The sequence below is a fragment of the Xenopus laevis genome, chromosome 6S, assembly GCF_017654675.1.
Source record: "Xenopus laevis strain J_2021 chromosome 6S, Xenopus_laevis_v10.1, whole genome shotgun sequence".
Taxonomy (NCBI): domain Eukaryota; kingdom Metazoa; phylum Chordata; class Amphibia; order Anura; family Pipidae; genus Xenopus; species Xenopus laevis.
Window position 1 is genome coordinate 101,924,092 of NC_054382.1, and position 72,089 is coordinate 101,996,180.

At 38.9% G+C, this 72,089-nt stretch overlaps 2 protein-coding genes across 2 annotated transcripts; one reads left to right on the forward strand and one right to left on the reverse strand.

Annotated features, from left to right (window-relative positions):
* Nucleotides 1–6,459: 6,459 nt before the first annotated feature.
* Nucleotides 6,460–10,988, reverse strand: cyp7a1.S (cytochrome P450 family 7 subfamily A member 1 S homeolog). Its single transcript, XM_018223742.2, has 6 exons — nucleotides 10,306–10,988; nucleotides 9,752–9,992; nucleotides 9,031–9,641; nucleotides 8,754–8,884; nucleotides 8,034–8,212; nucleotides 6,460–7,448 (listed from the first exon to the last, which is right to left on the reverse strand). Exons 1-6 carry the CDS (start codon nucleotides 10,539–10,541, stop codon nucleotides 7,149–7,151), a joined length of 1,698 nt encoding a protein of 565 aa, XP_018079231.1. The 5' UTR covers nucleotides 10,542–10,988; the 3' UTR covers nucleotides 6,460–7,148.
* An 11,177-nt stretch (nucleotides 10,989–22,165) lies between these two features.
* On the forward strand, nucleotides 22,166–44,928 carry sdcbp.S (syndecan binding protein S homeolog). Its single transcript, NM_001086943.1, is given in 9 exon segments — nucleotides 22,166–22,261; nucleotides 33,554–33,614; nucleotides 36,219–36,297; nucleotides 37,494–37,594; nucleotides 38,610–38,771; nucleotides 41,299–41,474; nucleotides 42,147–42,318; nucleotides 43,630–43,721; nucleotides 43,885–44,928. Coding segments are annotated over 8 exon segments (888 nt in total). The 5' UTR covers nucleotides 22,166–22,261; nucleotides 33,554–33,563; the 3' UTR covers nucleotides 43,940–44,928.
* The last annotated feature ends 27,161 nt before the right edge of the window (nucleotides 44,929–72,089 follow it).

Below are 72,089 nucleotides of genomic sequence, written 5' to 3' on the forward strand. Positions count from 1 at the left end.
GGAAACATTTCTAGATACCTTCCTGCTCAGTCGTATCACTCCTGTCACAATGAGCTGTGGAAAAGCAGTTTCATAGTGTAAAATGTGAAATCTACAAAAAAAACACAAAATTTTATACTGAGTCAAGGTGTATATCCAGTATAAGTAACTGAACTGTATTTGATGAACACTATGTATCTCATTCTACATGTATCCAAAATAACATTTGAAGTAAAGTAGGTTGATACCAATTACACCATTACCTGCCTGTGCCACTGCTTCTGTCCCGATTAGAAGCCAAATATCTGTAGTTTCCGTGAGAGTTGTGGACAAATCAGGCTCAAAACCGCAGGTACTTTGCTGCAAGGTTTATTAAACACAACATGTTTCGAGCATTGTGGCTCTTTGTCAAGTGTTCACAGGTGCACATCGTACAAAAACTTTAAATACATTAGACTCCTCCCCTCCACCATCATTGGTAGACAGATTAACTTCACCCAATGGTTAAAAAGTGGTTAAAAGTAATTAAAAGACAAGGTCATCAGAGGTTACTGCTTCGGGGGTTTATTCGCCTAACCTCCATCAGTCCAATCCTTTTTGTGTCAAATTGGTGTCCCCTCTTTATTGTAGGCTTCATTGCAGTACAAAGGGGTAAAGTGTAATAACCTGGATTTTAACTTGGACACTTTAATATGGACTGGGTTTTAAGTTATTCAAAACTGACCTAATACCCCTATTACTACCATATTTTAATAATATATCTGACGAGAAGGGGTTTCACACTCAGGCCCAGGAAGCACATATTACGATCATCCCAAAACAAGATAAGGATCCTCAATTATGTTCAAGTTACAGACCCATATCTTTAATAAATAACGACATGAAAATATATGCCTATATATTAGGAAATAGACTGAAACAATACTTACCTTCAATTATTCATCAGGATCAAGCAGGGTTTGTACCTAAAAGAGAAGTAAAGGATAATTTAGCAAAAACAATATCTATAATACAGTACACAAAAAAATTTAACATCCCAACTCTTCTGCTCACGACAGACGCTGAAAAAGCATTTGATAGAATATCTTGGACATTCTTGGAGAAAACAATGATTAATCTTGGAATTGGGGAGCAAATGAGACAGAGAATACTGGCCTTATACGATAGACCGACTGCTAAAATAAAAATAAACGGCACCCTTTCAGAGTCATTCCAGAACAAGACAGGGATGTCCTCTATCACCTACTTTGTTTCTAATGGTAATGTAGGTTTTGCTTTCACATATAAGAAACAATCAGGATATTATGGGAGTGAATATAAAGGGCAAAGAATATAAAACTGCAGCGTTTGCTGATGACTTATTGATTTATATAATGAACCCTTTAATCACTCTACCTAATCTGATAAGATTATTGAAGATATTTGGTGAATTTTCAAATTTTAAAATTAACTATTCTAAATCTGAGATTGTAAACATAAATGTGAAAGAGGACACCGCACTGCAGATTAAACAAAACTTCGCATTTAAGTGGTCACTATCTACCATTAAATACTTAGGGGTAAATATATGTGGAGACATGGAGAAGGCCTATCAAGATAATTACATTCCTTTGTTAATATCCTTACAAAAATCAATAGATAAATGGGGAAAAATTAAAATGTCGTGGACAGGAAGATTACAAGCTATAAAGATGGTCATAATACCAAAAGTATTATATTTATTCCAAGTTTTACCAATAGACCCACCGCAAACATTTTTCAAAAAACTAAAATCGTTGATTACAAGGTTCATATGGAATGGGAAAAAAAGCAAGAATTAGCTATAAAACTTTAACGGAACCCAAAGAGAAGGGAGGGATGGCGGCCCCAGACCCATATTTATATTATATTGCTGTACATCTGGTTAGAATATTAAATTGGACGACGAAAAAAGGGAAAAAAGATTGGAGTAACATTGAACAAGAATGGGGAGATTATCCAACCGAAAATGCGCTTTGGGATGATAAGTGGGGAAAGACCAAAACGATAACACAACACCCTTTAATAAAAACTACCCTTAAAGTATGGCATAAGATCAAAATAGATATGCATCTGACCCGGGCTCCATATGTATTACAACCATTGATGCTTAACCCAAACTACCCCCCAAGCTTGGAAAGAGGAATATATCAAAGGTGGGAGAAATGGGAGGAAAAACCCACAAAAATTCGAGATCTGATCAGAGGAGATAAGATTATACCTCTACAGGAAATACAAGAAAGGTGGGGGAAACACCCTAGGGATATATGGGGATATAACCAATTATATTACTTCATCAGCATGAAAAGAGAGAGAAACTGGGACAGACCGCTAACGCAATGGGAAGAGATAATAGAAACTGACCCAGACCTGATGAAACCTCTCTCAAAGGTATACGATATCCTTCTCAATTCAGGTGAATATAAATTACCATCGTTCTGTCGCTCCTGGGAGAAAGAACTGGGAGTCAATATACCAGAACAAATGTGGGTGAATATTTTTAAGAAAGGTAACAAAAAAGCCAGGGCGTCAAAAATGAAAGAAGCAATCTATAAAATAATCACAAGGTGGCATCTAACCCCAGCAAGGCTAAATAAAATATACCCACAAAAGCATCACGGGTGCTGCAGATGCAACGATAAAGTTGGAAATCATTTACATATGTGGTTAACCTGCCCTAAATTGAAGGATTACTGGGAACAAATATTAGAAAGCGTAAAAATAATCACATCAGTCAAGGTACAGATAGAAGACCAAGTAACAATGTTACTAAATGTAAATTTGGAGAACCACAAGATACTAGATGATACACTTACTTTTTATCTTATTCAAGTAGCCAAATCCCTAATCCCAAAACATTGGAAATCCAAGGAACCGCCCTCATTTAACGAATGGATGAGATCAGTAGAAGAAATAAGACAGCTAGAGGAGTTAACGTATTTATATCATAGTAACAGTGTAACTTATTGGAAGATTTGGACCCCATGGTACAGATTTAGGGAATCATTAGATCAAAATTGAAAAATAAGAGGAGAATAAAGTAGCAGTTAGCAAAAGAAAATATGTATGGAGAACATATACGGAACAAATGTCGAAGTGGTTATGAACAGTGGGATATATGACTAACACACCACCTTCCCAACGCCCCCTTGTATTTATTTTCTGTACCCCTTCCCCCCCTTATTTTGTGTATTGTTTAATTTGTTCTTCTTTTCTTTTTGTATGAGAAAAAAAATAAAGAAAGAAATTTTAAAAAAATGTTACCTTTGTACAGCATTTGTCAAGCTGAAATATAAAGAATGGGGTGTGTAATAATAATCATGCTGGAGGACTTTCCCTTACCACTTTTTGTACTTCATTACACTTATGTTATTTGGAATTAAAGGGATACTGTCATGGAACATTTTTTTTCTTATCAAAATGAATCAGTTAAAATTGCTGCTCCAGCAGAATTCTCCACTGAAATCCATTTCTCAAAAGAGCAAACAGATTTTTTGATATTCAATTTTGAAATCTGACATGGGGCTAGACATATTGTCAATTTCCCAGCTGCCCCAAGTCATGTGACTTGTGCTCTGATAAACTTAAATCACTCTTTACTGTTGTACTGCAAGTTGGAGTGATATCACCCCTCCCTTTCCCCCCCCCCACCAGCCAAACAAAAGAACAATGGGAAGGTAACCAGATAACAGCTCCCTAACACAAGATAACAGCTGCCTGGTAGATCTAAGAACAACACTCAAAAGTAAAAACCCATGTCTCACTGAGACACATTCAGTTACATTGAGAAGGAAAAACAGCAGCGTGCCAGAAAGCATTTCTCTCCTAAAGTGCAGGCACAAGTCACATGACCAGGGGCAGCTGGAAAATCGACAAAATGTCTAGCCCCATGTCAGATTTCAAAATTGAATATAAAAAAATCTGTTTGCTCTTTTGAGAAATGGATTTCAGTGCAGAATTCTGCTGGAGTAGTACTATTAACTGATGCGTTTTGAAAAAAAACATGTTTTCCGATGACAGGATCCCTTTAAGATATAGGGAGATCAGGCTGGGCCACTCCTGGACACAGAACTGAGAAATTAGAAATGATTGCAGCTAGTTAACTAACAAATTAAATTACTTAGCAAAGTCACAGGACCAGAGTAGTGCATTAATGAAGATGATCCCAAAGATATCATCACAGAACTACAAAGTTTGTTTACAGACGTTTACGAGGGGGTTCATAACATCATCTAATTGGGTGATTAAGGGAACATAGACATGAGACATTGGTACAAGGAATAAATAGTGCAACAATTACCTAGAATAAAGGCAATAATGCAGTATTCAGGGCTACAGTACAGATGGATTTGGAATAAATAGACTAGTGCAACAATTACCAGTAGAATAAACAGCAGTGACAAGGTGTCAATTCATAACTCCTTTTCAGATCACCTGTGAATGATTCACTCCTGTGCTGATTTCTTTGCTCTGCTTTCCCAAATGATCTCTTAAGATATAGGGGCAAACATATTGTCAATTTCCCAGCTGCCCCAAGTCATGTGACTTGTGCTCTGATAAACTTAAATCACTCTTTACTGTTGTACTGCAAGTTGGAGTGATATCACCCCTCCCTTTCCACCCCCCACCAGCCAAACAAAAGAACAATGGGAAGGTAACCAGATAACAGCTCCCTAACACAAGATAACAGCTGCCTGGTAGATCAAAGAACAGCACTCAATAGTAAAACCCATGTCCCACTGAGACACATTCAGTTACATTGAGAAGGAAAAACAGCAGCGTGCCAGAAAGCATTTCTCTCCTAAAGTGCAGGCATAAGTCACATAACCTGGGGCAGCTGGGAAACTAGATAACAGCTGCCTGGTAGATCTAAGAACAACACTCAACACCAAGAAAAAACCAAGTCCCACTGAGACTGATTCAGTTACATTAAGTAGGAGAAATAACAGAAATTGACAAAATGTCTAGCCCCATGTCAGATTTCAAAATTGAATATAAAAAAATCTGTTTGCTCTTTTGAGAAATGGATTTCAGTGCAGAATTCAGCTGGAGTAGCACTATTAACTGATGCATTTTGAAAAAAAACATGTTTTCCGATGACGGATCCCTTTAAAGACAGAAACTGGTTGGTAGGATCCCACTGATTCTAGCAACCCGGTTGTGATTTGTTAGATGAACAGCACAGGTTCTTAAATGTAATTTTATTTATTATTATTATGATCATTATTATTATGTTTAGTAACGTTTTTTAATTCAGTGTATCAGGTTTATTATCTTGCAGCATCCCCCGTCTTCCATTGGGGTAATGTAGTAAGAGGTGCAAAGTTTGTCATCTATAGCAACTAAGCAGTTAGCATTTACCTGATTATCTATTTAAAAGCAAATAACTGATTGGTTGCTGAGAGTTACTACCTTGGCAAACTGTGTACTTTTTATAACACCCCCCATATATATATATCATAGCAAGCTCTCTGGGCACTGTGGTACCAAAGCAGCCTCAAATAATGATGTTTGCTCCACAGTTGGGATGAGGTTTTGCTGCTGGTGGGCAGAGATTTTTCTTCTCTCTAATAACATTGCAAAAGAGTTAAACTATTTTCTCATCTGTCTACAGTATATTGTCTCAGAGATGTTGTGCTAAATCCAGTTTTTAGTGTGGATTGATAAACTCCCAGGCCAGATTTATGGGTCTATGAAACTATGCCTCAGATAATGTCCTTTGATTATATTGGTTCATTTTAATAAAGACCATTACGACCAAAAACACAAAAAATAGACAACACCACTTTCACTACATTTAATGAAGTATTTTGGTTCCCCAGTGCTTTTGCTGTCCATTACCTCCCACTCCTAAGGTGGCAATTTTACAATGCCCATAAATGTTTAAAGGTAATCACATGTTAATTTGCAGTTGGCATTTGGATTTAAGCCTTTGTCCTTTACAGTAAGCCATAAACATCAGGGTTTAGGGATAACTAAATAAGCAGGCACCTGAGTACATACTTTGTAGGTGGGGTTAGTTATATCAATGACCCCCTTCTTTGTACTCACTTTTGTTGGGCCACAAATCCAGAAATCCCCTTACAGATCCCTGCATAAGAGACCTCTCAGTCCCACAATTACAACCATCCTGTTTTTTTCACTACCATGTAAAGAAGAACAATTAACTAGGGGTCTTCATTGACTACCAACCCAATAACCCTTTGGTTTTCATGTGGCACATGGTCATTATGTTGGGTTAGCACAGAAAAAAACCCCAGTGTACTCAGTTTATTGAATGTTTATGACTTTGGGGGATGATATGGTGTGGTTATAAAGGGGGGTACAATGTAGCACAGAAATGCCAGTAGTAAAATTTCCAGTTTTATGTAGTCGCAGTGCAAGCAGTGATCCCTGTGGAAGGCAGATGGCATTGGCTTAATAGGAGCTATCTGAAAAATAGTCACTTTTTCTTAACAGTAATCAATATATTCAGCAATGATAAAAAATTTTTTTATTATTCATTAAAAAAGTACACATACTATACACCAATTAACACATTATTTACATTAATAGGTTACCTAAACATATGTATGGGTTTATGGGCATTATGCTGAAAGTCTGAGCTGTACACAGGTTTAGAAGTCATCATATACATTTTATTTACAATTTATTGCACGCTATACATGTAATTACATTATAATTATAGCCATGTTAAACCCCTAGCTTTCTAGATGTGACTGGGCCTGTAGCTTTCAATGGGATTCTGAAAGTTTTTGTCCAGCAACATCTAGTGGTGCTCAGGTTTCCCCATGTCAGGCCGATAAGATACACCTATAACTATTAGCAATAATAATATAGTTTTGTAAGAAAGAAATAGAAGTATTTACAGAGGGATAATAGTTTAAACACTATAATACAAATGAGAATGTAGAACTGGCACATGATTTGGGCAATATCTGAATGTTAAATAAAGTCTGTAAATTGCAGAATAAGTACTAGGGTTAAGAAGAGAACCAACTTTTAAATTAGGGGTGTCCAGTTTATGGCCTCTTAGTTGTTTTATATCAACTCCCAGCGCTCCCCTTGGACTGAGGTATGCTGGTAAATAAAATAAATTAGAAAACAGATGCTGGGGCTGTCACTTGGCATTGTATTTGGAACTTTGCTGCTTAATGAGCTTTTAACGTGTATCTGAAATCAACATCATGCGTTGGCTGTAAGACTCCTAACCCTGCGCGGGACTGGTCTAATGGTGGAGATCTAACATTTTTGTCAACAAGTTCCATGTCAAAGTAGCATATGATCAAAGTCAGCATCTGTTTAATCTCATGGACAGCAAATTGTCTGCCAGGACACTTGGTTTTTCCAGATCCAAATGGCATGTAGTAATATTTCAGCTTGCGGCCGTTAAGGAAAAAATTGGTCTTTTCTTTTCCATCTTCTCCCAGATAGCGGTCATACTTAAAAGTCTGAAATATAAAATGATGAGATGAGCATAAGGACTAGAAATGCTAAAATATGCTTGCCTTATGTATTGTAACGTGTGTGCACAACCACTACTTGAAAAAAGGCACTGAAATATGTGTGCATTAAAAGGTCATACACATATTGGATGCAACCAAATAATCCTATGCTTAATGTCCTAATGCACTAGTTGAGCTTATTAATGCAACTGAGGCTCTACATGTATAGTACATAGGATGCTGGGAGATGGAGCATGCAGAGGCTCAAGGGAAGGTGGAATTTCACCTTTCATTTACTAAGACTCCATACACACACTACATTTTGCCACCAAGAAATCTCATGAAATTAAGGGGCATCACTATACAGGCCAATGTTCTGCTTGCAAAATGCTTAGTCTAACAAAGCAGCAATGACACACTATATTCATCATACTGCAGATGGTTGCTTCGAAATTCCCCAGTGTTGAATATTGTACTGCTTTTTAGTGGGCAAATTAACTCTACAATTCTGGGTTTTACTCTCTACACTTTAGAAGAAACATTCTGATTTGCACCTATTTTTGGCTCCTTTATAAGTAACATATTACTTACATTAGGGTTCTCATAGATGTCAGGATTTAAATGAACCACCTGTGGGTAAAGTGCCACAATATCATCTTTTCGGATGTAGTATGCCTGGTTGTCATCCATATGTAACACGAAATTCTCTTTGGCGACTCTGATGTTTAGTGACGCACTGGATAGCCTCATTGCTTCTTTAATTATGCTGTCTGTATTAATCAAAAGAAGACAACTAGTTTTTATTTGTTGTCAAAAATACTTATCCTATATAAAATAATAACAGGTGCAATGTTTCCTCTAGTCAGAGTAACCCAAAATCAGAAGCAGGTAGCATTTATTAGGCTGCTGCATGAAAGCAAATACCTGATTGGTTGCTATGGGTTACTAGGCAAACAGCCTTTATCTCTGTTAAATCTGCTTTTTACTGGTGTAGGACCATTAAGCCAAAAGCAAAGATATGCAACTCTTATAGCCACATGGCTGAGAGCACACAGATAAGTTCTTGCTTAATATAGGTTTGTTTTCAGGGCAAGGATACAAATACTACTGTGTGAATGTATTGACTTTTAACTCTTGATTTTTTCAGTACAAACAAAAGGGAAGCAGAACAAGGCATTAAAATTTGTATCTGTACTGAAGAAAGAAATTTCTAAAAAAATACACTCTTCTAGGCTGTAAACATCAAGGAAAACTAGCAAACCCAACATTATTTTACTGTTAGATTAAACAGAGTAATAAAAAAAATCTTACCTAGGACTGGCATATCATCTAGTTCATGACGGTTGAGAAATATATATTTGCCATCATTGTTGACTTTCTGGGAAGCCTTTTCTAAAACCCTATGGACCTCTTCTTTGGATGCTTTCATTGCATGTGGGCACCTAATCAAAAGAAGAAAAATTCATGCATACAGATTTGGAGAAGTTGTTTCTACAGTTTGTCTACTGTATTTCTCTCCTTTCTATCTTGGTTTTTAACACCAGTAGAACTTCTACATAAGAAGAAAGATTGGTGGATGCCAACTTACTTGAGAAGATAGAAAACACTCCAGAATGTTGCAGGTAATGTGTTTGCTTGTGAAGCCCACAGGAGAGCCAGATGAGTCTTTGCTTTTTCCGTGTCATTTAAGCTAGTCATAGTGTCATTCATTAACATGCGCAGGCTGACAAGTTCAGAGATGTTGTATCGCTTTCTCAGGTTCTCATGCAGAAGGTCCTTGGCAAGGTTTTCTCGGGCACTGTAGGCTGATTTGAATACATGGATTGGTAATCCCGCTACAAGAGCAGGAAAAATCTTGTCAAACTCCTTGAAATTCTCAATAGCGTTGAGGATGAGAGCTCTCTGTGCTTCTTGTCTGGCAAGATTCTTGTCTTCTAGTGAGTTAAACTCTTTGCCAAAAAGTGTTAGGTACCCAGCCTCAAACATCACACGGTAACAGAAGGCATAGAGACCCTCAGTCACCCAGGCTTTACTGTTTACTTCGTAAGAACTGTTTTGCAACATGGTATGTTGAAGATTTTCCATCATGCTTGAAATGAGAGGGTCCAGGGCTTCACCCTGCAGGGTTTTCAGAAACGAGTCATGCACAATTTGGGTTAATTCGCTGTCAGACGAGTCCAACATGCTATGCCCAAATGCCTGAGACACAAAAGAAAAAACAATTATTTATGTAACATGGTAAATATATACTGTATGTGAGATATGATTATATTTTATATATTATTTAGCAAAAATAAAAAAGTCTTTACCTTGGCAGAGGTTGCAAAGTGGAACTTTTGCCAATCAAAGTGCCGGCCATGCCTCATTACTGAACTGAATGAAAATGGATCAGTCACAAAGTGAACAAATTGGCCAGCTATTTTGCAGGTGAAGATATTTCCAAACTTATTTTGCCTCACTCGGAGAAACTCAAGGGGATTGGCACCGAACTGCAGGGCACATCCAAGGTAAGGAATGAGTCCATTCTCTAGAGGAGGTTCCCCAGGTTTCCTAAAATAACAGTTAACTAATTAGTCTGAAATAGTTACATAAATATTCATCACACCTGTGCATTTAGTCAGTTGTAGTATCAGTAACTGCAGAGACATTTTTATTTCTGTTGAGATTTGCTTTTTACTTAGGGTTTGTAAACTCAATAATACAGATTAATTACATAAGATCCAAAAGGGAAACACTAGTACTGGTGTTCTAGTTTATTTGCCAAAATGTAAGGTCTTAACAATTTAAAATTAAATAAAATAAGATCAGTGATGAAGATATAGATGGATAGATAGGTGTAAATGATGGAGATGCTCTTTCTTACCTTCTTCGGATTCCAACAATAAGCCAGAAAAAGCAGCACAATGCTACGACTAACCCCCATATAAATGATACTGTCAGCATCTTGACTGGTCTAATGGTATGATCAGAGAGTTGGAACAGAGCACTCCTTAAGCTTAATGCCAAGAGTAATGCTAGAGGGTGGAAAAAAGAGCCATACTTATATACCCACAAAGGGAAAAGGGGGCTGTATAACAACTGAACTCCAGTAACCATCATAAGCTATTCATTAACCTGTCAAACCAATGGAAGTCTTTGTGGGCCTCAAGCCTTACAGCTGACTGTAAAAAAAAAAACCCAGAAGATCTTTAAAACAAATGTTACCTAGACCATTGCAGCAATGGCCTTGATCAGAGTTCACAGTTATGCAGTGACATTCCAATGTAAGCAAAAGGTTGTAATAGTTGATAATGTGAAGGTCTCTTAGGTGTGTTCAGCCCTCCGCATGCAGTTTCACTAGCTGATGATTAGAGATGAAAGTCAGGGTTACTAGAGAGCAAATTCCTCTTCTGAAGACCGTCTGCCATCATACAGACAGTATACTCTTACCCATAATATATTCACAGCAAAATGTTAATGTGTGTGTCTTCATGTCAAATGCAAATAATGATGTTTTTAAATGTTTATAAATGAGGGACACACACTGAATAATTTAACCTAAGACATGAAGGTGTAATATCCAGACATTAGGCCACAAATAATGTCATTCTGCATCTAAAAACCACATTTGTAAGTTGGTAACTATGTACACAGAATAATCTTTATTTGATCTGTGAGTGTCATTGCTGGACATGGTGCACATTTGAGCTCATTGACCAGATCAACATAAATAAAGAACCGCCCACATGTGATAATTAAGAATAATAACACTCTCAGAATGTGATTGAGGGGGGTGTAAACCTTCCATAACAGAGTTGTTCAACCATGGATTACTGGATACAACTATACAAAGTGCTAACACCTTAAGTGATGCCATACTTCTTTAGTTTACTGGTCAGTACGTCTATTGACACCTTCAGCCCTAAAGAAATATGCGAAAACAGTGCGTCTCTACGTGCCAGTAAGTGGAAGATCATTTCACTAATGTGCCTTTATATTACTGCTATGGGATTCCTGATCGCACTGTGCTGTGGAGCCTCATTATTATTAATTTCATGATGTAGGCTGAGGGCCAGTGTAAATTTGAAAACGGGCCACAATTGGCCCCTGAGCCGCACTTTGGACATACCTGGTTTAAAGGAACAGTAGTAACAAAAAAGTAAAGTGTCCTAAAGTAATGAAAATATAATGTACTGTTGTGTAGCACTGGTAAAACTGGTGTGTTTGCTTCAAAAAAACAGCTATAGTTTAGATAAACAAGCTGCTGTGTATGGGATAGCCATTCAAAACCGAAAAGTTTTGCCAGTGCAGGGCACCAGTACATTATATTGTCTTTCCTTTTTCCAGAGATTTTGCAAGATCAATGAAAGAGAATGCCACCATGGATATGTAAAATTGAAGGTTGCATGTTTCTGTATAGCTATGCCGTTTGTATTCAGTTAGCATGTTGGCAACTCATCCGTTTATGTTTATGAAATATACCAAAGGGCTGAAAACCTCAGAAATTACTGTAAATGGCTGAATTGGAAACTCTCCTTGCATAGATTTCAGCATAGCATGCATAAAGACACGTGCCAGCTGTAGCAAATACATAACATAAATATGATGTATGTTGTTTTTATATTTATTTGGTTTTCTGGTATGGTTATCTTACATTCTGATCCATTAATGAAGGGCACTAATACATTCCCCACCTCTTATTTTGTCCGCCAATTCACTTCCAATAATTTGCACATAAGTGCTATTGATACACGGAAACCCTGGACTTTTTTGCCACCCTGACGGTAATTCCAAGGTCTTCACAGTGGGCTGCTTCAATAGGTGCAGCAGTTTAGCGCCTAAAGAATCGCATGTAGACATTTTTGTGCAGTGCTCAAGAAATTATGCAATCTTGACTCCAAAAATGCAGTGTGTGCGAATCATCTAAAGATGTACAAGCTATTTCTGAGCTTTTGGTGAATTGGCAGAACGGTGGCAGACACAACTCCCCCTCACACCTGCAAGTCCTTACTAACACCCATAAGGTATTGTGTGACCCTGAAAATTTCTAAGACTGCACCCTGCAACTAAGCTCTGCCCTGCATTGTGCTACTCTTCATTGCAGATCTTTTGAAGCCACTCTGTTCTTTTGGATAAAATAACCAAGAGTTTTCCAGTGCATCTTCTTTTTATTGTTTTATGTTATTATAATGAAACACAAGAGGCAATACTGTATTATAAGTAGAAAATGTGGCACAGCTGCTAGATAAGCGGAGAGTTCTACATGTAAGAGCTGTATTGCTGCTGGCCTAAGATACTGCAATAATTGTGTAAACTACAAGTTAGATAAAGAAGATAATACACCCAGTTTTATCGTTTTACAATCCAACGCTAAAACTTGAGTACATGCTGCTGGTAATTGCTTTTTCTTGTAATATATTCTTCTTTTTGTACTTGTTTAATATATGCATTTGGTGCAGGTGCTGGTACTTCCCAATGAACCCCTAACTAGAAATCTTAGGCAAAATGTTTAGGGGCAGATTTATCAAGGGTCGAATTTCGAAGTAAAAAATACTTCGAAATTCGACGATCGAATTTAAATACTTTGAATTCGAATATCGAATTCAAACTTTTTTAATCGAATTTGGGTATTCTGGGGTTGAAGTAAAATCGTTTGATCGTTTGATTAAATCCTTCGTATCGAACGATTCGAACGATTTTATCATACAATCGAACGATTTTACTTCGACTTTAAAAAACTTAGAAAAATGCTGTAGAAGGTCCCCATAGGCTAACATAGCACTTCGGCAGGTTTTATTTGGCGAAGTATTGAAGTCGGAGTTTTTTTAAAGAGAATATTCAAACTATTTTACTTCAAATCAAAGTCGAAGTTGTAGTATCCTATTCGATGGTCGGAGTATCCAAAAAATGACTTTGAATTTCGAATTTTTTTACTTTGAAAATTCCCTCAAATTCACTTTGACCCTTGATAAATCTGCCCCTTTATTGTCTACAGGAAACTGTCTCCTTGTTAAAATTACTTTTTCTGTTTGCCCTTACTTATCAAGCAATCAGCACTTTCTTTGGTTTAAGGAGTTCAACGTGAAATAAAACGTAGAATTATCAAAATCTGTTATTGAGAGGAGGGCATTACAATGAGATCAGATGAAAGCTGTTCATATTCCTAGGCAGAGCAGCTTGATAAAAAAAAAAAAATGACCAGTATGGGATAACAGATCATTCTGTTATTTGGATCTTCATACAGTAAATCTGCTAGAAAATCATTTAACCTTTCCTTAATTCTGAGCTGTCTGGATAATAGGTTCCAGATAACATAACCCGTACCTGTATTATAATTTTAGTATCATATATTAATATAATAATTAATATATTTAGCATGTAGATAAATAAGATGATTAAATGTCTTAGCAATAATTAAAAGTGCATACCATGGTATGATATAGTACCATGGTACCTGCATTTGGTAACTGAATATAAATTCCCAAAGTCTTATTTCGAAATTAAAATATTATTCATTAGAAAGTTTGTTGAATAGCAAATTTTAATATACTTTAATCTTACTTTTTGCATTATATAAAACAGAATTTATTACAAAATCAATACCCAATAATGTATCTCTTACCCTCTCCCCAAATGTGGTTCCTACTAGAACTTGAATGGCATCATCCATGGCTACAAAGCTGCTGATGAATACAAATTATACTGGAGTTTCTGAAACAAACATAAGTTCAGGGTTACAGTATACAGTATTTAAATGCATTTGAAATCTTTAAAGGTGGTGGTATTCCTTAATGCTAGAAACTGCAGGGAAATTAAATATTTATTTATTTATTAAATATTGAAATATTTATAAGAAATAAGAACATTTACACAAAGTGCTATTTTTTTTTTTAAACAGAGGTCTGAAGACTTTTAGGGGGTTATTTATCTAAATCTGAAAAGTTCTCACTATTTTATGAAAACTACTCCGACCAAATCCGCACTGACTTTCCCCCCTTATTTATCAATACATTTTTCCGAAAATCTTTCTTGCATGAAAAAACTGGATAAAATCATGAAAAAAATCTGAATCATACAAATTTTTCAGATTTGATGCCAAAAACTGCGCCTTTTTTCGGATTTGACATTCGAAACCTCTGACTTTTTGTAGATTTGAAAAAGGCTGGTCTGAGTTGGAGTACTTTTAATTTAATAAAGTTAATAAATAACCATACAAAAAAAAAAAAAATTGGTTGCGCTCAAACTCTATTCCCTCCTTCAGTGAAGTTAATTTAATTGGGCTGATTGTTGCCACCGCTCACCCTGTAACTGCATGGGCCCAGATGGAAATGCCCTGGACCTTTCACTTATTCAAATAAACACAAAACGTGATTGTGAATACAGTGATGCAAAATAAAAATGAATACATTTGTACCTATTGCATAATTATTATAAATATGAACAGCTAAAAGTTAAACTATTGCATCCACTATATCCTTGCAAATTATTATTATTATATTTTATATAATCTGCGACTTTTAAGCAACTTCTTTTCAAATATGAGTTCAAAAGAGATTAGATTATATTACAAATGACTATGTCACCCTCTCCAGTCATATTAGTGTAAATGCATCTAGGAACAAAATAGCAAAGGAGACTATAAAACATTTAAATATCTGTTGTACAGGTAAGGGATGCCTTACCCAGAAACTTACGGTATGGAGATCTAATTTACTGAAACATTCCTTATCTAGAAACCAGAGGGCCCAAGCATTTCAGATAACTGTCCTACACCTGTACAACAGGTAGAGCCTCTGCTACTAAAAATAAGCAGATAAGCACAAGGTTTTTCTCCATGGCACCTTGTCGTATGACTGCTAAAAAATATTTAAACATTAGGATTGTTTTGCCATCATTATGGATTCATGCTGCTTAGTTAGGATCTAAGCCATCGTCTCCCATAATTCTACTTTTCTGGATAAGGGATCCCATCCCTGTACAATTAAACACACATATTAATGATAGTCTCCTTTGCTGTTTTGTTCCTAGGCATTTAAACATTACAATAACCCAATAGGATGGGTTTGATCTCAATGTAGATACTTTTATTATACTTTATAATAATTATATATCCTGTAATAACTTAAAGGGATCCAGTCATCGGAAAACATGTTTTTTTCAAAACGCATCAGTTAATAGTGCTACTCCAGCAGAATTCTAATTCCATTTCTCAAAAGAGCAAATAGATTTTTTTATATTCAATTTTGAAATCTGACATGGGGCTAGACATTTTGTCAATTTCCCAGCTACCCCTGGTCATGTGACTTGTGCCTGCACTTTAGGAGAGAAATGCTTTCTGGCAGGCTGCTGTTTTTCCTTCTCAATGTAACTGAATGTGTCTCAGTGAGACATATGTGTCTCAGTGAGACATGGGTTTTTACTATTGAGTGTTGTTCTTAGATCTAACAGGCAGCTGTTATCTTGTGTTAGGGAGCTGCTATCTGGTTACCTTCCCATTGTTCTTTTGTTTGGCTGCTGGGGGGGGGAAAGGGAGGGGATGATATCACTCCAACTTGCAGTACAGCAGTAAAGAGTGATTGAAGTTTATCAGAGCACAAGTCACATGACTTGGGGCAGCTGGGAAATTGACAATATGTCTAGCCCCATGTCAGATTTCAAAATTGAATATAAAAATTGTAATAGTATATTGTGCTTTTATTACAGAGAAAAAACAAACCAGTCCCAGATTCTGTATTGTTTAAATACATATAAACATTCAAAGGTTTATGGATAACATGTTTCCATATAAAAGATCTCATATCTGTAAGATTACTTTAGTGTATGGTGAGCAAGACCATAAGACACAATTCTTCTGAAGTCAGAAATATTAGGAATGTGCTCAGTCATAACTATTTTGATTGGACACAGTACTGAATCCTCTGCAAAAGACCTGGCTGAATACCAAAGAGAATATTTTTTACATGTGGACAATTACCTTAAATGATTAGAATTTTCAAATTATGTTTGGGTTGGATGGTCTGTAAAGCCTCATGTTTTCATCCAGCCCTGAATCAGATTTAGCCAAACAGCCATGGATTCAGAGGAAAATTCTATATTCAACATAAAATTAATAAACTCCTTAGCTTGAGATCTACACAGCTGGCAAAGATAAGTGGCTTGGACCATTATTATACAGCAGGGGTTCCTAATATTTTTTTTACCCCTGAGCCACATTCAAATGTAAAAAAAATTTGGAAAGCAACATAAACATTCAAAAAGGTCCTGGTGGTGCCAAATATGGGCTGTTATTGTCTATGAGGACTGGCAGCCTACAGGGAGCTCTGTTTTGCAGTACACCTGGTTTTTATACAACCAAAACTTGCCTCCAAGCCAGTAATTCAAAAATAAGCACCTGCTTTAAAGGTCACTGAGAGTGGCATCTAGAGGGTCGGAGAGCAACATATTGCTCACCTCAGTATGCGATGGATTTTAAAAATATCATAGAGCAGTATTGCCACCTTCTGTAAAAATATATGTAATGCAGAAGATGCAACAGGCAGTGATAGGCATCACTTGAAATTTCAGCGTCCTCACATGTTCTCCCTAATTATTCAGAAGGGCAACATGTTTCCTGCTGTTGATGTATGTAGTTTGCATGTTTATTGCATGCACCCTTCACTGTACAGTGTTGTGGAATATGTTGCCACTATATAAATATGTATTAATAAGAACAATGCAGTACAATACATTTCTTTTATAAGAGCACACACATTTTATAAAGTACCTTGAAGTAGAGTACCTTTCTTTGGAAAAGTTGGTGGTATTACAGCCTCTCCTACACCTCCACAGGGTTAACAATCACTGAGAATAGGAACAGGACCGCAACCAGTGGAGTGGCAGGAGTGCCAAAAAAGTTCGGGCATCAAGGCAGAATCATCAGGGAATGATTTACAGGTGTATGTTAATGGGTTGGGGCTTAAAAGCTCCCTTCTTTCTCACTAGAGCTTCTGAGTTAAGGGTAAGTGCACTGTTAGTCTTACTATTCACACTGTCTGCTGGGGGACCTGATTTTAAATGCACTACATACTTACAATGCTAATGGATAGTGTAGGACTCACGTACAATAATGGGCCTTGACATGGCACGTGAGCTTACATATTTTGGCCAAAGTGTGGTAATAACTCCTCAATTTTTGTAATAATTATTTGTAAAGGCAAACTGTGCACTGGCAATTTTTCTTTCTTTGTGTACAAATATTGGCTTTTTATCATTTATAGCAGCAGGTCAAAACCAGATTGTGGATTATACAGAGCGCTGGCACAAGGGTGCCTCTAGCTGCTGGTCAACACGACAGCTCGAATTAGACCAATCAATGGCGATTTCTTTTTGTGTTTTTCGTTAGCACCAACTCATGTCCGCGAAAAAATGCTCTCGCCAAAATGCTGAATAGCTCCGACCCGGGGTGGAAAGTGCCAAAGTCTGCAACTGCTGGAAGGTACCTGACACATTTTCCTTGTGCAAATAGCATTGGGGATGCAGCTGAAAGAGAAGGGCCACCTGTCCTTGCTATAAGCTCTGCCCTTCCTTGTGTTTAAACAGTGCTCAGCTGGTGGAGTGCACAAACAATTAGGCTTGAAAACACAAAACTTTCTTTTATCCAACCACTACACTGCACAGACAATTTTTTAAAGAAGCTTTTGTGGCTATGGTCAAATGGTCTCCCAAACTATCCTGCATGTATCTTACTTTATAAGATATCCAGAACAAAATATAACTTCTACATCTCACTAACAATACAACTGTAAAGTCAGTGCCAAGAGAAGGCACCACTGAGCATGTTTCAATCGCCAACCAAATGTTGGGGTATCTTTTCTAAATTAGGTTATTGAATTAAGCTTCTTCATTCAAAAAATTGTTCCAAAAGGAAGCAAATCAGAGAAAAAGCAGACCCATGCTAGTCTACTACTCTCATTATATGACTATGAAGATTTTCATTCATCCAGGTCATGGTATATCTAGTATCGGTAAATCTAAAAACAACTGGACTTGCTGAGCAAGTCCAGTTGTTTTTAGATTTACCTATACTAGATATACTCTCATTATATACTGGCAGGAGAAATGAATGAGGGATGTTGTAGAAATGTTAATTGTCACTTTTGCATTTAATGCAGAATATCATTATTATTTAGTTTACATTTTTTAATTGTTTTATATTTTAAGTCCAGCTCTTCTCTCAGATAACAAGTTCTCAGCTCCCAGTTGATGTAGAGCTATCATCCCCAATCAATGGCTTGAGAACAACATGTTCCTTGACAACTCATTAGATTACTGGAAAAGGCTTCATGGCAGGTACATATTTTTGATGCACGGGGGTCTTAGAAGTGACAACAAGACAATCATAGGATGCAATAGACTGGTAGTCCACATGAGACAAAGCAACAGCCACTTGTCTGGCAACCCCTGGGAATATCTGTTATGTTTATGTGACGTTTCAACTCTTTATCTACTTTAATGTGGCTTCCATGCAGAGTATTCTGATCTTCCACATCTTGGAACTAGGGTTGCCACCTTTCCCTCTGGTAACTCTGGGCAGGGAGGCAGGACGATGATGTCACCAGTTTGTGATGTTGTGGGTGGGGTAGTGACATCGCGGGGCAGGGCCAGAGCTATGACATGGCGATCTACAATTGACAGAATAACATGTCAATCTTAGGAAATCCTGCCTGGTTTTTCAAATTAGGAAACTGAGTAGGCAGTTTTGACCTGGAGAGACCACCCCGAAACCAGGTTGTCCAGGTCAAAACTGGACAGGTGGCAATCCTATTTGCAACATTGGCTCCACCCAGCTGTCATCAGCCTAAGAGCATAAAGATTTTATTATAATCACAAACAAGATAAGGGAGCACCACCCATCAATTGAGAAAACCAGCGGATGGTGTGCAGGGTTAAAGAGATTGAGTATTGAGAAGTATTGAGAAAAAGGAAAAGTTAACCCTTGAAACTGCACCACCCCATCCAGTAGCCTTGAAACCCATGGAACAAGGTTAAAACTTAACTTTTACTAATAATTAATTAAAAAAAATTTTGTCCAGGAGAGCATTTAAAACCAAGTTAGGCACAGGGAGCCAACGAACCCTGTTAGCTAAAGCGAAATTTGCCACCCCTGGGTCAAATGTAACGCTAATACATAGAGTCTGTAGTGAACCACTACAGTCTATAGTAACTAACTGCAATAGTGTGGTGTGGAACACAACTGCGATACTGGCGTAAAGCAGAAGAGAACAAGGGTCTCATAGGCTGTAACCAATATAGGCAACCTCTCAAATGCCTTTGACAAAGCCTGCTTAATGCGGGTGAAACGCGCGTCAGGCGCATTGTAGTTTGGTTAGGCAGGGTGACTGAATTACAAAGTATTTAGGCCACGGCTTTGCTCCACAAATGGGAGGGAATCTCTGTGGGTGAAGGGGTGGGCGATTTACGGAACCGCTGTCTGGGTAGTTTAGACTTAAGCTGCTAAAGCACCACCATCGACTCTGTACTTATGTATTACCCTGTATTAATATGTGGATCAATTTTTGATGCCACCTAGACACAGTAATTCCTCCAAAGCAACGGAGGGGTGCGTTTGAGGGTGAATGGGTGGCGGATCTATTAAGACTATGAATTGTTTGGTGGTGGATAAACAAGGGGGACAAGCTGAGAGGTTGCCTATATTGGTTACAGCCTATGAGACCCTTGTTCTCTTCTGCTTTACGCCAGTATCGCAGTTGTGTTCCACACCACGCTATTGCAGTTAGTTACTATAGACTGTAGTGGTTCACTACAGACTCTATTTATTAGTGTTATATTTGACCCAGGGGTGGCAAATTTCGCTTTACCTAACCATGGTTCGTTGTCTCCCTGTGCCTAACTTGGTTTTAAATGCTCTCCTGGACAAATTTTTTTTAAATTAATTATTAGTAAAAGTTAAGTTTTAACCTTGTTCCGTGGGTTTCAAGGCTCCTGGATGGGGTGGTGCAGTTTCAAGGGTTAACTTTTCCTTTTTCCCTTTTCTCAATAAAGATTTTATTAAGCAGCTATTATATAGAAGCATACACAATTTGTATAAAACATTGTTTAATAAGTAACTGTACAGAAGTAAATTAGATGAATGCAAATTAGAGAATGCAGACTAGAATATGGATAAATTAACTATAAAAAATTTACACCATGCCACTGATCACTTTGATTTATCAACTGTTTTAAGGGTCGGTTCACGTTTAAAATTACGTTTCAGTATGATGTAGTCAGTGATGTCGACAGTGAAAATTCGCTGTGGATCTTCATTTTTAAATGTTGTTTTTCCAATTATTTAGCATTTCTGTGTTCAGCAACTCACCATTTTAGAATTTCAACAGCTATCTGGGTGCGAGGGTCCAATTTACCCTTGGAACTAGGCAGAATGGAAGATGAACAGGATAGGGTCTGAATTAGGTAAGGAATACCATGTAACAATAACATTGTATCCACATAGAAAATTGTTGGCTGCTGAGGTCAGTGCTTTGTACATTTCTATAGTTCTACTCTGCCATATTGACTTTTCATTCTATGCTTAAAAGTGTCCTTACAGGGTCCTGAGTTTGATTCCAATCCGGGCACAATCTACAAGTTTGTATGTATGTAAAATGGACCCTATTGTGCAGGGCTGGTCCTATCAAATGTGGGGCCCAATTGGGACCATGTTGGCGGGGCCCCTAGACAAAGTTTTGCTGGCTCCCGACACACCAAGTATTTAGGAAAATAAGGGCATACAGGCACAAAATAGAAAGGAAAGGGGCAGACAAGGTAAGAGAGTGAGAGGAGTTGGGGGCAGGCCAGGCAGCATCATGTGCTGGGGGAAATATTACCTGTGCTGCCCTCTGGTGCGGGGCCCCCAGAGGCGCGGGGCCCAATTGGGCCCAATTGGTCCAATAGGCCTAAGGCCGGCCATGCTATTGTGTGTGAGTGTGAATGTGATAGGGATTGTAGTGTGTAAACTCCCCTGGGGCAGGGAATGTTGTACAATCTCTACAAGGTGCTGTGAGAATGTAAATACAGTGCTGTCAAGCTGGTGCTGGTGGATGAAATTCTCTGAAGTGTGTTTGATGTCAGCAGAAGTGACGTCACTGCACACAGGCACAGGCAGAAGTGATGTCACTGCACACAGGCACAAGTGACGTCACCGCACACAGGCAGCCGCAGAAGTGACGTCACTGCGCATATATTTCATTAGGTGTATACCCTTGCCGGCTATGGGGAGCAACACATAAGCCATAGCTGTATAGCAACTAGCAAGTGTCTCATGGGGCTTTATTTCCCCTCTTCTTCCATATTATAAACATTTCTAAAGCACCAACACATTCTGCACTACTGTACAATAGAATGTTGTTTTTTGACATATATCAATACTCATCCATACAGAGGAAAAGGGGGGCGTGCTCAGTAAAGCCGATAATCCATTTTAATAAAATTGAGGGAGGAGGGGTTAAAACATAATTTCTACTGGCCAAGGTGGCACTTCTCCTGGCAAATGATTTTGCACGTTTTGTGTGTTCAAGAGAGTGGAGGAAATTACTATATTAAACAACACCCCACTCTACAGCCTACGACTTCCCGTTACCCGTAGCAACAGTCACGATCGCTACTTGTCGGAAAATTACGTCACATGACTTGAGCCTGCCCACTCCCCTTCTTCCTGTTCTCTGCGAGACTGAGCGCTAGTCTTTGTCTTCCTGTGAGCGTCGTGACGTCAGTGCTGTGAGGAGACAGGTCGGGAGCAGAGGAAAGACTAGTTGGCAACTAACGGGAAAGGCTTTCACTTTGTCTTATTCGACTGTCGGCAGGTAAGCGGCCCTGTCTTCTATTCGTCATAGTAACATTATTTTCTTCTCTTACCACCAGCAGGGGGTGTAACTATCCTTCCCGGAGGGGGGTCGGGGGTCTGTGCGCGTCCATTAAACTCAGTTGCCTCTGTTAGTCAGGCTTCTGCCCGGGCAGGTGTGGCCATTCAGTGTCCCGCTGCTTCCAGGTGTGGAAGGGCTGAAAGGCCAAATATCTGCTGCTCCTGGCAGCCTGTTGTGCGCCCCTGGGCGTCAGTAATGATAACGAGGCGGCGGGACTATAGCGGAGAAAGTGCGAATGGTGAGGGGGCGGGGCCCAGGCGGTGTAAGGGCCAAGTGTGGGCGCTCATCAACTGTTTTAGCCTCTCCCTAAATTCATTTTGCTGTGAGACCCAATGATTTCTGCTTATGCCAGTGGCAGTGCCATAACTAGATGATATTGGGCCCCGCAGCAAGTTCATTTTAGGGCCCCCAACATATCCAGAGGTTGTCCTGTTTTACCAATATTTATAGAAACTGTATGTGAATTAAAACCTCATGGGGCCCCTATACACTGCTTCCTCTATAGTTACGCCCCTGGCCACTGGTAATTTCCCTATAGGAGGCATTGGCCAGGATGGGGCGTAAAGGACATTTTTCTTGGGGCACCAGGTTCATTTATGGTTCTTGGAGCCCCCAAAGAAAGTCATTATACTGTATAGACATAATTATAGAAAGCTTGTAGGTTGATATCTTTGATTTATACTGACAACTTCTCTCTCTCTTTCTGCCTTTTTATTATACTTCCTGGTTGAGCATGTTTATGCCCTGTGCACTCCTTTGTGGTTGTTTTAAGGGTGGGACCATCCACTGAGCAATTAGAGCTGTGGTTTTGGTGCAAAGACCACTGAGGTGAAAACATCTTTTGTTCTGTTTTGGAGACCCCCAGCATCTTCTTGCACCACCGAGACACGTATTGTTTATGTAATACAGGTATGGGACCTGTTATCCAGAATGCTCGGGACCTGGGTTTTTTCCGGATAACGGATCTTTCCGTAATTTGGGTCTTCGTGCCTTAAGTCTACTAGAAATTCATTTAAATATTAAATAAACCCAATAGGCTGCTTTTGCTTCCAATAAGTATTAATTATATCTTAGTTGGGATCAAGTACCAGCTACTGATTTATTATTACAGAGAAAAAGGAAATCATTTTTAAAAATTTGGATTATTTGGATAAAATGGAGTCTATGGGAGACTCCCGTAATTCGGAGCTTTCTGGATATCGGGTTTCCTGATAAGGGATCCTATACCTCTACTTCATTTTCTAGCCTTAAATTCAAAAATGTGACTTGTGACATGATTTGATGCCCCACCACCCGGAATTGATTTGTGAAATCTAAGCCTTGTCACGTGAAAGACTGGCATCCTGTGATTAGACCAGATTATCAAGTGCAGATGTGAATTGAGGGTTAAGGAAGGTATTTTAGGTTTGATTGGTTTTACTGACATCATCTTAAATAAAGGTTTGTTTGTCATAAGAATCATGAAAGTGAATTGTTGAGAGACAGGAGGAAGAGTGTTAGAACTCGAGTTTAGTTTAGGGAAGTTGTTACAGACTGGGCAAATAGAGGAAGATCACAAGATGAAAGGTTATATTAGGAAATATTTACACTGAAGATTGCTTTTTTTTACTGTGCCATTTTTTACTGTTTACCTTGTTGACTATTACAAATTACAAGTAATCACTTCTGTCCAACAGTTCTCAAATGTGTTTTAAGACTTTTGGGCGATGGCACACGGTAAGATTTGCCGCCTGCAGCTAAAAACCACAGTATAAAAACCATAGTATAAAATTAAGATAAAAACCCATCACCCATGACGATCTGGCTTAATTGTGGGGGAAAAAAAGTGAAAGGAGAACATTTCCTGCTATTAAGCTGGAGTGCCACAAGTAAGGGAAATGGCACACGGCAAGAGTTGTTGCCCCTAGTTAAATCTTTGCTACTGAAAGCAACGAGGTGCCCAAAAAAGACTTTCTATTGTATAGAATTAAGATCTCTGTAAGGAAAAGCTGCTATTCGTGACAATCTGGCTTAATGATGCAAATTTAACCGAACCCAACAAATCTTACCATTTTATATCCCTTATTGTCCCCTGTGCATTTCCATTAATTTCCCTCCACTGATAACTCTGTTCCTTTTATAGCCCCCCACTCATTCCCAGTGCATAGAGCTAGGTGGCATTCCAAAGGATTTTCAGAGTTAAGGTGGCCATACACAGAGAGATCTGCTCTTTTGGCGATGTTGGCAAATGAGTGGATCTCTCACCAATATGCCCACTTTGAGGTGGGCGATATCGGACTGATCCGATGGTGGGCCCTAGGGCCCAAAGATCGGATCATAATGCAGGAGTACGGGCAGTTGGATCTCGGCGGGATTTTTAGCCCTGCCCAACCAACATCTGGCTGACTTTCGGCCAGATATCGATCGAGGAAGCCCGTCGGAGGGCCCCATACATGGGCCAATACACTGCCGACTCTGTCCACCTTAAGAGAGAACTGTTGAGCATGTGACTATACAGGAACTACTTAAAATATTTCTGTGAATTCTGCTTAACTGCTTCCCAGCACGTCCTAGTAATTTGTAAACTATGGGGGAGATTTATTATTTGGTGTAACAAAACAATGGAATAATTCGCTACACATCGGCAGACATTGCCGTGTAAAGAAACAACATAAAAATGGCGTAATTTTTTTAATGCACTTTTTCTTGGAGCAACATACCCCGGAACTTACTTTCAAAGGTCTGAAGCAGTGTAAAATAGTGGCGGAAATCGGTCGCATGGCATAAAATATCACGCACCTTGATACATTTGCCACTTATCTTACACCGCTTTTTAAACTTATTTTTTTCTGTTGTTTTGTTTTATACCGCTTAATAAATAGGCCCCTGAATATTCTGTCTTGATTAGTATAAATACTGCAAAACGTACTAAATGCAATATCAAGATCAAGTGAGAGCAGTATTTATCCTTATTAAGAGTGGCACCTTATAGTAATTTTTTAGATATCATTGTGTAATTTCAGCACTGGTAGAAGAGAGGTCCTTTTCTCTTTTTTTCCTTTAGACTCAAGACATTTGCCATACAGCAGCTGTGTTGGGTTTCACACATATTTGTAACTGGTAAAAACTAGAACTTGTCACCATCCCCTTAGCCCAAAGTCAACCAAACAGATTGGCATATCTTTCACAGGACTGTTCAACTGGAGGCCTGAGGGATAGATGTGGTTACTCCAAGAGTGCTCTAGAGCTCTCTTTATCTCTTCCAATGAGATAACATTTTATGATATGCCCCTCAAACTGCAGTATAGTGAATAAAGTGGTCGACTTTGTGCACAGCACTGATCTATGAGAACATTTAGACATTCACCCTAAATCCCACCCTTGCTGCAGTAGATTTATAGATGGCATTGTAGGGCCACAATATTGTTGTATATCCGACAAACAAACGTAAGACCGGTTGTTTGGTAGAACAATTTAATTGATTTAGACTCCAGCAGCTGCAGATTCTGCTTCCCTCTCCTGATAACATTGCAAGATCTCTGGCAGCTACAGCCTCATACTTGTTACTTTCGTTTCTTCTATATATGTAACACCAGCCTGGTCACATGACTGTTTGTATCTAGTTCTATTCTTGTGTCTCTGTGTATGTGGTTGTGTGTGAGATAGATTCATCGAGTCTACGTGATGTGTGGGCACTCGTATGCAATATTTCAAAGCTGCCAGTAAATTCCTTATAATCTGTCAAAAGAAGACGTGTAATAGGGTGGTTCACTTTGGACATTTTGAGACCGTTGCAAGTTTTTGTATTTTGTTTTTTTTATTCTGCATTTTGTCCAGCAGCTGTTCAATTTGGAATTTCAGCAGCTACCTTTCTTGGTGGCAGTGGTTTGATTAAGCGACTGGTAGATGAATAGGAGAGGCCTAAATAGAAAGACAGAGCAATAGTTGTTTTTCTGCTGGGGGTCAATGACCCACAGTTTGATGGTTGAAAAAAGAAGAAAGCAATTTAAAAAAACAAAAAAACAGAAAAAACTGAGACCAATTTAAAAAGTTGCTTTAAGAAGAACATTCTGTGTCATACTGAAAGTTACTTAAAAGTGAACTATCTATTTGTACAGTATCTCTTCGCTTAGAATCCCATTTATCAAAGATCGAAATTCGAATAGACTCACAATTCGACTGGGAGGTTATTTAAGTAAAAATTCTTATGTCTAATATTCGATCGAATAGTTCAGACCCGAAAATTCGAATCTTATTTGATTTGTCCGAAAAAAAAAAAACTTGAATGTCAGCCATCTCCAAATAGCTCAATGGACCTCTGCCATTAACTCGTACATGAACTTGGCAGCTTTTAGATGGTCGAATATTCAAATTAGGACTGTTTCCGTGGTCGAGGTGTGATACATCTCACATTCGAATAGTGGGATTAAAATTCGAATGTGTGAATTTTGACTCTCAAAAATTCGAAACTCGAAATTATTATTTGACCCTTGATAAATCTGCCCCTAAATGTTATGTTTTGTGTCTCCCCCATTGATTGGCAGCACTGCAATAGAAGTCTGGAAAACCTCTGCACTGTAGGTAACTTACTGTAGCTTTAACTGTTTCATGTTTTTTCTTCACGGTCCTAAACTGACTCATATAGGGTACAGCGAGCTCATGTTCTATAACCTGGGAAGCAAAGCAACTAAGGCAAAATGAGTTGTGCTTAATATTTATTTTAACTAGCATAATTTCCTTCTGCATATGTGCCATCTGGATTGTTCTCTTCATATGGTTTCTTCCAAGCATGTGTTTTAGCTTGCCTAATAAATACAGTACAAATGTGCAATCGTGGCTATATCATTAGCACAGGACAGGAATAGAGGTCATGGAGTTTTTCTGGGGGCACTACTACCATGCCAGGACTAGCATGACTCCCATCCTATATAATAAAGTTGAAGTGTCTCTGCGTCCAGTCCCTGTGTCCGTGGGATTGCACTACTGCACATGTGCCCCACGGACCGTCTCTACTGAACTCCTGCTGTCATAAAAAATATCAACAGATATCTGTTCACATCTGGAATGATAAGGTCCTGCCCATCTAAATCCCATAACATCCCTTAAATTCATTTGCTCCTCATTGCACCAACTCCATAAAGTTTTCATTAAAAAAAAGGCGCATTTCAGGGCAGGCTCCCCTCCCCTACACACATTTCCGTTTCCTGTCCCTTGCGTTTCAATCTTTCCCCATCCCCAGGCTGACGTGTCGCGGACAATGACGTTGCTCTAAGTGATAGGTTTAGCCACATTCTATATAAGAAGCTGAGGAGGCGGGTGCTGCTTTCCCCGGCAGTCAGCGGATCGGGACACGGAGTGAGTGTTACTGGCGGATAAGGCGACGCCGGGATAGACCGGTTGTTTTGGGGGGGGGGGAGAAGCTAAGAATCCTATCCTATATATTCCTATCCTATATAATAAAGTTGAAGTGTCTCTGCGTCCAGTCCCTGTGTCCGTGTGATTGCGCTACTGCGCATGTGCCCCACGGACCGTCTCTGGCGCATTTACGCTAGCGACGTAGATAGATGCGCAACTTCGCACCCTTACGCTGTGGCGTGTTTTACCATTGTGGGTGATAGTCTGAAAAACGTAAATACGTTACAGTTCGCCGACCTAGAACAATTCTGTTTTTATAAATGTTTGACTACATATGTTCTAGCGCCCGTTAATTTAATTAACATAAAGGGTCCCAGTTATCAAGCTGTGTAACATGATTTATGCTAATAAGGCATATCAAGTAAACAATGTATTCTTGTCACAGATTAGTTTCAGGACGATTTACAGGTTATGATGACTTCCAGTATCCTCATACAAGTATATTAAAGTAGGTTTGCCTTATTTTTTAAGGGATTTTATTAATTCCCAAGTTTGTGTGTCATGTGACACTATCAACATTGGATTGTTTATTTATGAGGAGAACGCTTGTGTTTATAGACATATTTTTTACAGGGCACTTCTGGATTATGTTGGGACTGACTCTAATCCTGACTCCTGATTCTTGATCGCTGAATTGTAACCATGAGACCCAGTAGTTTGATCACTGACCTAGTACATTTCTGTTTTAATGAGACAGGAGGGTGAAATATTTATGTAAATAGTTTAGGATACGAAATATATTTTCAGCAGTCTGAAAGCCTGATGAATGTGCAAAGCAGCTACATACATGATTTCAACCTGACCTACAAACACAGTGGGGCTCATTTATCAACACTGGGCAAATTTGCCCATGGGCAGTTACCTATAGCAACCAATCAGTGATTAGCTTTTTGAAACCAGCTGCAAGCAGAACAGTGAATGCAGCAATTTGATTGGTTACCATGGGTTACTGCCCATGGGCAAATTTGCCCAGTGTTGATAAATGACCCCCAGTGATCCTTAAAGGAACAGAGTATGCTACTGTGATGATGTAGTAGGATTAAAGCATCTATAAATGCATATATGCGTTAAATCAAATGCTACTGTGTTACATCATTATTAAAGTTGCAAATTACAATCTTAATTTTAAAAATCTCCCTGTTAAAGGGGTCTAGATCCAACAAAATTAATTAATGAAAGAGTTTACATAAATGTTTTATCTTTAGCCATTAAAGAGTAACCACAGAAATTTTAATAAAAGACTGCTGTGGTCTAGTAACCCGTAGCAACCAGTCAGATGCTTATGTACATGCTAAGTGGTTGCTCTAAATGATTTTATGAGCAAGGCACTTTTTTTTAGCCTTCTTCCATTTCCTCTCTATGGCATTAGAATAACTTAGTGTTTAGAATTCATAATCCTTTGTAATTGCATCCTCTTAAATTGTTTATCATTTAAGTGGAGGGTTAGCCATTCTTTTTTGGGATGATAAAGCATGGATACTAATATGAGGCACATGATTTAAAGGGGTTGTTCACCTTCGAACACTTTTTTTCAGTTCAGTTGGTTTCAGATTGTTCACCAGAAATAAAGACTTATCCCAATCAATTTCTATTCGTGACTGTTTCTCTAATATTGAAGTGCAATGTTTCATTTTTCACTTTCTAAAACAGCTGGGGGGCGAGGGGGTCGCCGACTCTTTTACTGTTTTAAATTGATAAATTTAGTTGTTACATTTATCTCTGTCCCTGCTGAGCAGAATCCCTGAGTTTCATTAAAGGAGAAGGAAAGCCCCAGGGCGCAAAACCCCTCCCCCACTCCCCTGTGTTGCCCCCCCTCCCTCCTCCCCCCTGGCCTACCTGTCCCCCTGGGCAAATGCCCCTAACTTGTTACTCACCCCTCTGCGCAGGTCCTGTCCACGGAGTTCACAGTCGCCATCTTCTCCCACGCGCGTCTTCTTCCTGCTCTGACCGGCGTCTTCTGGCGCATGCGCAGTAGGAACAGGTACCGGTACAGCTCTATTGCGCATGCGCCGAATGTCACGAAGTGAAATCGGAAAACTTCGTGACATTCGGCGCATGCGCAGTACAGCTGTACCGGTACCTGTTCCTACTGCGCATGCGCCAGAAGACGCCGGTCAGAGCAGGAAGAAGACGCGCGTGGGAGAAGATGGCGACTGTGAACTCCGTGGACAGGACCTGCGCAGAGGGGTGAGTAACAAGTTAGGGGCATTTGCCCAGGGGGACAGATAGGCCAGGGGGGAGGAGGGAGGGGGGGCAACACAGGGGAGGGGGGAGGGGTTTTGCGCCCTGGGGCTTTCCTTCTCCTTTAAAGGCAGCTGTTAGAATTGATACAACAGTTGCTGAGATGCTACTGAGAAATGTAACAACTAATTGTATCAACTAATTGTAGCAAATTGTAATAATTCAGATTGTTCCTGGATCTCTGAACTGCCAGACTGAGACACTAGAGCAGGGATCCCCAACCTTTAGAACCCATGAGCAACTTTCAGAAGTAAAAGGAGTTGGGGAGCAGCACTAGCATGTAAGATGTCCCTCGGGTGCCACATAAGGCCTGTTATTGGCCATTTAGTAGCCCCTATGTGGATTGTCAACCTACATTGAGGCTGTTTGGCAGTGCACCTGGTTTTTCTACAACCAAAACTTGCCTCCAAGCCTGGAATTCAAAAATAAGCTCCTGCTTTGAGGCCACTGGGAGCAACATCCAAGGGGTTGGAGAGCAACATGTTGCTCACGAGCTACTGGTTGGGGATCACTGCACTAGAGACTCGGAAACTTTAAACTTCAATTTTGGTGAACGATCTAAAAACAACTGAAAAAAGTGTGTGGAAGGTGTTTTCTCTAAAAGGAAAAAAAATACTTGTAAAAAATACTTGCTCCAGGTCTTGTAGAAATTGTTGATGCTGTTTTTGTTAAGCAAATAAAACAGAATGAATACTTTTTCAGAAACCTGTAAAACATGTGTTGCTAGTTGTGTAATTGTCATTTTCAGAAACACTGTAAGTAAATGGTTTGAAAGCTGCTTTGTTTGCTATCAGATCACATGACCGTCATCTGCTTGTGGGTATGATGGTCTAATCCTCTTGTGAAGTCACACGTCAATTTCTTTAAACCAAATTTGATTCTCTTGTACTTACCATAATTTCAGAACTCTAAAGAATGGTGAAATCTGAGAGACAAGTGTCATACAGTATTTTCTGTCTGTTGTACCATGTGATAATAATACCCTATAAATCATGTTCACACAAAGTTCTTATTTTTAAGTTTGTTTTATTTCAGACACCACACAATCTCATGTGAATATTGTGTCAGCCCTTGCAATGAACTTTGAGTGTGATTTGATATTCCGAGACAAATTTTAGTTGGCATTTGTTTTATATTTTATTTATTTGCCTTTTTCTTCACCAATTCTTTTGTTCTGAATTTTAACAGCTACCTGGATGCTAGAGTTCAATTTGCCCTAGCAACCAGGCAGTGGTTTACATGAGTCTGGAAGATAAATAAAAAGAAGAGAAAGACGAGTGAGAAAAAGTGTAACCTTGCAGGGCAATAGATTTTTTGCTATTAGGCTCAGTAACCCGTCATTCCTAAATCTCATGCTAAAACAAATGTTACAAATAGGGAGTTGGTCCTCCCTTTGCAGCTTTATCAGCTTATGTTGTTCTGGGAAGCTTTCCACTAGATATTGCATCACTATTGATAGTGACTGATCAGGACTTGCTGTTGGAATTCCAAGCCCAGCCCCATGTTTTCATTTAAGTTTAGTGCTTGGTGAAGGCCAGTCTTTGACTCGCATGTTAGCAATTTGGTATGGGCCTTCTTTAAGTGCAGGGGCAGATTTGGGGAGACTTAGTCTCCTGGGGACTAATCGCCTCTTCTTCGGGGCGACAATCTTCCCAAACTGCCTTCCGCTTGCTAAAATGAAAAATCCCCTACGGAAATGCACTCGCGCCAATTCGATTTCCGAAGTTTCCTCGTGAGGCATCTTCGGACGTCTTCGGAAATTGAAGCGTCGCGAGAGCTATTGCGCTGGTGTTTTCTCAATATAGCAGGCGGAATGCAGTTCGGGGAGATTGTCGTCCCAAAGTAGAGGTAAATCTCCCTGAATCTGCCCGTGTGCCCCTGCCCTAAACCAGAAGCCCAGGTGCAAACCACAGTATACATCTTCAGAATATTATTGCTCCTCTATTATTGCTTCACTATCTATCTCTTATTTAAATCTGAACCCATCTTTATACTCTGTGTGTGTGTCTGTGTGTGTGTGTGTGTGTGTGTGTGTGTGTGTGTGTGTGTGTGTGTGTGTGTATATATATATATATATATATATATATATATATATATATATATATATATATATAAAAACATATAACTAGATAGGTGCACTCAGATATGGTGATGCCTAGATGCTGGAACAAAAATTCATATCTATAAAGATATGACGGCTTAAAGGAAAACTATACCCCCCAAACAATGTAGGTCTCTATAAAAAGATATTGCATAAAAAAGCTCATATGCAAAACCCTGCTTCATGTAAATAAACCATTTTCATAATAATATACTTTTCTAGTAGTATGTGCCATTGGGTAATCATAAATAGAAAATTGCCATTTTAAAAAATAAGGGCCGCCCCCTGGGATCGTAGGATTCACTGTACTCACAAACATACCAACAAACCATACATGTTAGGTCACATGAGCCAATTAACAGACAGAGTTCTGTCTTTTGCTTCCACACTTCTTCCTGTTACAGTTAGAGTTGAAGTATTTCTGGTCAGGTGATCTCTGAGGCAGCACAGAAACCATCATGAAATGGTGGCTCAAGGCAAGAGATGTAAAAGGGAAATATTTACTTAAATATATATTCCAGTTTGGTAAGATTCTTTAATATGCCACTTAATATGATATGAACTATCTGTTGCTTAAGTGTTCATTTTGGGGGTATAGTTTTCCTTTAAGTTTGTAAGCCAAAACGTTGAAATAAATCTACCATATTTTTTTCACTTATCAATACCTATGTGTGCGGAAGTTTTTTTGTATATAGTTGATAACCCCCTTGCTTATCTGTTTAGAATAGATATGGCACATTAGGGCAGAGAAGAAATTCTGTTTTAGGCTGCATCTTTTTTTGCAGGCTTGGAGAAGCGGATCTGCTCGGTTTACCTGCACTGAAAAATACAACTTCCACCTATGGGCAGGTACACCAAGTCGGGATTGGTCCAAAAATGCCCACTTTCATGTTATTGGAGCTGTAACTGAGGTGCAGAAGGGGGTGGATCAACTTCTGTGAGCCTGCAAAGAGAAAGAAGACCCTGTTGGCTGATAGCAGTGGAGTAGTGATGTGCGGGCCGACCCCAGGCCTGCAGTTCGGACCACTGGACTAAATGCGCGGGGCTGGTGAGGGTCGAGCTCTTCTCTAGCTCTCCCCGCCAGTGACCTAGTACTGCCGGCTTCCGGCACCGGAATTTATAGACTTCCGCCTGCCCCTTTTGTGACGTCACTGCAGGGGTGGGCGCGGGTCTATAAATAAAGGGGTGCAGCGGGCCCGGGTCGGATGCGGGTAGGGACCCACACATCACTACAGTGGAGCCAATGTTTAATGTGCCCTCAGTCTTAGTTTATGCCTACTTCCCTTAAAGGAGAATTCAACCCATAATAATAAAAACTCTCCCCCCTAGATTACTTGCACCTGTTTAGTTTTTTTGTAGTGACCCTGGCAGCTTGTAGGAAATATGCTTCACTGTCATAAGTGCAGTTAACATTATGGAGTGGGAGCCCAAGTGCCCATAAACCGGGGCTGTTTCTAGCTACATCAGCAATCTGTAATGTTTAATTTTTTTTCCAGGTCTGTAAAAATGTCTCTGTATCCCTCGCTGGAAGACCTGAAGGTTGACAAAGTCATCCAGGTACGTTTTGTGTTACTCTTGGCTTTTACTGTTGAACTGATCTAGTCAAGATCCTTGATATGGCATTAAGCAGTTCAATGTAAAAATAAAAACTGGGTAAATAGTTTGTGCAAAATAAAAATGTTTCTAATATAGATACTGTAGTTATCCAAAAATTTAATGTATAAAGGCTGGAGTGACTGAATGTCTCAGATAACAGAACACTACTTCCTGCTTTTCAGCTCTCTTGAGTTAGTCAGCGACTTGAAGGGGGGGGGGCCACATGGCACACAACGGTTCAGTGAATTCGCAATTGATCCTCAGCATTTATGACCCATGTGGCCCTCCCTCAAGATACTGACTGGTTACTGCCTGGTAACCAATCAGTGGAAAGCAAGAGAACTGCAAAGCAAGAGAACTGCAAAGCAAGAGAACTGCAAAGCAAGAGAACTGCAAAGCAAGAGAACTGCAAAGCAAGAGAACTGCAAAGCAAGAGAACTGCAAAGCAAGAGAACTGCAAAGCAAGAGAACTGCAAAGCAAGAGAACTGCAAAGCAAGAGAACTGCAAAGCAAGAGAACTGCAAAGCAAGAGAACTGCAAAGCAAGAGAACTGCAAAGCAAGAGAACAAAGCACTTCACAACTCTGCTCCACCCTACATCTCTGAACTCATCTCTATATACTCACCCACTCGCTTACTACGCGCCTCTACTGACCTGCTACTCAACTCTTCTCTCATTACCTCCTCACATGCTCGCATTCAAGACTTTGCAAGGACTGCACCCCTCCTCTGGAACGCTCTTCCACGGTCTGTCCGACTTTCTCCCAACCTTTCTGCTTTCAAAAAATCTCTGAAAACGCACTTCTTTCCAGAAGCCTACCCTCACTCTGCTTAACTACCAAACGCAACACCACATACAATACCACATTTCTCACCCACTCAATTCGATCTTGCCCACTCACACACCTTGTGTATTACTCCCCTCCCTTTAGACTGTATGCCTATGCATAGGGCCTTCCTCACCTTTTTGTACCTGTATTGATTGTGATGTTTGTTACTCCATATATTCTATATATGTAATTCATGTGAGGTAGTTGTATAATCACGTTTACTTTACAGTGCTACGCAATATGTTGGCGCTATATAAATACATGTTAATAATAATAATAATAACTGCAAAGCAAGAGAACTGCAAAGCAAGAGAACTGCAAAGCAAGAGAACTGCAAAGCAAGAGAACTGCAAAGCAAGAGAACTGCAAAGCAAGAGAACTGCAAAGCAAGAGAACTGCAAAGCAAGAGAACTGCAAAGCAAGAGAACTGCAAAGCAAGAAGTAGTGTTCTGTTATGTCAGACATCCAGTCACTCTAGCCTTTATACATTACATTTTTGACTCACGAACTACATCGGAAACATTTTATATTTCACACAGCCTATCTATTTAACCAGTTTTTTTTTTTTTTATACTGAACAATTCCTTTAATCCTTCATTGTGCTTTATGGGAAGAGAAGGAGGTTTCCGTCAGATGTTCCAGGCGGATTTGTTTCAGGATGTTTTGTCCGTTGGCTGATGCTTCTCTATATCACTTTTCAAATACAGTAGTGCCTAAGATTATCATCTGGGCTGTGATCAAGGCATTAGCTGGGCTATTATAGGGCCTTCACCTTCTTATTCGTGAACCACTCCAGTATTTCTTTGGGATCACTTGGAATAAAAAAGAAAATCCTGCCATATAGCATTTGCTTCTATTAACTGCTTTCCTTTCAGTCCAGTATCAGTAGTCAGAATTATAGAAACTGTGTAGAGCACGGTTTTGCTCTCAAATGAGTGAGTACAGTGGTTTATTCTTCTTTACTTGCATTGTGACATTAGTGAGGAGGGATGAAAAAAAAGAGGGATAAGGCCTGACTTGAATTGCTAAACGTTGTGGTCTTTGAACATTAACAGTCTGTGATCTTATAAACCCCCTTATAAAATTGCTGAGCGCCAGGTAATGGGCTTTTACTGTTTTTTGCTGTCTAGTAGCTTCCTACAATCATTTATTTATTTTAGCATTATTGATCTGCTTTATTCACTGAAACAAAAAGCCACCGCCTTCTATGGCTAATAATGACTAGATTTAACTTTTAAATGAAACAAATGACTAATTTATAACTCTTTGTTCGCTTGATCTTTCATGCTTATGCACAGCAGCGGAAAAGCACTTCCATTTCCAACAATGTGACCTGTTAACCCATGAATAGCTGCCTATTAGCCAGCATCATGGACTTCTGAGTTGGTCCTGTTTTCTGCAGCTGAATATTAAGATAGGACTCTCTGGAAGAGGCAGGAAGGAGAATGCCAACATATAAAACTATAGAGGAGAAATTAAACTGAAAACTCGTATGTAAATTGCCTTAGACGCAGCACGTGTTTTGGAAGCTTGTAATCCAATATGTTGGCGCTCTATTAATACATGTTGATAATACTAATTATCATGTGACAGTAAAGGTCACTCTTTACGCACCAATTTGCATGCATCATTCGTATCACCAGTACAAATAGGTTGCCCCCTTCTCAAATAGGTGAAACTGTGTAAATGTATAATTTTTGCTATATCAAAATATGTATAATTTGTTTTTCCTTCAGGCACAGACAAATTTTTCTGCAAACCCAGTCAATCCAGCTATATTGCCTTCTGCTTCAGCATCAACGGCTCAATATGGTGGTAAGTTTTACTGAATTTTTTTTTTAGTATCTTAAAGGGATTCTGTCATGATTTTTATGATGTCGTTTTTAATTCTAAGTTATACTGTTTACACTGCAAATAATTCACTCTACAATATAAAATTGAATTCCTGAACCAGCAAGTGTATTCTTTCTTTTAGTTGTAATATTGGTGTGTAGGCGCCATCTCGGGTCAGTTTGCCTGGTCATGTTCTTTCAGAAAGAGCCAGCACTTTAGGATGTAACTGCTTTCTGAGAGGCTGTTGTTTCTCCTACTCAATGTAACTGAATGTGTCTCAGTAGGACCTGGATTTTACTATTGAGTGCTGTTCTTAGATCTGCCAGGCAGCTGTTATCTTGTGTTAGGGAGCTTCCATCTGGTTACCTTTCCATTGTTCTGTTGTTAGGCTACTGAGTGGGAAAGGGAGGGGGCTTATATCCCTCTAACTTGCAGTATAGAGTGACTGAAGTTTATCAAGCTTGACAAAGGGGTTACGCCCCCGAAACGTTGCATCCGCAAAATAAACGAGCAAGGGTTTCCCTGCTGGAAATAACCTGTTGTGCCGGTGATTTCTTCCTTCTCGACTGCTGTGGAGGTTGCCAACACCTCCTTCATTGAGCACCAGCTGTCACGGAACTTGGACGGCCAGGGTGTGCGAGGTGACTCCCTTCTTCTTCCCATTGAAGTTTATCAGAGCACAAGTCACATGACTGGGGGCAGCTAGGAAACTGACATATGTCTAGCCCCATGTCAGATTTCAAAATGAAATATAAAAAAATCAGTTTGCTCTTTTGAGAAATGTATTTCAGTGCAGAAATCTGCTGGAGCAGCACTATTAACTGATGCGTTTTGAAAAAAAACATGTTTTCCCATGACCGTATCCCTTTTTAGCTGGCCATACATAGACAGATTGTTTGTTTAGTGAGGTTACCAGGCAAGGTGCTCTTTTTCCAACATACTGGGCCTAATCAGGCTTATTTGATTATTTGTGGTCCCAGGCCAATATATTGGATCATTATATATAAAAAATAGTTTGTGGGTCGCTCAGAGGGGGAAAGGGATAGTAGACACTATATGAATTTAAAAAGGTTTCCCTCTTTTTTTAAAGTTGATTAGTAGATGATTTCCTACTTGTCCTGCATTCAGAACTTACCATAACCAGAGGAAAAATAGTTTGTTTTTTTCTTTTTACACAGGGATGTACCCTAAGCTTTATCCAGAGTTGGAACAGTACATGGGCTTAAGTCTCAGCGAAGATGAGATACATAGAAATATGTCTGTGGTACCTTCTGCTGGGGTAGGTAACCATTCATCTACGGCTGTCTATTCAGATTACAGCATGTTTCATTAGATATAAATACATCTATATAAAGCTCGTGAAAATTTAAATTTAATATCCGCTTCGTCATGCTGAAATAAGAAACTTTGTAAATACAATCAATTAAATATTCTGTAGAAGGTAGAGACAATTGCAGACATTAAATGAGTGTTTCAATCCCCCTTAGATAGATGTACCGACCATCCAAAATATCAATAGTTCATAGGAAAGGAGGAGAGCAAACTGCTGTACACGACATGTTTCGGGCTGTTGATGCCCTTTCTCAAGACATGTCTTGTACAGCATTTTGAAATAAACACCAACCACAAGCAGTTAGTCTGCGTCTGAAGTGCTCTCCTCTTTTCCTATGAACTATCAATTAAATATTCTGCATGGTTTCTGAAATAATCAAGTTTATCTTCACTATTTCTTTCTTTCAATCTGTCTTCATGCAGCAGTTGGATGTGAGATAATTGAGCCAATAGATCTTATAGGAGGGGGCTTCCTTTCCTAGCAGACGAATTAGAGCTCACTCAAATAACTGATTCCAGTGCAAACAAAAATCTACAAACAAAATCTAAACTTGATTATTTCAGAAAAAGCAAAGAATATTTAATTGATTGTATTTCTTATTTCGGTATGATGAAGCGTATATTGAATTTTCATGATAATTCCCCTTTAAATATATGCCGTACATTTAAACACCTCTTACTGAAAAGATCGTAAAACTAAAATTACATTATTGAATACGAAAAAAAAAAATATTCTCAAAATATATTTGTGTATGCCCATATTGTTGTTGACAAATTGACATGGTTTAGGTGGTATCTACATAGTCCTCAATTCTACTCCCACTGGGTGCAATATCTAGGGCTGATTGTCTCCTATTTGGCATGCATAAGTATTTATTCTCACTAAGTATTAATCAGTTTGTTAATGGATGTCACATGATGCAGTTCTGTTATTTGTCTGCTGGTATTATATTCCTGTTTAGAACCAGGTAGCAGTACCAACAGCTTTGAACAACATGGTAGCTCCTGTGTCTGGAAGTGATGTTGGAATCCGCAGAGCAGAAATCAAGCAGGGAATTCGGGAAGTAATATTATGTAAAGATCAAGATGGAAAGATTGGCCTTCGTCTGAAATCGATTGACAATGTAAGTAAGGATAGAAATAACTATGGTTTCTCATTAAAGGAACAGTAACACCAAAAATAATTGTTTTAAAGTAATGAAAATATCATATATTCTTGCCCTGCACTGGTAAAACTTATCTGTTTGCTACAGAAACACTGCTATAGTCCTTATAAACAAGCTGCTGTGTAGCAATGGAGGAAATTTAAAAAAGGCTATATGGCACAGGTTAAATAGTGGATAACAGATAACACCATTATGTTCTACAGAGCTTATCTGCTGTGTAACCAGAGCCTTTTCTCCTTTGAATGTCTACCCCCATTGCTACACAGCAGCTTATTTATATAAACAATAGTAGTGTTTTACCAGGGCAGGGCAACACTGCATTATATTTGTATTACTTTAAAACACTGATGTTACTGTTCCTTTAAGAATAACCTTACTATACTACAGATGCTCTCACTATGTGTAAATCAATACTCTAGGGGGAAGAGGTCAGGCTAATGGGCTAATGTCAAGGATTCACATGCAACTTGAGACCTATAGGCCCAGCCCCTTACTACTTATGTTAATGTAAAGGGAATAAATCCTCAATATTTGCCAGAGCAGTATTGATTCTGATTAGGGAAGGAAGACAAGGAATCTACAGAACTTACATGTCTGACTGGTGGCAAATATTCGCAGAACTGTGGAATTTGTTTGGGAGAGTATTTTCAATATAGTATATCTGTCTCAGCTGGTTTCTTTAATTCATTTTTTTTATCTCTTTATGCAGCATGTATGAAGGGCCATTGGGAATGTATTGGTTAATCATCTTTTTATGTAAACACATGATACAGGGCAAAATAAGTAGGGTTGCACCGAATCCACTATTTTGGATTCGGCCGAACCCCCGAATCCTATGCGAAAGATTCGGCCGAATACCGATCCGAATCCTAATTAGCATATGCAATTAGGGGTGGAAAGGGGAAAACATTTTTTACTTCCTTGTTTTGTGACAAAAAGTCACGCAATTCGCCCGAATCCTGCTGAAAAAGGCCGAATCCCGAACCGAATCCTGGATTCGGTGCATCCCTAAAAATAAGTGAAAGGAACCGTTACTGTTATGTTTTATATGACTAACATCTGCATCAATTTAAAGAGATTAAACATAATTCATAGAAGTCCCTGCTCCATTGGCGCTTACAAGTTCGCTATCTTATACAAACCCACACACTGGTCAGGTTTAGTAGGAACCAGTTAAGCTGCCTGGATGTTTTGGATTGTGGAAAGGAAAATCATGTAATAAGAAATTGAAACAGTTGGGGTGCAAGTGGATTATCTGGTACCTTCCATCCAGTATCCAATGAGTAAATATAAAAAACTCAACAATATTACATGGGTTTCCTATGAATAAATATAAAAAAGCTTTCATCCACTTGCAAGCAAAAATGTGTGTTTGTTTCTTGAGATCCAGGTTTTGACACCAATTGACACCTCCCTGAAACGTGGTGATTGTTGTGAATTGCTGTCAAAACCTGGATCTCATGAAATAAACACACATTTTTGCTTGCAAGTGGATGAAAGCTTTTTTATATTTATTCATAGGAAACCCATGTAAGCTTGTTGAGTTACACTCCTTGCAAACGCCTGGAATCCATCTGAAGGCCCTGGTCTTTGTTCCATGTAATCCAGCATACTCTATCTGATTTATGCTTATGGAAGCAGCTATATATCTAGTCTCTACAGGTCTTTTCATAGACTTCACTTAATAACTCAGACATGCTCCTGTAATATTGGATTCTGCTAAGCTCTCTGGATAAAGCCTGTGTGAGACTAGACGTTATAACAGCATTCACATTTTTAGCTACAAAGTAAGTTCTGTTCACACAATTAGCTGTTTTCTATAAGTAACTGAGTTAAAGGAGAACTAAAGCTTAACTGAAGAAGTAGCTAGAAATGTTGTAAATTATGTTTTTGGCTTCTGTACCAGCCCAAGGCAACCACAGCCCTTTAGCAATAAAGATCTGTGTCTCCAAAGATGTCCCAGTAGCTCCCCATCTTCTTTTCTGCTGATTCACTGCACATGCTCTGTGCTGCTGTCACTTACTGAGCTTAGGGACCCACTCACAATATACAGTACAAATAGAATATACATTTCACAATATAAGGCTGATTAGTAATTAATACAGATAATTACTACATCAACCTTGCAGCATCAGCTCATATTGTAGGCCAACCTCATTTTCTGCTTGATAATTTGTGACAACCCCTAAGCTTAGCTTCTCAACAGCTGCTCAGAGCCCACTGAGCATGTGACTGTCACAGACACTTTCCAAGATGGTGACCCCCTGTGACAAGTTTGAAGTCCTGGATCATTGCTGCTATTGACAAGCTGAAACTTTAGGCTGGTGCAATAAGCCCCATATATAAAATATGGCATTTTTAAGCCATATTCATTTTTAGTGGTTAGTTCTCATTTAACTGCTAAATATGTAGCTTAGAGACCACAGGTAGATTATGCTTATTTATAGTGATGGTCATTGGGCAACTTCTTTGCTTTTCCATTAAGGGAATCTTTGTGCAGCTTGTACAAGTCAACTCTCCAGCATCCTTGGCCGGCTTGAAATTCGGAGATCAGATCTTACAGATAAATGGAGAAAATTGCGCTGGATGGAGCTCCGATAAATCACACAAAATGCTCAAGCAAGTCTCAGGAGAAAGGATCTCTATGGTAGTTCGTGACAGGTTAGTTCTGTGGCTCTATGTGCTGAAAGTGCATTAGATACTTGATACTTGATAAAAGGCTGTGCAAGGCATGCAATGTTGTTTTTTGCAAGAGAGATGAGCCAGGATACCAATAAAGGCTTTTTAATAATATTCCATGGATGGTGCTGTAAATCAACTTTTCGGTTTTTCTGAAAGTGCAGTATATTTATTAACCCAGTTATAATTATGATTCTTAATCAAGACTGCACTTAGGCCTTTCTCATAACATACTGGCTCCTTAAATGGCACAAGGATGACTCGAGTGATATAAATGATTAAAGGGAATATAAACTCTTCAAACAAAGGCTTATGTTTTTCTGCTCAGTAACTTAATTATGTCAACAGAGAAACATGGCACATGGTAGAAATTTTAGGTGGAAAAGGGTAATTTGTGTTCTGGGGCAGAAGTGCAGCTCATACAGTAAGCTCTGTTGTGTTACTGGCCACATTTCAGGTTCCTTAGTTTACTGCAAATCTCCCAGGAAAAGAGCAGAATTCAAAATATCCAGTGTACTACAGTTCTTACTGTAAACTTTCTTCTGCCTCATCTGAAGTAAGGGTTTTATTAGCCAACAAGACCAGCTGATGACCTGTGTTTGGATACAGGTGCTGTGTGTGTGCACAAAACTGTCATTTGTCATATATTTTCAGACCCTTTGAACGCACCATCACCATGCACAAGGACAGCACAGGACATGTTGGATTCATATTCAAAAATGGCAAAATCACCTCCATTGTCAAAGACAGCTCAGCTGCAAGGAACGGCCTCCTCACCGACCACAATCTCTGCGAAATTAATGGGCAAAATGTGATTGGATTAAAGGTATGAGTACAAAAGGATAAGACGTGCTGTGTGAACCCTGCACAGCACAATACAAATAGGTCGGCAGGTCAATACAGAAAGGGGTTTCCTCTGCTTTTTGTACATTATATAAAGTAGAGTGTGAATGAAATATGATTTTATAAGAATGTTGGAAAGTGTCATCTTTCCTGTGAAGATACAGGTTTGTCATTCACAAAATCTTAGCTCAATAAAAATGGTAGGAAAGCGATCACCGCATGCACACAGCCAATATGAAGGCTTCTGTTTGTATTGTGTGAACCCCTGACATGCACACACAACAGGACATCTTGATCATGCCAAGAAAATGATTGAAACAGCAGCAGAAAGTGAACATGAGGTCCAGCATCACCCTGTCCAGTGAAGGTACACCATTTACTGCACAGGGCGCAAATCCATTTTTCAAACAGGTTCGATAGATGAACTGACTTCATGACAAGCTTTTATTGGAATGTGTATGGTCAGCTTTAGGCTGTACTTTTCCAGGAGAAAAGAAGAGCTGGAAATTATTAAAACGAGTGCTCGTTTATACTTTGTTTAAAGGGATATTGTCATGGGAAAAATGTTTTTTTTTGCTCCCCTGCACAATTATAATGCTTGCTTAATGTGTAAAAGTTGGGAACATCTCCCCCACCCAAATGGCATTATTTGTACTGCACACACTCCCTCTGTTTGCAACAGACAGCTGGTACACCTAATACTATAATTAAGGGATCTGTTCCCGAAAAGCACTAGGTGTACCAGCTGTCTGCTGCAATAAACATTTTACCAGAAGTACCGTACAGTTGCTTATTTCAGGATTTGTTTATTAATCTGAAGAAATGTGCATGCTCAGTAGCCAACAGCCAAAGGAAATTCCTGAAGGAGGGGGCTGAGTGGGTTAGAGGAGCAGAAGGAATCCTAAGTGATTAAGGGATTGCTGCAGCTTTACTATTAACCTTTGAACAACCAGAGTGGCAGGTATTTAGAGATTTCAAAGAGGCTCTGTAATGATTACATTTTTGTGTAGGGGGTTTACACTTCTTTTAACATGGAGAGAAACGGAGTGATGTAACTTAAGGGCATGTTTTTCTCACTGCAGACTCTGCTTTAAACATCCCTGTCTGTATAGTCATGAAAATAAAAGTGCTTTTGGGCCCCTCATGTCATTCTTTGGTGCAGACACCCAGTTATGTGAATGGATCTTATTCCAACTTAAATAGTTCAAATGTTGTAATATGTTTTTAGCATGGCAGTATATAGCGACAGTTTGTGCACATTTAAGGCTTTAACCCAAAGTGGATTTCCCAACAGGATTCTCAGGTTGCTGAAATACTTGCCACATCTGCAAATGTTGTGACCCTGACCGTTATGCCATCCTTTATTTTCGATCATATGGTTAAAAGGTAAGTGTGAAATGATAAAGCTCACTTGTACTCTATCATGTATGTATTCATTGCTTCCTAATCCAGACAGAGGCACAAACAGTCACTTAAAAGGGCAACTTGATACATTTCACGTGATATACATCCAGCTAAATCTTTGAATATATATTTCTTCTTCCAACAGAATGGCGTCCAGTGTGTTGAAGAGCTTAATGGATCATTCTGTCCCTGAGGTTTAAGAGGGAAGCATTTTGCCTGAACATTGAATTTTGGCTGAGCTGGACTTTTTACTCAGCACTGTCAGGATAGCGTCTTACAAAGACGAGATTTGTAAAACTGCATGTTAGCATTTCCATTGTATAAATGAGCATATAGCAATTCTACCTTACCTGTAGCAGGGGGTAGAACGTGTGCAATTATTTTTAGTTGGAAGCAATAACCTAATTTTGATGAGTCTAATTCACTAAAATCCTACTAGAATCAAAAATGAAACCCTATGCATTGATCAGTTCTGGGTACTGATCAGACTTCCAGATATTGACTACAGCTGTCAGTTGGTTGCTGGGACTTGTAGTTTAACATCTGGAGTTCTGGTCTTGATCCAGGTTAGGAGCTTTTGGTGTTGCAGATACAGCACCAAAGATTGTCTACCGCTGGTTTAGTAATGAAAGAGCCCGGGGTTCTGCAAACTAAGTCAGCCATTGTCCCCTTCTCATTATACATCTGATCCAAACAAGGAGGCAAATGCTCTATTCTGTATGTAGGCATGTCTTTCTGCAGCTCAAAAGGGTTGCCTATATATATATATATATATATGCTGTAATTTTTATATTTCATGTACAAGATAGCTATTTTCATAAAATAAAGCAGGAATGTCAAATGCATGCAATACATTTATATCAACAGATCAGGATACTAAGTAAACTTAACACATCTCTGAAATCAAGAATGTATTTTACATAAGGATCTCCTCACTGTTAGCTTCTGACTTTATTATGGTCGCTCCATCCACTGCACTTGTATAATTTGTAGGCTCTCTAGGGAAAGGCTCACTCTGATTGGCTAACATGCATGTTGTGATCCCAAGCACTGAGCTACTGCTGTTTTTTTCCAGTGAATTTCCATCCTTAGTGTTTAAACGGTAACTTAATTACATTCTCTTAAATTTCAGTCTTCTATATTTTGTATACAACGTATCATGCTTAAAAGAATAAATACAAGAAAACCACAGCAACAGACTCGTTTTTTTTTTGTTTATTTTTACCTGTTTAAAAATAAACGTTTATGTACAATGAAGTTTTTATGCTCTATAAGAACAACCATATCATGTGGTGGTGGTGTATATTCCATACATGGCTTAAAGAGTTGCTTTGATTAACTCTATTGCTTAAAACCCTTGGCCAGTGCTATCAGTAGAAAACTGCACTGGCCTGGGGTTATACCAGTGAGCAGCACAGAGCGATCTTTTTCCATCTCCCTCCCTCTTCGCACGGCTGAGCTTGCACACTACAACAAAAAGCCGAACTTTAACTAAAAAGTCGGCTGTTTCGTTTTACTACGCATGCGCCTGCCCCGGGAAATTTATTCCAGTAGCCATAACACATGAGCCCAGAGCATTTGCAATTAGAGTAAATGCTCCTAAAGTAAAGACTACACAATAATCTCCTGTATAATCACAAAAAGCTCAGCCCCACATTACTCACCAGGACTGAACATACACTGCGCCAGTGTGACCATGAACCTGATGCAACATTGTGGCTGATCCAAGGTCCCAGATACTCGCAGCATCTTCTTTGGTCCCAGACACCATTACGGACCCATTAGAGCTCAAACTGATTGTGTTTACCTAATAGTTATTAGACAAAACTCCAAATGTGGGTTTAGGTAGCTTTAAATTTGTGATGCACAGGTCGTCCTGGTTATGAGGAGAACAGTGTAACCCTTTGGATTCTATAAACTGTCCCGTGATACATCACACCCCTAGTTTCTTTAAATAAACATAGTTTAGGTTCCCTTGATATTCTGAATGATATTTTACCACTGACGGACCTAAGCATGCCATGATTCCACAGGCTGGTGAGGTCCATTGTATCCCTAGAGGGCTGCCTCATCACATTTCATCACAAGGATTTCATTATATGGAAAGTCTATACTGTATGGCAGGAATTGGCATTGTTGCACACACACATCTCTGTTAAACCAAAGAATCACTACAATAAAGTCACTGTTTTATCCTAACAAATACAAAGCTTATACCTCTCTTATAATTCCTCCCTCATACTGCCCCATGGCACCAGAGTAAAAGCCTCATGAAATCACTTCAGCAAGTGGCACAGCCGATCTGTGTCGCAGCAGCTATTTCAGAACTGCAGCTCTCGCTTGTATTCCTGTGATTCAGCCTCACAGTTCTACTGCAGTGAAAAGGACACTCACCTCTTCTTAGATGAAGGCTGGAGTGCATTTGCCTTTTTACAGAAAGCCATGGTGCCCCAAGTTACAAGCACTCGCCACTTACTGTAACACAGCCAACAGCAGCACCGCACTTATCTTGCAAACAAAGCATATTGCAGCAGCTGCACACCGCACTGGTATCAGAGCTGTCTGCTAGAGCAGAGAATACTGAAATCAGGGTTTGCCAGATATAATTTACAAAACCAGCCAAAGTCAACTACAAAACCAGCCTAAAACTTGCGAAGAGGCACTTCAAAAGTAACCAAAAAACAGCACAATAGGTTCACCCATCACCAGGGGAGTAACTCAAAGGGGGGGGGGGGCAGGAGGTATCGGGGCCCCATAAGGTCCTAATACATATACAATTTCAATAAATATTGGTAAAACAGCCCAACCTCTAAACATTAAGTCACCAGAAAAAAACAGAATGAAGAGTGATGGGTGACTCAGGTACAGAGCCCAACATCTGGTAACTCCCGACTTCTGCACAAGTCAGTCCCATTGCAATCCCATTGCATTGCAAGTTTTCATTAAACTTGGCAGTTTAATGAAACAAAACTACATTACCCAACGTGCATTGGGAGACTCAGGCTTGGCACATTAGGGCAAGAAAAAAAACTTTGGCTGGTTTCCTAAGTACTATAATTGAATAAAAAAACATTGGCACCAGGGCCCCCCATAAAAGTTTTTCTTTTTTTTTAAACGTAAGCGCCAGGGCCCCCCCCCATACATTTAAAAAAAAAAAAAAAAATCATTGGCGCTAGGGTCTCCCCCCTTACAAGCTAAAAAGAAACATTGGGGCCCCAGAGAATATTTTTTTAAAAAAAACATTGGTGGCAGGGGCCTATACAGTATTAAAATAATACATTTCGGGACATCGGCTCTTCAACGGTTCGTGACTTTGGCAGCTTAGGCACAGCTTCGGCACTGTCAAGGGGGGCCCAGCTATTCCAAAAAGTGCAGCACAACTGGGCCCAGTACGATTGTACCCCCCTGATTGCGGCCCTGGGGGTCAGGATGTTTTTCAGAATGAATAATTGATCAGTATAGTGTCTTTTTAAAGGGCCCCTAACTGGAGGGCCAGATTTAAAGATGCTGTGCCTCTAGCCCCCCCCCCATGCTCGCACCGTGACCAGCCCCTCTCCTATTTGCCGCAAACAACGCTTGCCATTTCTTTCACTGGAGATTGAGTGGGCGGGAGATTCAAATTGCTGTCAAAATCACATATCCAGTCCCCAGTGGTAATTCAGCCAATCTTTGTAGCCCTAAGAATGGCACCTGTCCAGTTCTGACCCAGATAGCCAAGTTTTTGGAAGGGCTGTCCATATCAAAACTGCCTGCCCAGTCATTGAGCCAGTCATTCCCCTGCCATGTCATCAATGCCACCCACAACGTCACCACCCCCCATACGGAGTTAGTGGTGGGAAAAGGTGGAAACCCTACTAGGACTGGCCATTTGTGGCTTTTTCACAAATGGAAATTTGTGACATGTGGTATCTTTCCAAGACATTGTATAGAGTTGTATTTTGAGAAATTACCCACATTTCACACTCACAGTAACAGCCCAGTCAACTGCTGTAAGTAATTTGCACCCAAATCACACCAGAAATCAAAGATGCATTTAGAGACAGCGATGGATTTCTGTTTGGGCCTCCCCTAGGCCGGAGGGTCACCCACACCCCTCCCCTCGCTTGCTTGTGCATATGGAGGCTCCCTCAGGAGCACTGGGAATTAGGTGCACAGGCAGTTTAAACAGCAGAGCATCCCCAGTCCTTCCAACAAAACGCGGAATGGAATACTGCTGGGCGGCATGCTGCCCTAAGCCCGGGCCTTTGTGGCCTTGCTACAAATCCGGGCCTGACCACAGAGCACTGTTGGTGGTGTGACCTGGTCAAAACAAGGGTTTGACATGGGCAGAATATGGGTGTCACTGGGGGCAGAACAGATCTGAATTGTTAGCATCAGATTGCATTAGCATCTTAAATTATGTCCCTGTATTATAAAGGAGGGAAGAGGAATGTATATGCTTCTAGACAGAGCTAAGAAGGGTTACCACCTTTCAGTGGCTTACACTCGGGGTAGTGTGTGGTATCTATTGAGTAGGATGGGTGACACTGAGGGAGGGGGCATGACTAGGGTTGCCACCTGGCTGGCATTTTATCGGCCTGGCCAGTAAAAATGATGCTTGATGCCAATGTTATTAATAAGAAAAATGGCAAGAATAATGGAAGGCAGTATTTTTTTTCTAGAAAAGGTGGCAACTCTAGGCATGACATCACTGGGCAGGACTATGATGTGGTGATCACCATATCACTCAGGGGAAGTCCTGTCTGGATTTATTTATTTGCAAAACAGGGCTGTCCAGGTCAAAACCATACAGGTGGCAACTCTAGAGCTAAGCGACATCTTAATTGGCTTGTAACCTTAAGACGCGAGGTGTGTAAGCCTTTTTCATAGATATTGCTGTGACTAATTCATAACAAAACAAAGCTCTTCTCACCTTTCCCTAACAAAGACTACTATCCCTTCCTCTATCACTGCCAGAATGGCCACCATATTTTCTGTTCCTGTGTTGCTTATTTACTTTTCAGTACCAACAACTTTATACTTCACAGTTCCACTTATGACGCACTGCCACCTAGTGTCCGAACTAATTATACATTAGCTATTTAACAATCGTCTTATCCTATTCTTACATAACACATCAGTAATGCATCAATATGGTTCACAAAATCTTCAACAGTGTCTCCAGTGATCTGCCATGGCACAATGGCTGCTGCAAAAGAATATCAGGATATAACATCCTAACACTATAACTTTGCATAAGCTATAAAGAAAACATTTCACAACTATTGGCATATTATATTATATCACAAAAAAACAGGACATATACTCTTCATTGAGACCTCTAGGGGATCTGGTTTGTAGCAACCAGATCCATTTACAAAAAATGTTTGTCCAATAGAGTTTCTCTTTTTGTTTTCCCTGTCTCTTTTTCTCTATTCTTTTCTTTATTTTCAATGGGGTTCATAGCTGTTGCAGGCAGTTGATAATTCCTTGAAGATTTGTGTTTGTTTAACCTAGTTTTTATAGGTCTGGTAGTCTGGCCCACATAAGCAAGGTGACAAGGGCATTTCAAACAGTAAATAACATAAAAAAACCCTTTCACTGAGTGTTTCGAACCTTGTATTGGGTAACATAATTTCCAGAAATAATCCCATTGCAGTGTCCACAATGCCTGCATAGAGAAGTTCTGTGTGATTTAATGGAAGGATGGCTGTCCAACTGACACTTTGGTCTAGGTTTAACTAGGTCCCTAATGCTTTTTCCCATCTATATGAAAAAAACAGGGGTGACTGAAACAGCTGCCCATACTTTGGATCCATGCTAAGGAGTCCCCACTATTTCAAGATGATTTAAGATGCATTAATAAATCTGCAAGGGCTTGCCCTGCTAAAGCACATCTTGTGTACCAGTGAATCCCTTCTTATCCTGTGTAAGCCCATACTACATCCGGCAGAACCTCTGGCCACCTATCATGGTACTCCCCCCCCCAGGGTTTGCTACAGATTTAGCGAGACATGCACACCCCCTGAAATCTGCAGAGTACTTTGACCAGCTGCAATTCAAAATTTGGACCCTGGTCTGACAAGAACCACTGGGGCCCTATAACATGAGTCCACATCAATCGAGCTGTAGTCTGGGCTTTTGTCTTTTGTGAACTCTACCACAGCAAACTTAGAAAAGGGTTAATAAAAGAAGGGTATACCGGTACCCTCCCAGTTCCTCCACTATTGTGACAAAGTCAGTGGCCATTAGCCCAAAAGTGCCCAGCCATGGCCCAATTCTGACCCCCATCCACGGCCCATTTCTGACCAGGGCACTGCCCAGTTTTATCCAAGCCACGCCCTACAACTCAAAATATATAAGGAATTTTTACATTTTGCACTTCTTTAACTGCACTTCCCCTAAAACCTTAGAAGTACCAGACAATTCTTTAAGCTGTTTTCCAAGGCTATTGAGAAGCTGAAAAACTTAGTACTTGCCCTGCAGGGCACATACGGTTATACTGTTTGGGTCCAAAGTAAAAATGGTTAGAAATAAGGAAGGGTTGCTCAAGTGGATGAATAATAGTTGCCTGAGCACACTATGTCCCTATAATAAAAGACAGCTCTCCTAGAAAGAAGGCTGGATGGAGAATTGGCTGAACATGAAGACAACCCATGTAATCAGGTTCCAGGCATAAAAAATGAAGATTGAAGAACCAATTATGACCAAGATAAGACAGGACTGGGGAAGTTGAAGAGACATCTGAGAAGGCCACAAAAATATGGAGAGTAGGGTTGACACCTGGCCGGTATTTTACCGGCCTGGCTGGTAAAAATGATGGCTGATTCCAATGTTATTAATAGGGAAAAAAGATAAATGTACAGGAAGGCCGGTATTTTTTTCCAGAGAAGGTGGCAACCCTAATGGAGAGAGGAAAAAAAAAATATTTAAAGGTAGGTCTAAATAGAAAGTTTCCCAAAGCAGAGGGATTTTAAAATGTTGAATTATATGATTTAAAGGGTTGTCTATGTGAGATGGTCATCCAGTAAATTTGAGCTTTCTGGATTGGATAATAGGTTTCCAGATAACGGATGCCATACCTGTACTAAAGCCGACATTCATGTAATCCCACCATTGAAAATCATTTTAAATGCATGATATGTTTTTCTTTAGTTTTGACTTACTTGCTAAAGGTCTGGAGAATGTCCACCAAGATCATACATCCAGGTTTACTAACCCACTGATGATCCTAATATCATGTTTTATAAATTAATAGAGAAAATGCAACCTCCAGAGGTCAACAAAGGACATCACCTTCTAACACAGGTATATTCCACCTGCACCTCTCTATCTTCAGCTCCTCCAGCTAGGAATTGTAGTTCCACTGCAGCTGTAGGACTGCATTTAGACACTCCTTTTCTTGCACTTTACTCCCTCTTAGTTATAAAAGGGGTTAATTACAGCAGTAAGAGAAAGTATGTCGAGAACAGAAGTGGAATTACGAAAAACAGAGATACAAAAGGAAAATATAAATTTTAGAATTTACTTTAGAATGTGGATAAGAAATGATATAGTGACATCTTCTGTTCAAAACAGCTAGCTACAACTAGAGTCTAGTTCATTAATACATGGTTTATATTCTTTAAAGCTATGTCGGTTAGAGGGTTTATTTTTAGTAATTTTAGAAGACTTTGCCTCGTTAATGAACTGTACAGATGGGGTGACTAAATATACTTTATGTCATGTAAATGATTAAAGGGAAGACATCACAGTAAAAATACAACAAGAAACCAAACAGAATGTAAACAAAAGTAATTAGTGATGAACAAAAAATTTTCGGCAGGCATGAATTTTCAGCAAATTTCTGAATTTCGCCACCTGCAAAATTTGTCACCAAGACAAAAACGTTCCTATAAGAAAGAATGACAATTGACTTTAATGCATTTGGACAAAAAAGTTGCTGATACGAAAAAATGCCTACTGACTTTTTGCATTTTTTAACTTTCGGTGGGACAGATTCACTCATCACTGTAAGAAATGATTATAGTTTAAAAAATGTTGAATGGTGACAGGTATAAGGGAGAACGAGGGAAAGTTTCTAAAGCCAAGGACAGACAAGACCACATTATTATAATAAATATAAAATAATTCTAATTTTTAGTTTTAGGTTCCTCTGATGGCAAACTTAACCAGTTTTGCTGCATATATTTATTATATTAAATGGAGGTAAGCAAACAATATCAGATATGGATGAGCTAGAATTAATGAATTAAAGAACATTACAATATAGTAGGCAACGTGGAGATGTGCTTCACACTAATAGTATTTTTAATACACTCAGCCAAGATGATACATAAGTAATGTATATTTTACACAGGGTAGAATCGACCTACCTGGAAGCACAACAGCTGTATGGTACAATAGTACAGGTACAGGACCTGTTATCCAGAATATTCGGGACCTGGGGTTTTCCGGATAATCGATATTTCCATAATTTGGAACTCTATACCTATATATTATATTTTACTAGAAAAGCAAATAAACTCAATAGGCTGGTTTTGCCTCCAATAAGGATTGATTATATCTTAGTTGGAATCAAGTCCAAGCTACTGTTTTATAATTACAGAGAAAAGGGAAATCATTTAGAAATTTTTTGATTTGGATAAAATGGAGTCTATGGGAGACGGCCTTTCTGTAATTCGGAGCATTCTGGATAACGGGTCTCTGGATAACAGATCCTGTACCATCTCTTGAACAGTACTGGTAGACATTTTTATTAATATGTCTGAAACAGGTCAGTTCAACCAATAGGTAAAACTCAGAGGCATGCTATTTGTGTTCCTGGCATTTTGGGACAGTAAGCTGACAGGAGCTGTATACAGCAAAGTCAAATTTGAAGTGTCCAGTGGATTAAGAGGGTTTGTATTCAGTTTCCAGCCAAAGAAATCAGGGCAGGCAGCGGTTAGTAAGGTCAAGGTCAAAGGAGGAGAATCAAGTCAGAACAATAGTTAGGAGCACCTAGGAACATTAACAAGAAAGACATATATTTGGGCTTTGAACCTGGGTCTCTGGCATCCTTTTATTCAAAATGTTTCCACCAAAATGCAGCGTGATGATGTCACATATCGCAGTGTCACAATGTGGTGCGATGATGTCAGTTCCCGGCCATGGGCACCACCATCTTGGATGCAAAGCAATGCGTTCTGCTGACAACAATGTTCCATGACTAGATGGTATTCACCCCAGGTAACTAAAAGTGCTCAGCTTTGCGACTGCCAAACCACCCACTGGCAGATCATGTTCTCTGCTCTAAAACTATAGGTCTGATAGTTTGAAAGTGTGATAAAATCTACTCACCCTGGTGGTCCAGTGGTGCGGCGGGGACGCCTGCCGCGTGGTTCCTCTTCCTCCGCCATTGCTGCTTCTTAGGGCGCGCGCGCCTGTGTCTCGTTTCCATTATTGCGCAGACGCGCTGGTGTGATGCAAAAGGACGCAATGGCGCGAAAACACCAGGGTATAAAAGGGGAATTCAGTCTTGAGCAAACTGCCCGTGATAGGATCTTGTTCCTGGTGCTTTGTGAGCTATTCTGATTCTGGTTTTGATCCCTGCCTGGTTATACGATTATCCTGACATTTATATCTAACCCTTGCCTGAATATCGACTATCCTTCTGCTGAACCCTCCTGTCTGATTGATTACACGGTTTTGACCTTGGCCTGCCTGATTACAATTGACTTCTGCCTGCCTCGACTCTGCCTGTACTGACTACGATTCTGTTTCCTGTTTTGTACCGTGCCTAAAGACTCTAGCTAACAGTCGTGCCCCTCTGCCTATCCAGAGCCTCTAGCCTTGCACCTCTCATAAGTCCTGGTGGCATCCAAGTAGCTGAGGGCTCCTCCCGAGGCTAATGGCGGTCACATTACAGGTGAAGCACGAGCCGAGACCAGGGTGCTTGGCATTTGTTCTGGTGTTGGGTGCCGATCAGAAAGCTTTTGGAGGTGGTAATAAGGGATAAGATGCTGGAATATATTGCAAGGCAAAATACTATGGGGCTGATGTATTAACAATCAAATTTGAATTTTTACCACAATTCAATTTTTTATGCACGAAAAGTCATGAATTCGAATTTGGGTTTCCAAAATTCAAATATTAATTAAAAAGTGCAAAAAATGCTTAAAAACTCTAATGTAAATCTTCAGCATCTTGGAAATTCATGTAGAAGTCAATGGGAGTTGCCTGTGGCAAATTTTTCATGCATTCACAAATTCAGATTTTTAAAAATAGGCCTCTATGGAGCAGATTTACTTAAGGGCGAAGTGGCCGTTGATAGCGAAAATTCGCCAGAAATCCAATCCGCAGGGACATTACCAATTTACTAACAGGTGTCGAGGACAATTCACAAGCGAAAGAGACAGTCGATAGTGCAGTTTTGCACCCTTTTTTACAGAACATTACATCTTTCGCCAGAGTTTCCTTCACCAGCTTAGACCTGGCAAACGTTTAAGATGAGGCTTCATCCACCTCAATCTTATGTCAGTGACATCTTATCCTGTATGCCGAAAAGTCATTACATTTTTTAAAAACACTGGTGTTTTTTTCATATTTTAAAGCGGGATTGTCTTTAAAAGTTGTAACTATTAAAAATGTATTTCTTAACTTTTTTTACCATTTGAGGGGAGTGCCACATTTGTTTTAGGGAGGGCTCATATCTAGGGCATAAGAGGATCTTTTTTGCCTTAATTTTGCTTCCTTTAACACTTTTAATAACAAGTGGTCACTTCTAGCATTTGCACTATCTCTAATAAAGATGTCTATACGACATATATGTACCCACCCTATTTAAATTGACTTACGTGAACTAATGAAGTTTCGCTAGGCAGAAACAAACGTTAGAGAAAGCGCTCTATGAAATGCTCGCAAATACAAATTAACGTTAGTGAAACATCTCCGGCTACAGAGACGCAGCTTTGCATTTTAGTAAATGAGCATAGTGATTGCGATTTTGCGCCTGGCAAAGTGGTGCGAAGTGTGGCAAAAATTCGTCCTTTAGTGAATTTACCCCTATGAGTTTGTGCCAGCATGGTTTTATGTGCAATAAATCTTGCCAGACAAATGGAACAGATTGATTACAAACAGTGTCAGGAAACAGAACATTTTCTAATTGAACAGTGTTTGTGGAGTACCCCAGGGGTCTGCTGTTCATTTGTTCATTTATGACCTGGAGGTTGGCATTGTATGTGCTGTCTGATGATACTAAATTGGGCAGAAGTAGAAGTTCCATCCAAGTTATACACTTCTATAAGGGTAGAACTCCACTGGTGATTTTGGCGCGATCCGATCCGCTGCGCAAAAACAAAGACGTCAAGTCGGATGAGACGGAAATAAGGTAAGAGATGGAAATGTCGGATGAAGTCGCAGCATTCATCCGATGCGTCACGACACAGCGTACATCATCTGCATCCGACAGCCGTGTCGTGTGGGACGAACACCACCCGACGTTCCTGTTGCTTACCTTATTTCCGTCGCATCCGACTTGACGCCTCTATTTCTGGGTCTCAGGGGACCCATTGCATTAGGATTACTTGCTGTTGACAGCCTGTTTCACATACAAAAGAGTTTTTGAAATGGAAGGCATTAGGCATTAGGCAGTAGGCATGTTTCATTGTAAGTGTATCACTGTGTGGCTGGACACATTCTATTTGAATGTGCATTATTTTCTAAAAACTGGGGTCCCATTCTGCTTAGTTGGCAAGGGCCTCTGTCCAGAAGGTCCAAGCAAGCAGTGAGATAATAACCCAGGTCTCCTCAGCTGGAGAGCCCTGCTTAATACAGTAAATAGCAGGGAACCCAGGATTTCCAACGATGACCCTGGTCAACTGTAGATATATATACCCTTTCATCTGTACCATAAACCTTAAAGCCCTAAAACAAATGCCTCTCCCTTATCAGTTTATAGTTAAAGTAGTAAATCCTGTTGCTTTTTAGATGAAATGTTTTCATCTTTATGTCAGTAGGTGGCAGTGATCTAACATACCCCTTCAAAAGAGTGAAGTTAGCTCATCAGAGCATGCAGGTAGTGACTTCAATGTAATATAATACAGAAAAGTAATGTATGGAGATTGTAAGAAATACTAATTATTTGCTGTAATGACGGATGCATTTATGTGTGCGGAAACTGAGTCGTTTAGTTAAAAATAAAGAAACCAATGATTAAATGCAAAACCTGCAAATCCATTCACCCTGAGTGCAACCTTGGGAGGGATTTGCAATATGCAAAAGATTTCAGGTTAACTAGGATAATGAGTGCTACAAGATTGGAGGTCTTATGCAGTGCACAGTTTGCAATACTGCATGAATGCAGATTTGGAGCAAATTGTGTTAGAGCACTAGAGAGCAACAAATTACAACACTGCGGTTGATTGATAATCTTGACTTGGTAAGGGGGTGGATGAACTAAAAAATTATGGGGAAGCAACGATAAAATGGACAGTTGAGGGAGGAGGGATGGATGTAGAACAAGCTAATACTAATTTAAAGGAACAGTAACACCAAAAACTGAAAGTGTCTTAATATAATGTATAATATATTGTTGCCCTGCACTGTGCACTATGGATAATAGATAAGTTCTGAAGAATCCCATATTACAGGGCTTATCTGTAATCAACTGTGTATCCTGTACCTTTACTACTTTTTCAGCTTTGAATGGTTGCCCCCTTGGCTACACAGCAGCTTGTTTATATAAACTTTTGAAGTGTTTCTGAAGCAAACACGCCAGTTTTAACAGTGCAGCACAACAGTACATTATATTTGCTTTATTTTAAAGGGTGTTACTGTTCCTTTAAGATATAATTCTCCATTAAGTAATGTAAATTTCAAAAGGAAAAGTAAGAACCTCCACTGTATGCTGGTAAATGCATGGAATTTGCCAGGTAAAATGGGAGAGCTAGAGTTAATTGCATGCTCTAAAAAAATATGATATAATTGGCATCACTGAGGCCTGGACTGGGGATTACATGGTTACACCCATTTTAGGAGGGACAGAGGGGTTAAAAAGGGTGGAAGAATGTGTTTGTATATAAATCCTGAATTAAAGCCATGCACTAAAGAAATATCATTGATGCCACTGGGGAGGGGGAGGAATCCCTATGGGTAGAGATTTCAACTGGGAAAAAGGTTGCAAAGAAAATGATCATTGGTGTATGCTAAAAAGCACCTCGTATAAGTGATGAGAATAAAGCCAGGCTACTCTTATAAAAATAAGAGGCTTTCAAACTAGGTCGAGTTATTCTTATGGATGACTTCAATTATACAAACATTAGTACTGGGGTTGCCAAATCAGAAAAAGATAGTAAGTTTGTAAATATGCTGGATGACAACTTTTTATTTCAGCTCGTTCAAGAACCTACTAGGAATGATTCTTTTTTGGACCTTGTAATAACTAATAATACCAAATTCATCTCTAGTATTTGTGTGACCGAGCATTTAGGGAAAAGTGATCATAACATGGTCTTTGAGATTATGATGTAGAAGCAATTCCATAGCGAGCAACTAAAACACAAAATTTTAGACGTGCAAACATTGACAGTATAAGGGCATCTCTGAAACATATTAACTGCAAAAGGCTTTTCACTGGGTCAAACTCAGAACAAAAAAAGTCTTTAAAATGCTGTTTAATAAAGGTCAGTATATTCCACACCATCACACAACATCTTTGTAGATCAATAGAAGTGTTGAGGTGGGTAATAAAAAACATGCTTTTAAGGCTTTCAAGTTAGCTGGGACAGTCAAAAGATTTATCAGGTCCAAGGAGACCAATAAATCGTGCAAAAAATCATACAAGGTAAAATTAAGATGGAAAAAGGTATTGCAGCAAGCAGCAAAAAGAGTCCAAAATAATTTTCTAAATAGCAAAAAAATTAAGCAGAAAGGGGTTATTTTTCATCTGTCTACACAAATGAAGAACCATTTAATGAAGGTTTCCTTCTTAATAGTTCTAGTGATACAACTAATGATAGATGATTGACGCATAAGGAAATTCAAAACATGTAAGGTCTGGGAGGTATTCATCCCAGGTTACTAAGCGAGCTTAACTCTGCAATTGCCAAAACTCTTTACATAATTTTTAAGGATTAGGGCAGTAGGATTGTAGAGGGCGTCATGCTGTCCAACTACAGTATATTCGCATTGATGTGGAAGCTCTGGAGCTGCTCATGAGATACAATAGTTTTTTAAAATTTCCTGTGCACTAAACCCCTGTACTCTGGGGACCTGTTGATGAAAATTTGTGCATGTGCATAAATGAAGGGGAGGGACAGGGGTGATGAACAGCTGCGGGTATATGGGCACCCACTATATAAATCTGGCCCTGTCTGTGGCTACTAAAGCAAATAAAGTACTTGCATTAAAAAAGGGCATAAACTCAAGGGATGAAAACATAATTTTGCCTCCTTAAAGGTCCCTGGTAATGCCTCACCTGGAGTATGTAGTGCAGTTTTGGGCTCCATTCCTTAAAGGAAAATTAACCCCCCCCATAAGAAAAACCCCATCCACTACTCTAGATAGTCCCCCCTCCTTGCTTCCTCCCTGCATAGTACATTATTCCAAAAAATGTCCCTAAATATTATGCTCACCTATTTATGCAGAATAGCGCAGCGGATCTCATGGGTGCCATCCTCTGCATCTTCGGTCTTCTTCAGATCCTCTTCCCTACTGCAATTTATGGAACTTTTCAGTGCATGCGCAGTTAGTATGAATACCGGACTGCTCCAACTGCACATGCCGGTGTTCCCATACAGAAGAAGACTGAATATTCGGAAGATGGCACCTAATAGCTCCGCCGTGCTACTCTGCATAAATAAGGGAGCATGCTATTCAGGGACACTTTTTAGCATACTGTACTATAAGGGAGAATGCAGGGGGGGACTATCTAGCGAGGTGGATGGGGGTTTTCTAATTAGGGGATTTAATTCACCTGTAAGTGAGATATAAATGAGCTGGAGAGAGTGCAGAGACATGCAGCTTAACTGGTTAGAGGGATGGAAGACTGAAATTATGAGGGTAGACTGTCAAGGTTGGGGTTGTTTTCTCTGGTAAAAAGACATTTGAGAGGAAACATGATTACACTTTACAAGTACATTAGAGGACGTTATAGACAAATAGCAGGGGACCTTTTTACCCATAAAGTGGATCACCGTACCAGAGGCCTCCCCTTTAGACTAGAAGAAAAGAACTTTCATTTGAAGCAACGTAGGGGGTTCTTCACAGTCAGGACAGTGAGGTTGTGGAATGCACTGCCGGGTGATGTTGTGATGGCTGATTCTGTAAATGCTTTTAAGAATGGCTTGGATGATTTCTTGGACAAGTATAATATCCAAGGCTATTGTGACACTAAAATCTACAGTTAGTATAGAAATGAGTATACAGGTATAAGACCTGTTATCAAGAATGCTCATGACCTGAGGTTTTACAGATAAGAGATCTCTGTAATTTGGATCTTCATAACTTTATATATTATTATTATTACAGAGAAAAAAGAAATATTATTAGTGATGGGCCAATATGCGCCGTTTCGCTTTGCCAAAATTTTTTCTAATTTCCTGCGAAATTCGCAAAACTGCGGAAAATTTGCGAATTTATTCGTCGGCGGCGAATTGCGCAAATTCAATACGAATTCACGCCTGGCGAATAAATTTGCCCATCTAAATATTATAAAATTTGGAACATTTGGATATAATGGAGTCTATGGAAGAGGGCCTTAATTCAGAGCCTTCTGTGTAAAGGGTTTCCGGATAACAGATCCCATACCTGTATATAGTTTATGTGAGTGTATAGAGGGGTCAGTGTATGTATATTTATGGATGCTGGGTTTCAGGGATGCAAGAAATTCCTTAATTCAAAATATTTAAAACAAGAATGGAAAAAAGCGAGAGAAAGAGTTAAACATTTTCTCAAATAGCCATGATTTGTATTCTCTCGCTGCACAAATGAAACAATATGGTAATAGATGAGATGCATTTTGGTAGGCCATATAAATGATTTGCACCACTGTGCTGCTCTACTTGAAACTCTATACTTCTCCTGAATTTGTTTACTAGATATTTATTTGCATCTCTGTCTTAAAGGCTTCTGTCTTGGGATCTATAAACTGTGGAAGCAAAATGCACCCTGAAACGACTTCCAGCGCCGCTCTTTGTTCTTTCATTATATCACAGCAAAATGGCCGCAAGCCCTGCTTCAGCCATCCCTCTGGCTCTTAATGAAAGTTTGCCATTTGTTTGTCAGCACATATTAATATCAAATATCCTATGAAATCAACTAGATTTTTATCTTCAGCCATGTTTTTGAAAGAGAAATGAATATGTAACAAAAAAAAAAAAAGCTTCTCTCAGGTATATTTGGAGATGGCCTTCCTGCAATATTATAGAGTGATGGATGCGAGAACGTTATTAAAACTGTTTCTGATAAAGAGGACTTATCTATAATATAACAAAGGTGAATTTTAGCTGTGCTTATTTGATGAGTAACTGTGAAAATACATTATTGAAATTTCTCACTCTGTTATGAAAGGTTTAACTCTTTTTTGACAGGGCACTTTCCCTGTTGGCCACTAATAAGGAGGTAACTATTATTCTTACTGTGCAGCTCTGTGTGTTGGGGGGGGGGGGCACATGGGTCATAACAGTTTGATTTTGAATCTGAGCTGAATGCTAAGGATCAAATGCAAATTTACGGAACAGATATGTCCCATGTGGCCTTCCTTAAAGTCTCTGACTAACTCAGAGTTAGAGAGCTGCAAAGCAGGAAGTATTGTTCTGGCTAATATGTTACACATCCAGACACTCCAGCCTTTATACATTACATTTTTGGCTAACTAATGTTATTAGATACATTTTTTATTTTGCACAGCCTGTCTACACAGGCCCGGATTTACGGCAAGGCCACATAGGCCCGGGCCTAGGGCGGCAAAAAATAGGGGCGGCATGCCGCCCAGCCGCATTATGGGGACGTGTGCGTCCCCATTCAATTACACAAGCTGCGCCAGCGTTTTTTCACCGGCGCGCTGGGAAGGGGATGTGTAGGCGGGCGCTAGGACCGCACGGCCGCCTGGTCGGACCGCATGGCCTAGGGGCGGCCCACAAAGAAATCCGGCGCTGTATCTACAGTATTTAGCCAGTTTTTTTTTTCAGGCACTATATACTAACATTCACATACAAACTGGTAAAGTTAGTTTACATGTTGGCAACACTGTTGCCTCTTATTAAACTAGTTTGTTCTTCTGCTGTCACTTTATTTTATTTCTTTCTTTTCATATAGGATCTCAGAGGCAGATGCCATTAAGTGTAAACCCTGGAAGGCATTAATGAAAATCATTGCAGGGCACTTTTCTATACATTTTAACAGCAAGCACTGTAGAAAAAACAAGCTGTAAATGTAATTTTTAAAAATGTAAAAACAATGGTCATAGATAATACTATATTATTGCTTTCTTTATAACCAAACATTAAAGGGGAACTATTGTTTACTGTATGTAAACATAAATTAATTTTTCAAATGTTTTATTTTTTTTTAGAATTTAGTGCACTGCTTCGATCAGCTAATTAAAATGTCCTAACTAAAGGATACTGGCCAGTGCCTAAATGTTACATGCCTCCACTTAAAGGACTAGTAACATCAATTTTTTTTTAAAAAACAAATTTGTTAGTATGCCATGAAAAAAAACACCAAGACTAATTAAACTTTAAAATTGCACAGCCTTTATTAAGAAATACCTTACAGAAACTCCGCTTGCGCTCCTCTTTAGAAAAGGCGATTCAGCGATCCATCCTGCAGCACTAGATTTCTTCTCCCTGCCTACCTTATAGGAGATAGCCAGGGAGGAGAAATTCAGCCCCACACGATGGATCGTCGCTTTGTCGCCTTTTTTGAAGAGGAGTGGGAGCGGAGTTTCGGTAAGATATTTCTTAATAAAGGCTGTGCAATTTTAAAGTTTAATTACTCTTGGTGTTTTTTTGTGGTATACTAACGAATTTTTTTTACATTTTTTTATGTTACTGGTCCTTTAAAAGGATTTTATTAGACATACATAAAAGGCCTGTGGCCTTTCTCTGCCAGTTTAAAATGAATAAAAACCATTTAAAATGTGGAGTATAAAAAAAAGAGTAGTGCCATGGTTAATACATTTTTTAAAAAAAGCTTGTTTCTGGTAGTGATGTGCGAGTCAAGCCAATACTCGTGGAACCCGCAGTTTCGGCCGTGGATGCTGGCTTTTGACTTCTGGGTTCTAGTTTTGTAGCTGCGCACTTACTCACCCTGCCCCTTTTGTGACATCATCGGTGGGGCGGCGCTGCTCTATAAAAGGAAGTCAGGGACAGGAGGGCAGATATTGGGCAGGTGCGGGTCAGGAGAAACCAGACCCAAACATCACTAGTTTCTGGGGATGCTTATTAAAAAAATGTTGCCCTCCCATTGCAACCAATCAGTGATTAGGTTTTTTCAGCCAACTGCAGGGTGAGCACTTAATGCATTGGTTGCCATATGTTACTGCCCAGATGCAAATTTGCCCTGTGTTTATAAATGAACCCTACTGGGTCTCTTTTACAATCACTGGACAACTTTGCAATTGGCTAGTAGCCCAAAGCAACCATTCAGTGTTTACCATAATTTAGCCAGCTGCAGATAGAACAAGTAAACTAAAATCTGATTTGTTACCATTGGTTACGGCCCAGGAGCAAATTTGCACAGTGTTAGGAAATGAGCCCCCAATGACTTATTAATACAGAATATTAGACTTAAACTGCTTCTTGTACCTTATTTGGCAAGTTTCAATTGTTTAATACAGTATCTTACAAATCATATTGTTAGGTACAAAAGGAAGGAAATTTGTATGCTGGTCTGTGGTTTATTCATTTCCCCTTTTTGCGGCAAAGAAGATTTCACCTTCCAATTCAAATAAATTTAAATAGTCTTTAGGCAACCATATTTCTCTTTGATATTTAACTGAATTTAACCAGCCTAAAGCAGACCGGCCAACCTACTGACTCATCCCAGCGAAAAAGAAGAAATTATATTTTTATTTCATTTCTCTGCCATAGAAAGGTTTCTTTTCTTAAACTGGTGCTAAATTTTATAAATCTAAATAGGAGTTACCTTTATTCATTTTATTTTAACTATAATATGCAATGGCATAGATTATTGTGTGCAAAACAATGTTACTTTTTTTTCTTTAGCATTTTAATTGGCTGTTTTTAAGCAATCACACAATACCAGTGGATTGTTGTAAATATTTGGCCTGTGCCTCTTTGTACCCTATGAACCAATACAACCCAATCACCGTACAACTAACCTAAAAACGTATATGGCTTGGGACCAAAACATGAATTGCTGTTTCGGTTGGGTTGATTCGTCCATATGTGCAATATTTCCCGGTAATTAAAACAATCACAACACATGATCCTAAAGCATTTTTTGGTTATAGAAAATGTCTATTATAGGTAAATCTAAAAACAACTGGACTTGCTTGTTTGTTTTTAGATTTACCTATACTAGATATACCATGTAGTGATGGGCGCATTTATTTGCCAGGCGCGAATTCGCGGCGAAAAAATTGTTGCCGGCGTCCAAAAAAAAGGGACGCCGGCGCTAAAAAAAAACCGTGCGTCGGCGTAAAAAACTGGCGTCTGCGTCAAAAAAACGGACACCGGCATCAAAAACGAGACGCCGGCGCAGTTTTGCGTTTTTTTTCTCCGTTTCGTAAATTTCACAGGAAATTCGCAAATTTTTTGGCGAAGCTAAATGGCGCAAATTTGCCCATCACTAATACCATGACCTGGATGAATGAAAATCTTCATAGTTATAGAAAATGATTCTGCAAAATAATAAAGCACTGCACTGCATGGGGAAATATTCATGGAAGAACCTTCCAGGTAACAAACTGTAAATACAGGTGCAGGATCTGCTATCAGGAAACCCATTATAGAGAAAGCTCCAAAGTACGGAAAGACCATCTCCCATAGATACCATTTTATCCAAATAATCCACATTTTTAAAAATAATTTTCTTTTTCTTTGTAATAATAAAACAGTACATTGTACTTGATCCAAACTAAGATATAATTAATATTTACTGGAAGCAAAACCAGCCTATTGAGGTTATTTAATGTTTACATGATTTCCTACTACACTTAAATTATGAAGATCCAAATTACATTATCTGAAAAACCCTGGGTCCCGAGCATTCTGGATAACAGGTCCCATAGCTGTTCCTCTATTTAGTTATTATATCTTAATGACAAGCGTAGTGGGGTTCACTAGAACTCACAAAGAAGCTGCCCACCTACTTTGGCTCTGAAGCCTTGGCTATGTATTAGGCCCAAGTCCGTAATAACTTGTACACATAGATAGCATGAGTCCTAAACTTTTTTACACTTATGATTAAGGTGATAGTTGTTGCAGAAAAGTGTCCATAGAGGTACATAACACAATTAGGAACATTTACACTTGAACACAGGTGAAACAACAAATAATCTCAGTATTTTTCCAAAAACATCTGAATATCTTACACATCTGGTCATAAGATAAAGTAGCCACTAATCCTTGTATATCTTCATATGTCCTTTGGCCCCTAATAAATGGAGGTTACAGGGCTTGTTTAAAACTGTGAAAGTCATTGGGTCAATTAAAACCATTCATTAAAGATAATTGTATTCAAAACTGCTCATTGCACTTTTATTTTGGTGCCAAGTGCCAATGCACCCCACTAGTCAGCCGAATTGTGCAGAGTGTGTCAATTACCTGTGGTAGTAGCTCCAGTGTTCCCAATTGGGGTAAAGTCAAAATGCACAATAAAATTCTGACTAAAGAACCTGGAACGGACATCATTTTGCAGAAAATGACAAAATCCAAACTCTAAAAATTTTCAGCAAAGTTGTGTCCCAATATGACAAAATGTGCACTCACACTGACTGACACATTGAGTTCAATTGCATTAAGCACAACTACCCTGGACAGTGCGAGGACAGGGGTGGATTAATGAATAGGCTACCCGAGGCTATAGCCTTGGGACCCATATAGCTTTTTCAATTATTATTTTAACTTTCTTTCATTGGTTCACTGTACTTTCTGGGAGAAATTTAGGCAAACAGACAAGGCAAGGCATGTGTGTGGAGTGAGTATAAGCTCACTTAAGACATGTTGGGTTCTAGGCTTTTGAAAAAAGCTTGATTATGGTCCCCTTGTGTCTCCAGGTTCACCAGTGACCGTGATTAATTGTATATTTCTAAACTTCTGGTAGTGGGAGTAGCCTAGAAGGGGAACCTGTAGAAAGTGTTGCCTAGGGGCCTTACATCTCAATAATCTACCAATGGGAGGGATGATGATGACTAAAGGTAGGACTACATGGACGTTTTCGGCGCGATCTGACGCAATGCAACAAAACACCGGTGTCAAATCGCATGCAACGGAAATAAGGTAAGTATTGGAAATGTCGGATGAAGTCGCAGCGTTGATCCGACGAGACACGACTGTCGGATGCAGACGCTGCCTTCATCCATCTTCCTTAATATACATAGTTATAGTTACATAGTTAAATTGGGTTGAAAAAAGACAAAGTCCATCAAGTTCAACCCCTCCAAATGAAAACCCAGCATCCATACACACCCCTCCCTACTTTCACATAAATAATATATCCCCATATCTATACTAACTATAGAGTTTAGTATCACAATAGCCTTTGATATTATTTGTCCTAGAAATCATCCACGCCATTCTTAGGAGAAGACAACCCCTACGTGCAAAAATCCGGAGCGCTCTTCTTCCTGGATTCAGCTGATGTTACCATATCTACCAATTGGAACACGGAACCTCCAAATGTTAGGCCCCGGGGGGCGGCATTGGAAAGTCCACCTCAGACTTCCAGGGGCAGAGAATCACCCCAGCTCTTCTGAGCAAAATAATACATTATGTACTGAGGTTTTTGTTCTACAAGAAAAGCTGGCTATAAGAATGTGTCACTTGAGGGCAGAAAATATCTTGGTTATTGCATTTGATGCAGAATTGTCAAAAATGTGCTTTTAGTCAAATGTTCAAACCTTTTATATTATATTTTATTTAAGAGATAACCATAACAGTGGGAATGACAAGATGATCAAATGTGTTTTATTTCTAACAGAAAGTTACATAGCACTTAATATTGAAATAAACTGTTATAAATAAAAAGGAATTGATGATAAGATGCTTTTACAGTAGGCAAAAGAATAAAATGTACATTTTGTGGAAAATAGAAATATACTCATACTTTCAAATATTGAGGATGATTGAGCCAGGAATGCTGTTTACTTGATACAGAATAATTAGTATTTGCTCTATCTGCTTTAAGAAACACAGATATTTCTTCTGAGAATACATCTGGTTTCCTAGGCCATTCTCAATGTTGATGAAACAGATGGTATTTAAGAGCCAGCAGAAGGTAGTGCTTGGGATAAAGTTATAGGCATGCTTCCAAGTGGAATTTAATTTGGGCAATTTGATGTTAGGGTGGGGTGTTGTAGTTATATTAGGCTTAAAATTGCAAATCACACTGTGGTTCATTTAAATATAATGCTCTTTGTTTATTATAAATGCATTATCTGAGGCAACAGATGGAGCACATACAGTACACACCATGCAGTCTTGTCAAATCAACTTAGTATAGTAATAGAATAAATTACAAAAAGAGTTAACAATTCTAGCAAAAGCTATGAACTTCATTTTGCTAATGTTAAATCCCAATATTTGGATAAAAACATTTTCGCATAATACAGTATTATCAAATAAACACTTTAACTAGCAACTTGGATATCCTATTTTTATCATTATAATAAATATTTGTGTGTCCCACAGGCACTGAATTCTGTCCCTGTGGTCTAGTAAATTATATTCATCAGTTATTTTAAGAATTTTAGTTTATGTTTGTGCCTCAAAGCAAATTGCAATATTTATGAAAGAAGCACGGCGGAGGAAAAATTGATATATTTAACAATATTTGTCATTATGTAGTGCATACTAGTAATATAACTGTGCTTCTCCTTTCAGTAATAGAAGTTTTATCATGCTTTATGGAAGTTACAGGAAACAACTACATTGTAATGTAAAAATATCAAAATTGAATTTGCTTTTACCAAAGCGAAATGTTCGCTTATTTATTTAAAAATTAGAGTCCCAAAACTTGACAAAATAAATCCGTGAAAGAATTTGTTTCGAATTATTATTTTACTCAATATTTTTTGCAAACGCTCAAAAATATTTTAAAGAGTTAAAAATACTGCTCAAATTTTGCCAAAGACTACTACCATTGAATTCTACATGAATGCGCAAGCTTTTAGATTGCAAAGCTTTACATTTACATAGTAACATAGTAGGTTAGGTTGCAAATAGACACACGTCCATCAAGTTCAACCTTAAGTCTATATATAACCTGCCTAACTGTTAGTTGATCCAGAGGAAGGCAAAAACCCCATCTGAAGCCTCTCCAATTTGCCTCAGAGGGGGAAAAATCCTTCCTGACTCCAAGATGCAGGTCTGGACTGGGAGTCAAAATAGGCTCTGGCATTCCAAGTATACAGAGGCCCAAATAGTCCTCCACCAGCCTACTAAATAATGACTATTATGGGACCTTACAGCAGTCCATCTGGCATTTCCCAGAACCCAAACATTGCCAGTCCGGGCCTTCCAAGATGGCAATCGGACTAGTCACTGGATCAACTTGTACTATGAGCTATCTTCCATAACCCTGTATTCCCTCAATTGCTAAATAGCCATCCAACCCCTTCTATCTATCTATCTGTCTGACTGTCTGTCCGTCCATCCATCTGACTTTCTGTCTGTCTGTCTGTCTGTCCATGTGTCCGTCTGTCCGTCCATCCATCTATCTATCTATCTATCTATCTATCTATCTATCTATCTATCTATCTATCTATCTATCTATCTATCTATCTATCTATCATCTGTCTAACATCTATCATTCTATCTGTCTATCTATCTGTAGCATTACTACTAAGTGCCAAGCCCCCCAACAAGAGAATCTTCACAGGAGCCTGGAACTTAGTACAACCCCTACCTTTGGCCTGCCCCCTTCCCTGCCTGCTTCCCCTGAGCGAGCCTTGTCAGGAAAGGACTGTGAAGGAGGAAGCCTGTGGTCTGAGCCTCCTTCCATCCTGGCCCCCCAGTGACTGTGGGGTTTGCTTCCTGTATTGTTATGTCACTGCTATAACATATATATATTTATGCATCTATCTGAGCATTCTTATTCTTTCTGTGGACTTAAAATGTTATTTTCAGTTTTCAGCCAAGTTTAGCAAGAACTGTAATATGACCTTCCCCCTGAAGCCCTACCAGAAAAACGTCAGGAATGTTTTTAATGCCGAAGCAAATGCTTCAGCACTTTGTTCATCTCTAAATATATGAACTTTGCAATGCAGGAAGGTATGAAATCCTAGAAAAACATTTCACGTGAACAGAGATCAGGTTTCAAAGCTAAAACTAAAAGGATGATAGTAAAATAATTGAATTTTTAAAATGTGTCCTGTTGGTTAAATTGAATGTTTTGCTTTTTAGCCTTTTGACTGTGTTTGTTTTAATATTCTTATCACTTGCTAAAGCTTTCAACCCTTTATTGAAACTAATTGAATCAAATTTACTGTATGTGCTGTACAGTTGCTTTAGGAAGAATAATCCAGTTTCATAAAAGTCTTTTAAAAAAAAAACACACCATGCGTCCTTTATCAAGGAATGTCTTTGTGTCCTCTGTTAGGCTCCAGTTTATTGTACAGTCTCTGATACATGTGTCCAGTTTATAGCAATTAAATTGATCCTTTTGCATAGCTTCTTTGGTGAAAATTATTGCAACTTGGCCAGCCTTTCTTCATAAATGAGATTTTCATACCCTTTCTATTCTTCAGTAATAGCCATTTTTAATGACTTGGGTCACAAGTCAGTTCAGTTGTCTCAAGTCCAAGCAACATCACCACCACTAGTTTTAGAAATCAAACGTTTATGAAGCCTACATCTACTGCAACACCAATGTCAAACTTTTCACTCACTACATATATATGACATTGAAGAAATCCTGGAACGAGAAATCACAGAAAAAAGAAAAATATGGCTTCCTGGTAGCTGATATGCGTTCCTGGTCCTGGTCTTAACATTACCCTAACCTTTCTCGTGTGCATTTTTTTTTTCATTTTCTACAATCCTCTACTACTACATGATAAATAACATACAATTTGTTTGAGATGATATATCATTATACATGATTATCATGTACAGTATGATGCCATTCTCCATAACATAATCTTAATAAAGCTTAAGATACATTACTCACTACATACAGTTTATCAATGGAGAGGGTAAAAATTGCCTGATTGAGACTGTAAATGCTTGGAGTAACACTTCTCTCCAATCCATTGCAATCATAAGGGCAACTTACTTACACTTCTGCTCAACTAGATCCCAAATAATTTTAGGACAGTGATTGAGGAGAGCACTCAAAAAGCAAAACTGCTGTGGTCAAGCTTTAATTCAGGACTACATAATTACACAAAACGACATGTAAGGCCCGAAACATGTTGTGTAATTATGTTGTCCTGAATTAAAGCTTGACCACAGCAGTTTTGCTTTTTGAGTGCTCTCCTCAATCACTGTCCTAAAAGTATAACTATACGGGATCATGGTAACCTGGATGGGGATTGATGCACCTGTACTAAAATTTATCATTTAGGCAGAGCGTAAGAACACTTTTGAGATTTCAAGATCCCAAATAAATAGGACTTGATTTTAAAAAAATGACTTATTTATTGTTAAAAGGAGACTGAAAGGCATAATCACTGAGAGATTGGCATAATGTTATGCACTCCAAATGATTATAATTGCTGAGATCATGGTGTGCTGCTCCTGTTTGCTGAAAACTGCCCTTGCCCAGTGCCCTACTGTAGGGGCACCACACAGCCATCTTATTCCTCTACTTGTACCCTCTACGAGCCAGTCTAGGTGGGCACATGCAGTAGTAAAAACAGTATATAGATGCCAAAAGTCTGCTCTGCTGTGCTTGTGAACTTAATAACCTATGGCAGCAGAAAGGATTCAAGAACAGCTCTTCTACAGTTATAACCCTGCCATGTCCATTTTCAGCAAGACATAGCACCAACCCAAGGAGTCTGGTAAGCTATTATAATCATGGGGGGATCATAACATATTGCAGCCTCCTATGGAGGTCCCAAAAATGAAGGCAATCTTTATAGCAATTTACCCTATAATGTATACGGTTGCTAACTACTATAACGATTACAGTAGAGCTGGTAAGTAGACAAGTAAATTTAAGCTTTATCATCATAATGCCTGCTTTTATCTGAAATAAAATAATTTATATTCCAAAAAAACCTAATAGTATTGCTATCTTCTGGGCAGACACATTTGTAATAAATAATAATCTAAATGCCACAATGTGTATAATTAAGCTTCCATTAAATCACATGTGCCACATTTATAGTAATTAGCTTTACTCTTAAAACTTAAAACCTTAATATATGACAAATATATGTATGAATAACTTTGTTTGTAAAGCGCTGTTAAGGAGCCACAGCGTTGTACAGTGCATAAAAGTACAATATATAGTGAATAAAGTACCCCCTCTTGTAAAATATAAGGATATTATAAGTTACTGAAGGCAGAGTGTTTTTATAGAGGGCATGGAACTCCGAGTTAACTTCTAATATCCTCATATTTTGCAATTGGGGGTATATTATTTATTATAATACACAAGTTTCAGTGAGTCATGTGACAGAAATGATATCAGAACTCACCGCTTATAACTGATGACATCAGAACTCACCATTTATAAGGATATAATTTACAAGATGTTCATGGCTTTTGTGTATTATATAAAAGTATACACAGGGAAGACAAATCACATAATAAATGTATACAGAATCATATCAGGACAAAGAGCTATGCGGTAAGAGACTAGTGGGAAGGAGGTCCCTGCCCTGTAGAGCTTACAGTCTGAGTGCTGATCCACACACGTTTTATATATAATATATATATATATATTAATATGTGTGTGTGTGTGTGTATATATATATATATATCTATATATATATATATATATATATCTATATATATATATATATATATATATATATATATATATATATATATATATATACATACACTCATACACATATATACATTTGAAAACAGAATGCTCTGTATGGTATGGTATATACATTGCAAATACAATGCAGATTTGAAATAGTAAATATTCTTGCAGATGCTCCTGGCATTGTTAATGCACATTCCTAGACTCTGAGTAAAATATGTTAATCCAGTCTCCCTTGAGAAGCCTTTAACATACTATCTTAAAGGCCCCTCCTGCACTTAGTTATATTTTCAAAATCATTATGTTTTATTAAAGATAATAGCAGGCTGAGTACTGAAACATAAGCTTCTATATGAAGTAAAAAAAACAGCAAGCCTTCAGCATTTTATAACTGTTTGACATCTGTAAAATAAACTGAAATCTGGAGAGGAGACTAGAATGGCTACTTTGTAATTTCCACATCTGCAGCTAGTAAGTGCCTGGTATAGTCTCACAATATGGGGCCTTGCTGTATATAAGCTTTAATTGGAGGTACTGCCTAGAAGATGTTAACACACATCCTACTGAAATCCGGAATGTATAAAACATGAATTCAATTTAAATACATAAAATAGTTAATAGACTAGAGAATTGAACAAATCAGGAACTTTTGACTTTAACAATCATTTATTAAATTGGATTTGAAAAGGGGCCCAGTGCATAAAACTTTGTCGGTTTAAAGCTTGAGAAAATCAACGTCAGCCCCTTGTTTAGTACAAAAAAACCCATGTGAAACAAATTCCAACTTTTTCTAAACCAAAATAATATATGGGCAGTCTTTGGATCAACATACCAGCATCATGTCTCCCTTTAAACTGGGTAAGTACCCAAGAAATATTGGTGAGCAGAAATTGTATATGCATGGCAATATGTAAAATATTTAGCAATTTAGCAATACAATTTGCATTAAAAAATATGATTTGGAACCTTCCCCCTAAAGCTTACGGATGCTAATTCCCTTAAAACAATTTACTTTGCAATATACATTAATTTTTTTTTTTTGTATGCCATCTAGGAGAGATTTCTTGGCAATTACCTGAAACAAAATACTGAATACTAATTTGTGCTTAATAATGACAAAAATAAAACAAATATGGATTGCATTAGCATATTCTCCATACATTCTCTATATAATCAACAGTAGATGATATACTGATATTCAGCAAATTCCTATGTCCACATAAATGTGCCATTAAATTATGACTCTTCTAGAACTTTCTCCAT

Excerpts from the sequence above, each read along its gene's own strand:
- cyp7a1.S (XM_018223742.2), bottom strand. The coding sequence starts at position 10,541 with ATGATGGTTACTGGAGTTCAGTTGTTATACAGCCCCCTTTTCCCTTTG. Across the intron at positions 9,642-9,751 it reads ACTTTGCAACCTCTGCCAAG|GCATTTGGGCATAGCATGTT; the intron begins GTAAAGACTTTT and ends TTTGTGTCTCAG. Across the intron at positions 8,213-8,753 it reads AGATGATATGCCAGTCCTAG|ACAGCATAATTAAAGAAGCA; the intron begins GTAAGATTTTTT and ends TGATTAATACAG.